Below are 64,067 nucleotides of genomic sequence, written 5' to 3' on the forward strand. Positions count from 1 at the left end.
GCTGCGTACTGTGGACAAAGGAACATCTAGATCTCTGGAGATGGACTTGTAACCTTGAGATTGTTGATATTTTTCCACAATTTTGGTTCTCAAGTCCTCAGACACTTCTCTTCTCCTCTTTCTGTTGTCCATGCTTAGTGTGGTACACACAGACACACAATGCACAGACTAAGTCAACTTCTCTCCTTTTTATCTGCTTTCAGGTGTGATTTTTATATTGCCCACACCTGATACTTTCTCCAGGTGAGTTTAAAGGAGCATCACATGCTTGAAACAATCTTATTTGTCCACAATTTTGAAAGGGTGCCAATAATGTTGTCCAGCCCATTTTTGGGGTTTTGTGTGCAATTATGTTTAATTTGCTTTTTTTCCTTTTTTTTTGTTTTGTTCCAATACACATAAGGGGAATAAACATGTGTATAGCAAAACGTGTTAATGCAATACTTTTCTGTGAGAAATACTTGATTTTCTGGAAAAATTTCAGGGGTGCCAACACTTTTGGCCATGACTGTATGCATGATACGTATATGGCTGTCTAATCTTAAGTTTCTATTTGATTATGAGACAAGACGACAAGACTCCAGAAACTCGGTGAAACGCAAAATCTGACGCAAATCTTTTCTTTCTTATTCACCATAATGACTTCCCTCTCTGTCGAAGAGGAATGTGGTTGCTGTGATCAGGAGGTTATTGTACTAAAATTGCCCGTAAAAGTCATTTCAGTATAGTGCACACCTCCTGCACAGCTGTTTGTAGTGACGTTTCAGGATTTAGACAATAACATCACTGGCCATGCTCCTTATAACTTTCTCTTTGACGTCTGTAGCATTCTTTGCAAATACAAGAGTCTAGGTGACACAGTCTGACTCTAAAATCCATCACATGATGGTGCTTTACTTTAGATTGCAGGGTCCAGGCGCACGCACAGCCGCAGCAGCAGCAGCAGCGCATGTGTGTGTTGTAGAGAGATGCACACAAAAAGAACTGTTAAATTTAATATGTTAATATGGGAAGAAATCAATTTAAGGAGCTTTAAATTTGGTATTTACTGCATCTAATCTTATCGGTTGTTAAATCGTGCAAAACGAGTAAGGCACGCAAATTTGGCAATATAGGGTTCCCTTCTAGACAGAGCGCAGTGTGTGTGTGCATGTGCTTTGTAACTGTGTAGTCCAAGGGCCCGTCATAACAGCCTGCACTGGGGCCAGTTGTTACTGCCTTACGCCGCTGGTTCTCAAACTTTTTCTTGTCAAGAAAAAGTGACAAAAAAAGTGATATATTTTTTCATTGTGTTACTTATGGATGGAATGTATAGTGAAAATAAATGGTTCCCCTTTTTGCTGGGGACCCCTGGAGCCCCTTCAAGGACCCCTGGTGGTCCCCGGACCCCACTTTGAGACAGTCTGCCTTATGCTACTGGACCAAGGTGCAGCCATTATATCACTTCCAGCTAAAAACTGCTGTCGCACATGATTTATTTATTATTATTTAAACAACAAGCTTATTTAAACAAACAGTTTATTTGATACCTGTTAACACCAAGGCCCCACATGTTTTTTTCTTAGATTACACAGGCCATAGTCCAGAAATCTGCTTTTCCTAGCTTAGATTTCACACACTGAATTTTCCAGAACAGCTGGCCAACATGGCCTTTCACAGTGTAATGAACCAGTTCTTGGTAATGATTGTGCTTTCTTGTGCCACAGAAAATAATTACTGAAGGTCTGTTTTTTGTCTAACACTGAAATACTTTGCACTTGTGATGATTTCCAAAATGTCTTATGTGTATTTTGTTTTAAATATGTATGGGATACAAAGTAATGCAAGCAAACAAGGTATTTGTCTTTACTTAACACAGCTGTCTGTTTCTTGAATCTTTTTGCAAGCACTAAGCTAGATATTTAATATTCTCTAAATATGTCCTGCTCATTATGTTAATGTAAGTTTACAAAAGCAGCAAAAGTGATATTTTTGACCATTCTGAAGAAATCTACAAGCTGATAAACACATGTACCGGACATATTATCACCTCATTATTTTGGCTAACATTTTAGCAAACAATTATTTACAAGTCAAATGTTAACTCTCCTTTTGGCTCTATTTTGGTTTCAACCAACTTATGAGAAAATATATGGCTCTTAACTGCTAGATGATCCACTACTATCATTAAGTAGCTGCCAACTTTGTCAGAGCATTTTGATGAAAATAGTTGCCCAGTTGCTGCTGAAAACAGTGATGATGACAACAGAATTTGTGGGCTGCACAATCAAAACAATGAGCTGAAAGAGACTAAAACGCTTTGTGGGCTGCAGAATTGGGTGATAATTCTCCAGGGATTCATCACTATGTGCGACCGCCTTCATATTATACATTGTCATTTGATCAATTGTTAATATAAAACTTGATTGTTGGAGCTTTTATGGTTTTCAGTGCAGTTTTTGTTACGTCAAAGTTAAAGGGGTGTGCTTTAGCTTGGTTCAACACAAAGCATGTATAAGTGATTTGCCTTAATTGAATCCAGATATGTATACCCTGGCATTCATTCTTTGAATACTCACCGCTGGCAGAGGAGCTTTCTTTGCACAATTGATACCTCCAATTAAAACCATGTTTGGCATGAGAGGTCTGGGCCACTCAAAAGTAAAGTCATATCTGTGAAGCCAGAGAGCACCATGACTAAGAAGGTCCTTGTAGGTCATGGTGTCAGAGACATGCCTGCTGACCAGTTCATCAAAGTGGACATATATTATTTTACACAGATAGGACTCCAAAATAGACATGACCACGTTTTTGACTCTCTGTGGGAAGGTCATGATGCTGTTTGTATTACCAGAGAAGAACACAGGAACATAGGAAGGAGGAGAAGGGACCTGGTTAGCCTTTAAATCCAGCTCACACGGAAGTCCACGCAGGAAATAAACAGCTGGAATGGAAAAAATCTGAGCCAGGACGGAGCCGCAGGGAAGGAAGGGGTCCGTAAGCAGAAGATCGAAGCCCTCTCCTCTTAGTTGACTCATCAGAGGTTTGTTGTTCAGCAAACTCTCACAACCTTTCACCTGGATTGAAGTAAAGTTAACCAAACGCCAAATATTGATGAACAAATCTGTGATTTCTGGTGGCTTGATGAACAGATCAGCCTTCAGGTTTTTGAAACTGTCATCCAGTTCAGCTTTGGTATAGGACACTTGGTAGATCTCAGTCTTGTAACTCTCAGAGCCTTGGATCAGCAGGCTGTTTTCAGGCACCAGCACCAAGACCTCATGGCCCCTGTGGCTGAGCTCCTTCACCAATATCTTCATGCTAAGCCAGTGGCTCCCATCCACAGGCATAACCAGCACCTTCCCCCCCTGAACGGGCCCCAGACTGAGGCAGCACAGCCAGGCCACCAGCCCCAGAGTAGGAAACCACACCCCGCTGCTCATTGCCTCCTCTCTGTACTGCAAGCTGGTGCGTTGTAAACGCAAGTGCCGGCTGTTGTTAAGAGGTAGCTTTATGTGTGTGCCTGAGTGAGTGTGTGTTTAAATTCTTCAGGAAGTTCAGGCTGCGTTTGCAGGCGGGCTATTGTATGACCATGGGAAGAGAGGGAGAGAGAGAGAGAGAGAGAGAGATTCCCAGTAGAGTTTGTGGAGAAGCTAAGTATTCAGACTATGTCTACAGTTAATCATTCTCATATGGGACTACGTATGCTTTCTTTTCACAAATCTTGGCTTATTTACCATTTACATTGAACAAATTATTTTAAGATTGCAACTTAGTTAGTCTTATAGTTTGCATAATAGTGAAGTTTAAGCATTATAAATACAGTATGTTTGTTCAGTGAAATTGATGTGGTGATTTAGTGTCTTTTGGGATATCAAAGTAAACAATATTTTCTTTATCCCATTTATTCATCATGCTAATTGCAATTTATGTCTGTATTTCTATTTATTTCTCCCAGAAGTGGACTCTAACAGTCAGTAGCAAGTCATGATAGCAATGCATGTTTGTAGCTTAAACTGCCTAAAGACTGGATTCCTCTCTGTTTACTTTGGCTGTTCCTTCTCTCCTCCCCCTGAAAAACAGACATATGCGTGCTTATTGGGCCATTGCATGTCCTCCTTCTTACCTCGTTTTTTTTCACTCTCTCCAGTCACACGCACATGTATGCCTACAAACCATTGTAGAGAGGCCGGTAGCGTGCAAAGCAAGTCGTAATCGGAAACCTTCACCCTCCTCTTTGGAGGGGGTTGATAACATCAAACCAAGGATGTCATACTTGGAATTTTGCCCTTGGTTACAACTTGCTTTACCTTTGGAAACTTATTACCCTTTATTACTGTTAAAAAATAATTTATTACTAAATGTATAACTTAGCAGTTGTTGTGAAACTGAATACATTACTAGCTCATTCAAATTAAGTAAGAACAAGAATATAATTATTAGAACAACATCAGGAGTTAAGTAAATTGAGCTTTATGGATCAATTTACTTTACTTCATGGACTTCCAGTGTGGATCAATTTGGAAAAGCTAGCTGCGCTTAGTGTGGATGGAGAAAACAAACATTTTGGAAAATGATCATATAAGCTTGCCCAAACACAATCGGGGGCAATAAAGAACTGAACAGAGTAGCCAGACTGTGTCTGCCCCACTTCTTTTTGTTGAGTTTTGTTTGCCGAGTAAAATATAAGAAATGCAACTTGTTGTTTAGCTGTTTCAGTGTGGATTTAACTTGGTGTTAGTATGTTTAGCCAAAGTAATTGTCAGATGATTGATCATTGTCTAATCCCTCCATGGGGTGGCGGGGTTACGTCCAACAATTTCTGTAACTTTCCGAATCTGACAGGCATGTCCACTTTCTGTTTTTCACATTATTACTGTCACTTCCCATGTGTACAAATGAGAGAAGCACCAGAGAGACTGTCTAAAATATGTACGCTACACGATTATTGTGTCTTGTTCTGTCTATGAAGGCAAGATTTTGACTTGAGTTGTGGCAATTGTACTGCAACGACACTTGCCTTCAGTTGTGGTCAGAACAACTCGATGTACAAGTTAGTTTGTTTTAAGCAGTTGTACCCGGATCCAGTCCAGTTTCTTTTAGCAACTTCAAAAAGCAAGACCACAATGCAGGGGAAATGAGTCCGTGGGAGATGAAGTTTCACAACCTCTTGACTGTTCTTGTCTCAAAGTTTGGCATCTCCTTTCTACTATACAGGCTTCAAATCTGTGACATTGCAGTTGTTTATCTTTGTGGTTTTGTTAATGATCAAATGAGAGTTGCGTGAGACGGGCCTCTTCTGCATATTTATACAGTGAGGAGTTGGCATGAAATAAAGTTAAAAATTTTGCCAGAGACTAATGATTATTATGGATTTCTGAGTTCTTTTTTCTTTCACCATCCACCTCTTCAGACCCTTTGCTGTGCACATTGATCCGACATGATTATCACCACTTATTTTTGCTGAATGTCAATGAATGTTACTTCTACTAAGTGTAATAAAATATTGTTTCCATCTCCCATTTAGTGAATTAACAGTTTTTCGACAAATGCAAAAACCACCTCAAGAGAGTGTAAAAACGTTTTTGCGAAATTAAGGATTGAATTTTCGAATTTTGCGTTTCCATGAAAATGCGCATAAAAAAACATTGATGTAAACAGGGTTATTGTCACTGTTTCTGCACCACAGTCCATTATAATTCACATAATAGATAAAGTTTATACAAACATTGACAAGGGAAACATGTTAATTCTCTCTGTGATTATCAAAATCAGAAATACTTTAGTAATATTTTAATACTTTTATGGAACCTATTCTGAGACCAGATTATGACGCTTTGATAGCAGCAAAAATATAAATAAAAAAATAAATACTTTGATAGCTGTGCTGAAATAGATGTCAGTCATCACAGCAACAGTTACTCACATAATCACTTCCTCTTTAGTGGTTTTGTTTGCAAAATAAAAGCGTGACAACTTTTGCAGCAATCATTTATTTTGAGTTGAACTGAGCTTTTACTTTGAAGAATTTGGAATGACATTAAAAAGAGTGCTTGAGGGCCGTCAGAAAACGTGATTCCTCTAAATGTCCACTGCCTGGAGATAGCAACACATGCTTTATTATGAGCATGTGAAACAATCGCTGAGGAATCAATATGTTGAAGAGGGAAAAAAAAATTTCACCCGATGTGGGGATCATAGTGATGATCGTCTACACTGCCAGAAGAAGAATGTAGTGATAAAACGTGCTCTGAAGCACTGTTGTCCTGTTTTGGGCTACTGTAGAAACATGGTGGTGCAACATGGCGACGTCCATGGAAGGGGGACCCGAGGTTATGACAGATAGAAATGACTCATTCTAAGGTATTAAAAACATAACGGTTCATTATGTAAGGTCTTTATGCACCACTGAAAACATTTCTGTCAACAAATCCTCAGAAATATTACACACTGAACTTTTCTGCAATAACTGTTTGCTTTGGCCACTTGGCGGCAACACAAACAGGTTGTGAACACAACATTGACATATCACCACCTTTCAAGCTGATACAGCGAGCTTGTTAGCAAGCAGTTGCTTATGGCAATTACAGAGCAAAATTAGCACTCATTTGTAGCCATGTTTCACTATTCCAATATCCATAGTCCAATATGCACTCTCATAGCTCTGATTGTGGTCTTTACCAACTCCTGAGGAAAACATCTGGCTCAGGTGCTGAGCAAGTAGTGTACAGTGGGTCGTTAGAGGGTTTTTTTGCTGAAAACTGCTGCCTGCTGCTGAAAAATACACTATGAGAGTGAGTACAGTGAACCAAAACAGCTAGTGAACCAAAGTTGTGGGCCAGACAAATAAGCAATACAGCTCTGTAAGTCGAGGTGAGATGCAGGGTCAGGTGATAATTATCTGTAAGTTCATACTTTAGCCAAAGTGTTGGGGAAACCTTTCTAGGTGCTACCTCGTCAGACTGCCTTTGTGGCTGTTCTGGTAAGGTGACGCCTGGGCATATTCAAATAATCCAACTTGTTTAATTGCCAGAACATTAACAAAGCAAGGTGCATGTCAGTCTGTCCACCTCTTGGTCTAGACTGACCAAGGATTGGATGGACTGGCGTTACATTTTATTGACATTTTCCCCAGACATGAATCCTAATGGCTTTGGTGACCCCTGACTTTCCTTCTAGCGCCTCCATGAGATTCACATTGATGGTTTTGAGTGAAATTAAAGTTGAGTGAAACTATTGGACGGATCTGCCACAAAATTTGGCCATTACACGGTCCTTTCACCCAGGGTGTTGAAATGGGCAATGTTGGACTGAGGGATACTTTCCTAAGAACCAGGATGGGCAGCTTTCATGCCATCACTACAAGATAGATCACACACAATAAACATCTTGAGCTCCAAACAACATATCAGGTTGCCATAAAAGTGAATCCTCAATATGAGTGAAATTCCAACATGCTCATAAAAACTGAGAAAGTATGACAGCATGCTGACAGCCTGATGCAATGTGCCGTATTTGAAAATAGGAAGACACTGCGCGTTATTTGTCCATTTGTCAGCCGGTCAGTCATATCTGCCTGCACAACAAAAATAAAAGCGTATAATTCATTTCATATCAAAATGAACTGCTTTTAGGGATTTTGTCTTGCACACGTTATGCAAATTATGCTCACATTTTGTGCAATTTACGACAGAGGTATTTTAATTCACAGTGTAATTTTAATTAGAATGTTCAAACAAGAGAAACATCTGACATCTTGACTGCTTTGAAGACATACAAAATGAAAAAAAGAGCCTTTTATGAGACACTCCTGTGCTAATGTAGTTTTGATGCTGCTGCACACTATGAGGTGTTTGTACTGTTAAACCAGATGGTGGTGCCAAAGCCATAAAAACACCCCCAAGTACATATTTTCTGTTGGTTTACTCTGTATAAATCATCATCAACCCAGGGGACTGTGCTTCATTAAACATTCAAGAACTTAAATGGCCCCATTCGTATCACTGTCAATCAAAGACAGGACTGTTTGTTTAACACTTTAATGGTGTCATATAAATGATATGATCATTTCAAGAGTGGAAGCATAGAAACCGACCTGAAAAAAGTATAGAAACACTTGGCGTTAGAATCACTAACTATGACAAGTGAACCAATCTTACAAACCCCTGATACCTTTGTTTAAAGACTTCCAGTTGGCAACCAGTGCGTGAATGAATCAATTGCATAATCCAAAGAAGTAATGGCGTAATATTGATCTTTGCAGAGGTGAAATCCAGTTCATAAAAGTTGCACCCTGACCGTGCTTCAGGACAGCAGGGTTACTTCTAGCTGTTTGCTCCTAACTCAGCATGAAAAGTATTTGCATAATATTCATGGAAACTGTGAAGACTGTGAGCTTGTGTTTGTAGTTTACAGATGGTGTGTTTTTGTATATTTATTCTTTGTAGGGGAAAAAAGGCAGACGACTGAGTACATAGCAAGCAGTGTGTACCCTCTCTCTCTCTCTCTCTTTCTCCTCCTGGTTTTACTCAAATATGTTGGCGAACCTCTAATAGGGAGATTTTGTTGATATTCCAGTTTGGAACATTATCAGATCAGCACAGTTAAGAGTCTCTCCACAAAAAATTCTCTGCTTTGGTCTGCCTGCATGTAATTCTATCTTCAATAAATGGTCAATGAAAGAACACGCTGTCATATGAGTGGGCCACTTGATACTACCAAGTAACACTCTCCTCTTTTTATCTCTGTATCTATTTTCACTTCCCTATTTCTACTTCTTTATTGATTTTTTTAACAACATCATTCCTTAATCTTCCTTCTTGCTTCTGCATTTTTCTCTCTCTTTTTGCTGTTGACAAAAATTCAGATAGTAGTTTTTGCCATATTCTCTAACTGTATGTTTGTACCTTTGTTTTGTGTTTATGCACACTTCGATAAAATAAATACATTTGAAAAAGGACATTTAGTTTGAAGTATTCAGGCTGGTAAATGAAGTACACACAAGTTTAAATAAAATCATGGCATCTCCCAGATGATAGTCATGGGAGATGGATAAACATGGCTTACAGTAGAAAAGAAAGAAATAGTAAGGAGATACCTTCACACTGCATTGATACTGCCTCAGTGGTGCAATGAGCTGAATTGCTCTTCTTGTGTTTCATTGTTTCACCTTTGTATTTTGCCTCATTGCCTCTAACACAAGTCTTCAGTCACTGGAACTTTGTCACACAGCAACTACAGCTTAAATGTGGAGAACGTTTATATTGATAAATCTTTCAAACATTCAGCAGATCTTTGTTAAACTACAAGACACAAACTGAAGGTTTAAGGTTAAACTGTTCTGCACCTTCACATGTCCCTGTAAGGTGAGATGTTTCGCTGTAACCACGTGGTGGTGCCAAAGTCACATGGATTCCAAAATATCCGGTCTTGTCCACAGCAGAAAATCGTATGGCCTTTGTGCAGTCATCAGCACAAAGTTTGACCTTTTGCTGTGTGGTCAGGGCTGCTGCTTCAGCCAGCTCTCAAAGATCACTCACCAATGTGTTCTTTTTACTGACATGATTCAAACATTGATTCAACAGATTGTGTTTGCAAGTTGGGTGTCATTACTGTGTAAATTACAATAATACAAGTGTCAGGAGTTGTGTATGCATTCTACTGCCCTTCAAGAAAATCTCACAAGCGGCAGAGCAGCCATGTGATATGCCAGATTATCCTATCATCAGTAATAAAACAGTGAAAACTACCAGTTCTACGAGTGAGTTTACACATTTAAAGGGTTAAAAATGTGGACGTGTTGCTGAACAAAACCTGAACAGTGGCATCAAGCCTCTTACTTGTCTCCTAGACGGAGAGAGTAAGACTTCAAAGGTAGATCTTAGTCTGACTCTCTGCGCGGATGCGCACCGACCTTGGAGTCTCCAGACGCGCAGCGGAGGATTTTGCGCACTGAAGTCAAGCAGAGCTGAAGAGAGCGCACAGCGAACGGACTGCTGTCTGACTGACTGCAGTCCTGTCACTGGGATACGGGCTCACTTGGCTATACTTTACCGCGTGCATCATTGCCTTATTGATACCATTGTTTTGGATTAATTAGCGACAAGATAGCCTACAGTTTGTTTCGGTTTGGCTTGATTCGCAACTTAGATGAGTGTTGTTTCAACAGAAAAACTGAATGTAGCCGTTCCACCTTGTTTGTAGAGAAATCCAAGTGTCCCAACTGCCCTGGGAAAAACTCAACATCCTGAGAGACGGAGACGTTTGAGAGGATTTTAGGACTCTTTCCCGAAAGTGGATTGAACAAGGATGATTTGAACCGCCTTACCAAATTAAGTGAGGTATAACATTTGAAACACGGTAAGGAAAAGTTTGTATTTTCCTCCAAAGATATAATTCAAATGTACTGTATTTGTGGTCCTGTAACATTTAATAAAGGCGTTTTAAGCGATTTAACATCGTATGTATTTCCACTTTTCTCGCAGGTGATCACAGCAATGCTTCAAAGGCATGTGCGTCTGTCCCTCTCCAAATCTTCCAGAGAGGATTTAAGCGCCGCTCATTTTGAATAAGTCAAGAAGTCACCAAAGATGAGAGCTCTGCAAGCATTCCTGTTTCTTTTCCTCCTGCACCAGGTGAGGTGTGAGCTGGTTGAATTAAAATTAACACAATGTGTAGAAATATGTATGTGGCCAAGAATCCTTTAAAGAGAAAGTTAGAGACACTAATGTGATTCCTGTTTTTTTGTAATCTTGCTGGTCCCTTATGAGACAATCGTTTGTCTTGTTTATATATTTGTATTATATATGTTGGTTTCATTTATATTTTGTTGTAATTTAGTTTATTGTAGATGTGCTCATGCAATGTCAAATTTATCAGCTACCACATAATGCCAAATGGCAATTGAATAAATTCCTGGCATGACATTTTAGTTGACACGGTCATCAGCAGCCAATTTATTGGTCGACAAGAACTCCTCATTAAGTCTTACAGTGGGATTAACTTGTTTTGTGTTATTTACAACTTGTGGGCCAATAATAAAATACAAAAATTTCCTACCATATGAACATGATTTATTAAAATAAAGGGCACCCCAACACCTCTATATGATGATTTGTTTAATTTCTGCAGCCCATATAAACCATATTTTAGAAAGTTTAATAGCCAAGTTGATTGGATTTAATTTTACAGAATAGACTGTGGCTTTGTCAATAGCCATAATGTACAGTACCAAATGCAGCTAATATCCCTCCATAATAGCATCTGAATGAACTTATTGTTCCTATTTGGGGCTTTTCTTAGTAAACATTTAGATATAGAATATATTTTTGCCATGTTTATGCAACAATAATACAGACAGTTTACATTACATTTACAAGTTAATGTGAACATTATGCTCATTATATTATAATGAACAATTCAACAGTATTCTTAATTGAGAAGTTGAGCTAGTGTAGTTTTAAAAATCTTTTTACTATTCACTGAATATAAACTTGTATTTACTGATGTGCCTGTTAGCAGAGTTTTTAGTTTTAAGATAAGTGACCTTTAATATATTAAAAGCAACAATCAAATCTGCCTCTTCATTTATTCAACTATACCACATGGATATACGTGGTTAGCAATCATTTTATTTTATTTGGTTTGACCTCTCTGTTGAACCCCTTGACACTCCTGTAGTGTCTTTGACGTATTAAAATGGAGGCCAGCAAAAAACAAAAGGAAGTGAGAACAGTAAGTGAAAATTGCAGAAACCACAGTTTTTCTAAGCCTGCGCTCTTTCCTCCTTTACAATTTACACAACATGATGAAATCACAAGTACCTGTGAATACACAGGAAATGATGTAGTATTTGCCAGAGACTGATTGTTTTAACCTTCTGGATATAATCTTCTTGTAGTCTAATTCTGTTTTTATTGCATGAATAAGCCCCCTAAAGAAAGATTGTGAGCTTTAGGGAAATTTAAAGGTCTTTTCCTGCTCTTTTTTTTCAACAGCTGTTGATGTCCTCTATAGGCAGTTGAATAAAGTGCGCGTTTTATCGTGATCATCCTCGCTTTACGGACTCTTGCCGTGTTCAGACCTGAACAGAAAATGCCATGTGATTGAAGAAGTTCTTCACATCTGTGTTATCCTCAAAGAGGGCTTCTCTAAAAGATAGCCTTGAACTGTACAGATGCAGCGGCAAAGTGCTGTCTTCTCTGGCTGCTGTTGTAATCAGCCTTGTGCCTATTGGGAGCTCTGCCTCCCTGGAGAGGCTCTTTTTATATGCCTCAGTGGCTTCCCTCCCAGCAGACCCACCACTGTCTGATGGGGGACATATCAGCCCACATCCATATTCCCCCACCTTCCGAAGGGTAAAAAATACTTAAATATCAGGCTGAATGAAAGCGTGAAATATGCACCAAAACGTCTTGAGACAATCTTCCTTTTTCTGCTTCATAGTTTACTATGAGAAGGCACTGTAAGGATGTGATTGGGGTGACATGTGACAAAGTTGCAATGCTGGATTTCTACCCATGGTGTCACAGGATGCACCTCAGACAAGTGAGGCGCCAGGATGCCCTGTTAAACTGAAGGATACATTTTTATTACTTGAAGTAGAGGATCTGTAGTGATTCTTTAGTCTCACAGACATGCCATATCATCCAAAAAAAGAAAAGAGAACACAAACACTTTTCTTCCTCTTGCATCTTCATACACGCTCATAGCGAAAACACCCAGAACATGAATCAAACGGTGAAAATGTAACCCTGGCCCTAGCATCTGTGCCATACCCCAGGGACAAATAAGAGGGTCAAAGCCATCCTGGGAGAATCCATTCTTCCCCATGACATCTGCTGCCGTTATCCTCTGTGCAGCGACAGCAGAACAATGTAGATGAAGATAAAACATACTTGAGAGCCGTGCTCTCTGCTGTCGCCGTCTGCCCGTCCTGCCCTTCCTGCCCTGCCTCTATTCCACAGCTTTCATGCAGGGAAAGTGGACTGTTCAACGCCGCACGGAATTAAGTGTGAGAAGATATAGACAAAGTCCATTGCGCCTTTGTATCTTATTGCCGGGATAACAGCTCTTCGGTAATAATGTGTCATGACAAAGCATCTCTGTGGCCCATGCCAAGAGGATCAGCAGCGGTGGTGTTGAATGTATGGCTCCCTCCTGTGTTGTTGTAAATGTCGCCCAGGGTCGGACTGAGCGAGCATCTTGATAGAAGGGTGTGACGCACTTAAGAGACAAAGCGTAGCTGGTTACTAGTAAGCTGAACATGCCTTGTCCCTTGGATCTGCTACATGCTTGGAGTTCATCCCTGCAACTTTGATGTGAACTGATTTAAGGGATTACAAGTCATTCCTCAAGGGATTTAGCATTAGTCTCAACAGTTATATATTAATTTATTTACATCTAGCTCACTGGATTATTTTCTGTTCATCCATCAATGAAAGTGGAAGATCATCAGAACAAAAAAAAATCTGAATATGAAGTCGACTTGGTTCAGTTTTAGCTGCTAATATTATTGTAGAAAACTGCCAGAAGATTTTTTTTTCCCACTCGCAGTTTTTCTCTGCAGTGCTGGAGAGAGACAGTGAGGCTCCATTCAAAGTCAAAACGGGCTCTGGCAAGGACAACAGTTTTATCCCTGTCTTCATAACAAAACATAAATTCTACATAAATTCCCTCTCTAAGGGCTCTTTAACCCTTTTCCCCTTCCCCATGCTCAATTAGGTTTGGTTTTATTATTTATTTATTGTATATTTAAAGGCAACTAACACTGGGAAGTGTAATAAAATGTACAGTGGGGGGATTAGGAGCAGCTCTTTAATCTCACGCTTCTGATAATACTGCATGGGCTGATTGATTAGTTTTTCAGGAAGCTTATGTCAGAAAAACCTAATCCGTCTTTGGATTGTGCCAGCCTTGTAAGGTTCTCCGCGCTGCCACTTTATCATGGCGGCGAATTACAGAGCTGCTGGGCTGTGATAAGGTCCTCGTCTCTTTTACAGACCCCACCGCCCAACCCCCGGCACCCCCACCCCCCATCCCCTCCCCGCCTTTCCCTCTGGACAATAAAAAAAATTGTGTTTATATTCTTCACATCCCTGCTCTGCCTGGTCTTCACATCAACCTCTTCCAGGATTTTGCCTTGTAAGAAAGAGAGAGAGAGAGAGAGAGAGAGAGAGAGAGAGAAAAAGAGTGGAACTTAAGTCTTCAAAACCCCACCAGAGAAATTGGGTGGGGAGAGAGAAAAATATGAGAGAAAACGACAGACAGGCCAGTAGAAATTTCTGTGGAAGTCATTAAACATGGATTGGCAGAGTGAAGGGGCCTTGTATGCATGTGCTGCCTTTCCAGGAATCATTTTGGGGCTTACATGGTTCTGATGTGTATCTGTGCTCATATTGGGGTCACAATCTTTCTAGCCAGAAGGCTTGACTAGATAATCCCTCATAAACAATACTGTCTGTGGCATTTGCAGTCCTCAGACTGCATGTTGTCTCAGACCTCTGAAGGAAAGGTTGTCATTTCTGCGGGTTAGATACCTCAAAGGTAGCTTGCACACACTACAGGTTGTATTGACTGTATTGAGCCCTGCAACCTATTCCTTTTCCAATCATCAGTCATAACTGTGTGTGTGCTGCCAATAAATCCACGATAAAGGTCCTGAAATGAAGTTCCAAATGATTCATAGGTGTGACACAATTGCCCTTTGCATTGACAGTAACCATAATCTGGCTGCTGAGAGGACCATTAAAAACTTAAGTCAAACAATTATAAGCTGCACAATTACTTCCCCCCTAGCCTCTGTCATGATGTTAGGAGGAAGTGAAGTTCTGAACAGCTCTCTCAGAGCAAGTCACACCCACTCTCTGGTGCAGGAAACATTATGTTTAATATGATGTTGAGTTTCCCCGATCTTGGTCCACAGCTATGAATTTTTATGGGCGATGTGCAGCCCGAGGCAGTGTTAGATCTGGAGGCTCCGCAACCTTATAGCATTGTCATTACCGCTCTGCAGGGTTAGACATCCAGCACTCTCTGAAGCACAACCTCGCTGTTTAGCAGCTCTTTTTTTTACTGTCTGCTTCGCTTTTCACTGCTGTGCTGCAACAAAACAAAAGGTGGGAATCAGTTCATGTGCAGCAGGTATTTTGTCTAAATCTTGTGTGGATGATAGAAAATCTTCTGAGGCATTGCGGTGTCACTTTCTCTTCTAGAAAATCAAATATTGCAATAGTTGTCTTGTTGCTGTGCGAGTTCTCCACTTATGTCTGAATTCAATCAAACTCGTGATGAGCTGCGCCACCACATAAAACTACGACTCTGGTAGGAACAGTAGCAAAATGTCTGCCTTTCAACATTTTCATATTTTCCAAACATATTCAAGTTCTTAATTACCACCTGGTTTGGTACTTTGAAGGAGGCAATCACATTACATGTCAGAGCTCAGGAAAATGATTGACCTCTTTAATTAAAACTGCGCTGCTTTCCTGTAAAAGGCAAGGTGTGACAGCTTAAGAATAAGTACAATAAATCTCCTTTCTGATTATTCTCAGTTTTGCATTTCCTTCTCTGCCTCCGGGCTTTGAGGCCTTTCTTTTCAGCTTGTCATTTCCAGCCCTAACAAAGCACTGTCAGCTCCCCTCTGTCTTTGTATATTTCTTGTGAAGTACCTGTCTTCAGAGCTACTCAGAGAGAAAAGGAAGCAACGTCTTTCCTAGTCGTGTTTTTTCTTCAAAGGGAGTTGTTTCTGTGAAATCAGACGAGGCACAATCTGCTTTGAGAACAGAAACATTTGCTCTGTCAAATTTAGTGGACGTCCGTTTGAGCAAATCAAGCAAAAACAGTTTGGAATAAAACACCCTATCATTTGCAGCATGGATTTGAGTTGTCTGTCTCTCTGTCTCTCTCTCAAACACACATGCACACGCACACACACACACACACACACACACACACACACACACACACTCAGACATAAAAGCTCAGTCAGAAAAACATTTAGTCTTGCTGAGATGAAAGTGGAAAAACTAAAACTGGAAACTTGAAGTGTTTCAGAAAAACAGGACATGTCTCCTCAAGTATTAGCTGAAGCGGTTTTACAAGCATGTTTGCCATTGTAGTACAAAGCAGACGGTGTTAAAAACTGGTCAAGAGAATGATAATTACACTGAGTCCAGAGTGCTTTGTGGTATTATCCTCCTGAATCCCTGATATCAGACATATGGAGCTGTGCTGCAGGTGTCAGGAGCCAGCACAGGAGTTGGCGCTTTGACCATGTAAGGGGATTATGAAACTGATGATGCGTTGAAAGGTAACGCCTGCCTAAAAGTGAAGTGTTCAGGGCTTTGCTGCTGTCACATGTGGCAGGTGCTGAGATAACACTGGTATCCAGATTACCTGGAGGTGCTGGTCCCAGAGCCTCTCCTCCTTCTTCTCTCCTAGTGGGATCTTTGCAAACACTTTCAAAACACCTGACATCATCGCTGCATTTAAATCATTTCAGATTTTTGTGATGGCTATCATCATTTAGAGGTCTATTCCATCATAGAGTCTTGCAATTAAATAGATGTTGTGGGTTTTCTTGCTTTAAACAGCTGCTAGATGTGTACTGTGCTCAAATACAATTTAAAGTATTTATTATTATGGGAAAGTCTCATGCATTTATCAGCTAGTTGTAACTACTAGTTACTTTGCAGTCTTGAATTTCATATACATCATATAAATTAAACTTCCCATTAGTATGTAAAGCAATTAACGATAAATGTACAACAATGAAATGCTAAAATGCACACTCACAAGTGTGTACATAGGGTGTACTAACTATTCTGCTACATACATACGTTTTGATGTTTTACAAGTACTTTTAGCTGATAATGAATATCTTTACACTGTGGTATTGCTTCTATAAGTTAATCTACCTCCTCCCTCACTGGCTGCAAATTTAAAAATAATTTCATCACTGTTCAGTAATGACACGGCTTTGAGTTTCAGTTGACAGTTTTAGTGCCCCGTAGGTGTGATGAGGCCTTTTCCATGCTGATAAGAATACTATTGGAGCATATGAGGGGTCAAATTTAGAATTGAATTGAACATATTCTATGGTTCGCAAACTTTAGAATAAAACCTCTGGGTGTGGAATCAGCCCTCAAATAATTTCACCAAAAGAACAGAAAAAATGAAAAAAGGTTTAAGATTTCTTATTTTTTACTTTAAACACAAATGTGACAAAACTCACTCAAGAGGATAAAGCAATTACATTAAAAAGAAGAATCAACAATCATATTTAACTTCCTGCTGCCTCACAACAGGCGTGCTGTGTGATGCTGACACTGGTTTGCTGCATCAGTCTGTAAATCTGCTTCCTGCACAGTTGACTGTAAGTTTTGGTTGGTTTACACAATTTAACGTTTGTTGCAAGATAGTAATTTGGACACTTGATTGACTCCAATAGGCTCTGCATTATGGCACTATTGATATATTTTGTGTCCAACAGGTTACTGTGACAAAATCACTGACATGTATTTTACCCAACAGAAAACAGATGACATGAAGCCATGAAGGTGACTTTGGAATGGTTTCTAGGTATAAAAGGGCAGACCACTGAGTTGATCTAATACTTTGAGAGTGCTTTAGGAATGCTATAACAGGAGACGATTACACTTTCTGTTATTTGTCCAGTTTATTAGGGAACATTGAAGCACATTTCCACAATACTTTGTTGTCAGCTTCCACACTGCAGGAGAGGTGATTTGTGCAGTTTAGTGCATTGCCTTCTGTAGGAATATACTCCCTAATGACACTGAATGCTTCACTCTGAAGACTCTCGCAAACACCAATACAAGTCCACCAAACTCCTAAAAAGGTGAAGCGAGGCATGGTTAGAGAATATTGTGTGACTGAGCAAGAATAGAAAGACATTGACACTATAAACATGACATAGAACTCACATCATATGATTTATACTAGCCACAGGTGGGTTACGTTATGCGCTGTAATTTATATTAATCATAGGATGCGAGCAGCTCCGAGTGACATCATGAGCAGTCAGATAATATTTTGCCAAGACATGTGTGCAAAAATAGGCTCGTAAACATAGTTAATTTCAGTTGAATATATGAGGTGCACATGCGTTATAACATTATGAGGACCTTGTTTTGTTGTGCTGCGATTGTGTCAGAATAAAATAGGACTTGTGTGGACAGGGAATGTTCATAGAGAAGTGGTCTGCATATTTATGATTTCTTGAAGAAGGAAGTGGACAGCAGTTTGTGCTCTTGCTCTCTATCACAGCTTCTGTTGTCCTTTCACTTCGCCACAAGAGAGGTCATAGTTCAGGGACAGCGTCGGATCAACAGTCCTGGAGCTGGTAGAAATAATGTGTCTTGTTCAAGGACAGTTCCGCAACACTTATATATATTGTTGAAAGAAATGTTTTTTTCAAACATTGGCCATAAAGCATGGAGTAGTCCCTATTTATAATTTACACTCGCAATTTCCAATATTTCCATGTGCCTGCTTAATGTTTAGGCTTGCATGAAGCTGCAATTGAACACTGCCCACACGCCCCCCCGCGCATGGCTGGAATGCGTCAGAGCGACTGATGTAACCCTCATGTTCTTCGGCATTCATGTTTGTCTTATGACGACTGACAACTCACCTTAAACACTCCTGCACTTCTTTGGTCCTGTAGGAAAATTCTACTCACAACACTGACCAACATGAGAAGAAAACAGCCGTAACAGAGCTGGCCAGGAGCAGCAGCACATTGTTTCTCTCTGCAATCTGTACAGTCACGGTTACAGTGTCCTTCAGATCATTGTGGTTTCAACCCATGTTTGAGTCCATTTAATGGGACACAATAAGAAAACAAACAAATGTGCACTATTATTACACAATTAAGTTTTGTGCATTTTGATGTTAGCAGCTTGTTTTTTTAATATCACTCACTCTAATAATGGATACCTCCCCACCTCTCTACCACAGCATCCTGATAGCGCTAGCATACTTAAATATTATGTTTCATACCATGCATGCTCCTCTGGTTTTTCCACTACAATTGTCAGCAGTAATGGGCAGAAGTGATGCACTGTGGACAGACAGAAATGGTGCTACTGCTGTGAGTATAGTAATGAAAACATCAGCATCACTTGCCTTTCGGCTTTTCATTCCCTCTCCTCACACCATCAACACTCGTATAACAATCGTACCATACCAGCACCCGACTGTTTGGACAGTCAGATGCTGTTAGTCTGGTGTAAACGTACAGAAGTGTCGACAGGATGAGTTTTTAGGCCTTTGGAGGTCGGCATGACCATTACACGACCATTAAAATATATTGTTTTATAGATATGATGTATTGTATCTATACATGTTATAAGAAAAGAAATAGATCTCACCCTTACTAGGCTCCATATGTAATAATCCATCAGATTCTGGATGCTGTCAACATTCAAATTATACAAAGTATTTAGCTGATGAATATAGCCACAAATTCAATATTGGATCTATAACATCTTAAGAAGGAGTGTTAAGATTTTAGAGGCTGTGGTCTGTCTCATTCTCACAGAGGTCAGGTGCTAATGGCCTAAAGGATTATACTGGAGGGGAGTAGATATGCTACATGCACACACACACACTAACCGTAGCCTTCTGTGATTGGTAAGGTGCCCCCGGTGTGGATTTGCTGCTGCGATCCACCACAGCGCTGAAGCACCTGCCATGTGTTCCCCTGGACGGCCTCTGATTAAAAGTGATGGCTCTGGAGCGTGAGGCTGTTCCAGCGATCAGAGCACCAATCTATTCTTCAGCAGCGTGTAGACTCTCACTCTGGGCTGCCTAAGCGCCTCCAGGGCCTTCTCTCCTGCAACCGGCTCTGGGTGTGAATCATTACAAATGATATGCCCTGTAACATCAGGAGGAAGATGGCTGGGGAAGGACGTGGGGCAGGGGATTGCGGGCTGCGAATGGTTTTTAATGTGAGTCATGTCATGTTAGATGCTTGAAAGCAAGAGGCTGCAGTCAATCCAGCTCTGCAACAATCGGTGGTCTAACGCTAGCAGCACCGGCTGAGCAGCTCTAATATAGCAGGTGTTGTGTTGCAATAGTGCTGGGGAAGGCAGTGGTGAAGCCGGTGTAATTTCCGTGGAACGTCCAGATTTTTACTACGTAGAAGCGCATCAAGTTAATGAAGCTTCAGACACAGAAAATTAGCAGAGAAATGAATTGCACCACCAAAGTGAGGTCAATTTGCACAGATAAATCCATGAAGAACAGTGGAGTGCATCATTGGAAGTGCTCTGCTTGCACTGATGAGCAGGTTAATTGCCCATTCTGTTTATTGTGAGAAAGATGCCTGAAACCAATTTTCCCCAGACGCATATCCCAACCTTATGTGCCGGGGAAAAAACAAAAAATCAACGATGGGAAACTCAAAAACAGATTATTTTAGCTCACTGATACAAGAAAGTTGGTAATGAAGATGACGCAGAAGCTCTCACACAGAACAAAAAATTGGGGAGACAAAAAAGATACAGAAAAGCAGCTCTTAGATCACGAGTGGCGGCCACATTGTCAACTATGCCAGGTTGAGAGAGACTCAAAACAACACTGTAGCCTTGCCCGCGGCCCTGAACCCATCACAGCCAAGCACAATGTCGCCGTCTGCTCGCTGCAAATGCATTTTAACAGCATCTCTTCAGATGATCCAGAAGCCAGATGTCACTGCCTTCTTAATAACTTTCTAGAGGCTAGTTCTGGTCACTGTGGCAATTACCTTTATGTCAGGCCTCTAAAAGATATGTCTACCCACGGGACAAGCAGGGAGCCAGCTCCATAATGCTCATTACAGATGAATGTCGAGGCTGATTCATTCTGACTCAGTGTGTGGCTCGCTGCCGTTCAGACCACTGTCAGTATTTAAGTTCCACTAATACCTCTGGATGTTATTGATTGACACAACATTAAATCAAATATACAGTATGTGTTGCCTTAACAAATGATCATTGAACTATACTAGTGACGTTTGTGCATGTTTGTTAGGCAGGTCATTGAGATATTAAAATAGCAGTAAAAACACACAAAAACAACAAGTAGGAGTTCATTGAAACATGTTCATGAAAACAAGAAGATATTAGTTTTTAAAGGAGAAATATACAGCCCCTAGCATTTAATATCTATGCAATACTTCACCTCAAGGGCTTAACTCAGATTTTATGCAACATTAACTGGTTTTATTCAAGGCAGTTTGGGAAATGACTTTAAAACCAAAGGTAGCACCTCTGCAGTAACAATATTTTGCACTTTATCGCACAGCCAAGCTGCATAGACACAGAGAGTTTTACTCAGCGGTGAATGTACTTTTGACACACGCAAAAGACTGTGACAAGAAGATCTAGTGCAATAATTGCTTGAGAAGTAAGATAAAAGGCTGGAGAGCACCCAACTCTGCCTCAACCACAAATAACTCACATTTTCCCTCCACTGATATAAGAAGGAACAGCCTGTCACTGACAGCTACACTAAGTTGCGGAACTTTTATGCTGACATACGTATCAATGAGGGAAAATGTACGGTATACTTTGGTACACTTTTTTTGGCCAATATTGATGATACACCAATACTGATATTTGATCTGATTATGATATTTTTTAAAACACAAAATGCATAATAAAAAAACAATCATTATAAATAGGGATCCTTTAAATTTGGTTTGAAATCTCTACTTTTTTGCTCAATACAGTTTATTTACTTTCAGCCAATTATACATCAGAAATAAACTAAAGGGGTAAAATCCGTAAACCCCAACACTGGCCTCAAAAAATCCTGCAAAAACTTTAATTTCAGTTTATTTCATTTACACAGCACTTTATTAGGTGAAAAGGTTTTTAACACAAACAGACATATAGAATAAGAAATGTGGTGTCTATGACACGTACATTTCTGTGCCTTTGCTCCTTAGATTACAGAGGTGTAAATTACCGGTATGCACTCTGTCAGTGGTGATGCAAAAATAGTTTTAAAAAAGTTTCATTTTTCTTTGACTACGGAGTGTTTATTATGCATACTATCTGTATATATTCCAATTATATTAGGAAATGTCAGCCATAAGCAACTTCAGTATAAAAAATAAAAACTTGTGTAAATCAGAATTCACTGTTTTTGTTCATACTGGTGAATATCCATTAAAATTACTGCCAGCATTTATAGTTCACCCACCACAATGTTTACTGCTGTATAACTAAATGTACTCTTTGATAAGGCCGACATACCTCTGACTGCTGTGGTTTATAGATGTAGTCTCTCTGCTTGAGGGTGTTAGGTTCATGCACCGCTCTGTGTTTTTGTTCAGGAGGTACAGGAAAAGGAAGAAGCTAAACCACACAGACTGATATCTGCGACGTCTGGCACTAGTCACTTTGCCTTGTGCTGCTGAAATGAGGTCTGGTGTTTTCAGCTCCATAAGTCTGCAGTTATTATCATAATAATGTCTTGTTTCAAGTCGCCCCGAAATGCCTCTAGCACGGCAGCACCGATTAAGAAATCTTAATTAAGCTTTTGTAGATTCTCCTTCATCAGACCTTGCCTCTTTTTTTTCTTCTCCACAGCGTCTTGTTGTACAAAAACTCGGATTCCTTTAGTCTGCTTTTAAGAGACACCACTTACGTCTAAATGAACGAGGTGTGTTAGGGTGTGTTGGTGCTGCATGTGTGCAGGGAGACAGCGAGGGAGAAAGAAACCATAGCCCATGTGTCAGTGCAAGCTTTCAAGTTCCCAGTGCTTCCTCCCTCTCGGGGCATTTAAGTATTACATATCCCTCTGCTGATCCCCTTGTTGTCACAGCAATTTCCCCAGTTGCTCATCATACTTAAACTCCTCTCTCATTTCCATTATAATCATCCCATACAAAGCTCACCTGAGATTTACACTGAAAGACAAAATTTGGTTTCACCTCTTAAGCTGCGCAGCATGACACCCAATGTGTAACGGATATAACAGCTTGGGCTGGTGGGAAGTAGAGTGCCGCGTCTTCTTTGTTCACAGCAGTGAAGAAATGTTGCGGTTGGGAGCCTGCAGTCCCACAGATTTTATGTTCAGCATCGTGATGTTGTAAGAGTCAAATCAAATTAACAGCTGAGCTCACACGAGGTATTACTAAGTGGCAGTATAAGTGAGGGAATACTGCCACTGAAATTGGTTGATTAAATGACTGTGGATGTGATAAACCTCACGGAGAGGCATTATTACAGTGTTGCCTCATTCATCCATGTTTACAGGGAGCAACTGTCTTAATTAAGCAATGTGAGGGCTGATAGATGGGTCAGGCTCACTCTCTGTGGGAGACACATTGATTTCACATTACATATCCAGATACCAGAAGCCATTACGTCCTGCTTGCCACATTAAGGTGTTACTGTCTAGGACGTAAGCAGCCTAGTAAAGAGAAGCTCTAATCGTAAGATATATAGTTGCACAAGACAAGATGTATGTAACACTTTTACATGTGGAATGGAAATTCCTATGGACATGGTCCATAGTAATGTTAGTGTGACAAAACAAATTGTAACAGACAGACCTAGTTTGTTAGCTTTGTACACATGTGCCTCAGTTAGGCTTACAGCAAAATTATAATTAGTCTGGAAGTAGTGCACAGCAGCTCAGTGAGAATTCAAACAGCCGCTGCTCGGTGCTTTCAACATCTGCTTCCCTCAGTGATCCCTACAACTGGGCCTGGGGAAAGCCGGCACTACTAATTACTAATAAAACTAGCTAAGCTTATTGCCGTGAATTATTAAAGCTTTATCTGAAGTGGACCAGGAATCGCTCCTGAAGCTAAAAGGCTTTAGGGTACAAGGAGGGATCACAGTTCATTGCTGCGTCTGGATTAGCACTTAGCACATACTTTACCATGCTGCTGCAGAAGCCTGTGTTATTGTTGGGAACCATTACAAGCTAAAGTTCATACGCCTGGGGTTTCTAAGAATAGCACCGCTGATGTGAGACCAGCTCACAACTTAAGTCCAGAGGATTTTCATTGTCATGTCATCTGACAAGTTGTCCTAAAATATTAGAAGCTTTATGCAAAGCTGAGTCCAGTTAAAGTTCATGAGTGCATGCAAAAGGATTCCCTTGTCATGTGTTGTGTATTTCTTGTTTTTCACCCTCTTTGGTGCAACTAGTGTCTGTAAATAGTTTCATTAGATGCAATTAAATTGCAAGTTTGTATACCTTATTGTACTTTTTACTTTACTCAAACTAAGGTCACAGTTGCACAGTAATTTAATTAAATGTAATAAAATTATTGTTAATGCCGTTTTGGTGGGCTTAACTACTGGAACAACAACTACATAGACAGCCTTTTGGGGTCTTACTGGAAAAAAAAAATACTTTAAACTAATGCCTCTCTGTCTTAATTCAAACTCATTTGACCAACCACACCCCCTTTCTCTTTCATGGTTATTGTAAAGGGATGCCCAGGCAATGCCAGTCACACCGCACAGGCCTGTCGCCAGCATCCCCAGCCACCACACACGATAGCATCATATAAAGAAGGGACTGTACACTGACGTTTACGACAACAGGGCCTTTGCTCAGATCAGTGTTGTAGCTGGTGGTTCAAATGGTTTTAAATGATCGAAGTTGTGTATTTTATTAAGGTCAGATGTTACAAAACTGACAAGAAAGACATATGAGGCTCCTGCAGATGGCGGTGAAGTCAGTTAAACTGTTGTTTGAATGTTGCAAGGTAATAATGTTTTTACTGTGTCAAGTTGTGAAGATCGTAAAAAGAGAGGGAAGTAGACTGGCTCTGTCTAAAGGAAGTGCATAAACTGGTGAGCTTTAGAGGTGCTGGACGGAGTCAGGCAAGATGTTTCTCGTGTTTCCAGTCTTTGTGTGAAGCTAAGCTAACTGCTGCTCGCTCTTGCCTCAACTTTCTCATGGCCATTGACCCATCTAACTCTAGACCAGGAAGTGAATATGTGTATTTCCCAAAACATCGGAAAAAAATTCCTTTAACTTCAAGAAAAAGATAACGTTCCTCACATTTGTTTTTACTCAGGTTGCATTGGTTTTAATGTTCTGTATTTGTATTTGTAAAACTAAACATTCATATTTCAAGTATTTTGATTAGTAGTTGAATGCAGTTTTTGTCGTTACCTAGTTAAGTAAATAATTAAGTTGAATGCTTGCATCCAGAATCTGGCAGATGATGGACACACCACATGTAAAAAATTATAGAATCCTTACTTCAGCAGTGAATTTAGGCTTTTTTGTTTTTCCTAGGTTTTATTGAAAGCACAGAAAATTCAGGAAGGCAAGAGAGAAAAGAAATTTCATTGTGCCAAAGTGTCTGTCCTGAACAAAAGACTGAGCACTCCTTCAGTAGTCTGATTACAGTCTGATTTTTTTCCTCTTCAGCTTTAGTACTGAAATCTTGTTATTTTTACAGTGCAATCACCAGTGATAAGTTGTCAATCAGAATTTCTGTCATATGTCTGGTCTGTAAAAGGCATTACTGCCCATATCAACTACTTTGTGCTTTTTTGTATGTTTTCTGAACAAACTAGAAACATTAAAAGGATTAGCCTACTGTTTCCTTCCTCAGATAGCCCAACCCAAACCCAATGTTCAAACAACTCTAAAATATTTGTCACATAATTATTGTGTCACAATAATCAGCAACAAAGTATTGCATAATTATATTTCAAAAAATGTTTTATGTCACTTCATGTTGTTTTTCTGTCTACCTCTGCTCTGCTATCTCTGAAGGTCACATGCAGGAAAGCGCATGGAGGAGCCACGGAGCTCATCGAGTGGGGCGACAGTGATAATGAACAGATGATTTCTCCCACGGCAGCCAGTCCACGGATCCTCAACCCCCTGCGCTTGTTTGCCAGGGGCTCCCCCGGGTTCAAGAGCAACATGAGGGAAATTACATATTTACAGAACATGGAGGACTTCTGGGACTGGTTATCTAACCAGACAGATGTTCAGGGTGCACAGGCCAGAACTAAACGCAGGCCCATCGTGAAGACTGGCAAGTTCAAAAAGATGTTTGGTTGGGGGGACTTCCACTCCAACATCAAGACTGTCAAGCTCAACCTGCTGATCACAGGGAAGATTGTGGACCACGGGAACGGCACTTTTAGCGTTTACTTCCGTCACAACTCCACGGGTCTGGGGAACGTGTCGGTCAGCCTGGTGCCGCCCTCGAAGGTGGTGGAGTTTGAGATTGCCCAGCAGTCCACGCTGGAGACCAAAGACACCAAATCATTCAACTGTCGCGTTGAGTATGAGAAGACGGACCGCAACAAGAAGACTGCCCTGTGCAACTTTGACCCGTCCAAGGTGTGCTATCAGGAGCAGACGCAGAGCCATGTGTCCTGGCTGTGCTCAAAACCCTTCAAAGTCATTTGCATCTACATAGCCTTTTACAGTGTAGACTATAAACTGGTGCAGAAAGTATGCCCTGACTACAACTACCATAGTGACACTCCCTACTCCTCCACAGGGTGATCTAGCTTGTTGTTAGTATGCACCAAACTTTTGTTTGATCAAATAATGTAAATGTCAGCCCCTAAGCTCCTTGTCCCGAAATACCTAACTACCTGAGACATGTTGCAGGAAGTGCAACTTACACTGGGGGGAGGGGGGTTACAAAACTTTTGTATATACTGCAGACAAGTATACAAATCTAACATTTGAGATAGTTAGGTGTTCAGGGACTTGGTTTTAGGGGTTGACTTGGGAATCAGAGCTAGCTACCAACCTAGGGTGACTCCTCCCCATCACAACAGCACATGTTCTCTGCAAACCACTGGTATAATTAGCATGTTGTCCAGATGTTTTCTTCAAGGCTAGACAATACGCGAGCAGCCTCCCAGCTGGAAGCGCATAGCTGGCTTGTGTGCCAGTGCTGCCTTCATGCCAACATTCTCAAACTATTTCTTCACCTCATTTCAAAAGTCAGTTATGGGATGAAATATGACAAAACTTTGAATAATGTTAATAATTACCGAGACATTTGCAGTTATTCAACGGGGCATAAAATTAGATATTTCACATTTGAAAATCCGCTGCATTTAGACTTATTAGTCAAAATGATCTGTTCATTGCATTCAAAGTAGAGCTAACATTCATTTGTACCTGTTAACTGAACACAAGCAGGACAGTGTCTATTCTTTCAGATTAGTCTGATCAATGGGTATTTTTTCAAGTAGCTCTGAATAATTAGAATGGCCTTACAATTTATCTTCAAACTCTTCATATCTTTCTTTATATGGACTAAAATAGAGTTAACTGATAATGTACCCATGACAAAATAAATGGATCCAACACATCTAATCCAAAAGCAAGCAGAGAGAATAATGACAAATCATTACGCCTACGTATGTAGGTACTCATCCATGTATAACCTGGCTGCTGCCTTGTGTGTTCCTTAAAATGTGTTGGTTTTCTGCTGCAATCATCATAAGGTATGTATATGCTAAACTAGTCTGAAATCCAACATCTGTGTTTGTAGGATCCACTTTGAGGCATGAGCCTGCCGAGCAGGCCCCGCAGTGGATTAATGTGTCAGGAGAGGCGGGGGGAATGCGATAATTGCAGGACAGGTGGATTTAGTGAGTCTGGCAGACAATTATCAGCACTTTGTCATGGTCCTGCCACTAGCCTTGACATTACCTGTCTTTAATAGGCTTTAATTAGCCTGGGAAATTTCATTTACCTAAGACGTGTAAGTGTGGAGAAACCCAAAAAAAAGTACTGAATCTGTCTAGAATTTTAATAAGAAGTGGGACTAAATTTGAAAATGTCAGACATTTCCCTGTTGTAGAACAGGCTTAAAGTGACTGACTTTTGTGTAAAAGTGGAAAACATCCATCTTGTAGTAAATGGTGAAATGTGCTTTGACTTATAAATCACTAAAAAAGTTTAAAAAGCTTCTGTTGAAAACCACCAACACGTCATAAGGTGTTGATTGCGTATATACCAGGCTTTTTAGGCTAAGGCATGTGCCACTGACTATCACATGGCAATTGTTTCTGTCAATGTTACTTTATTTGCTGTATCTCATATCTTTCCCTGTCAGCTGTAAATGATCCTGTCCCATTACACACATGAGGAGTATGGTGTATGATAAGGAAATTACTAAATCCGAGTTGATCTATGTTGATGTTTTAGTTCCACTCCTTTGTGCAAATGCTGTGTATTAATGTGTAACTCTAAAACTAAACGTGTTTACTTATGGCTTCAGAGTAAACAATGTCAATTTATTCTAATTTGTCCAGAGAAATATATCAATAACTATACTGTTCCTTATTTTTGGTGTTTGTTAAGCGCTATCATGTAGATAGATGTCATATTTATTGCTTATGGTTATAGATTGTTTTGATTTAAATTGTTGTGATCCTTGCAGATTGTATGTATTTTGATTTCCTGCTTGCTTAATCTTGTTTAAACAGTTTTCCCTGTAAAATAGGAAATAAGAGCACTGCTGTGTGTATAGTGTAAGTAAAAATGTTCATTTTGGAATATTCAATTTCAACTGGGGTTCATTTTGTTAAAATGAAATTGTAAAGCTCAATTTAGGTTTTTATGGCATTAAACCTTATTTGAACTTGGCTCACAGCATATTGCCACACTGAGTCAGCCCCAGTCTGTCGGTGCTCACAGTTGTCTCGTTTCATTCCTACAAGGACTTCTCAACAGGATAAACACACCATTTTAAGAGGTACATTTCAGAGTAGCTTTTTAATGGGCAATAAATCTGTGTCCACAGGCGTGGATGATACCAGAGGCACACCTCAGGGAGCACATCCATTTTGCTGTGGCCATCAGGGACAGGGGTCTTTTCATTCGCTTCCATTACTCTTATCTGATCAGGATGAGGCACCCACTCCTTAGCCATCAAGTCACACCAGGCTTTCCTGCTGCACACATCCAAATCCTTGAAAAACTAAGAGGAATGTTAACATACATTTGACTTTCCATGATTTTCAATAGTGATATTACACTCAAAATAATAAATTAATAATTGTCAGCCTACTGCCCATGTTACACACTGATCTGATAATTTACACCAATAATTTACAAATGTGTTCATTTTTATATAAAATATTTGTATAATACCACCATGTCAAGTGACATTTGCTTCAGTGGAGCAGGGCTACAATTTACTTTGTCATCAGTGGCAAATATCAGATTTAGTTGCTTTTCTGAAACTCTCAGAATTGACAACAGCCACAAAGCGGAAATTAACAGGAAAGTCAAAAATGCTCCCCTTTTCGCTTCACAGCAAAGTGACATGTTGCATTTGAATGTGTTTATCAGCTCTCTCAGTCCATGGATGCTTTCTCTTGCTACACATCACGTTTACTCCACAGTTGGATTTGACAAGTTCCTGACCCTTAAATGGGTTTGTTAAAATGCATTCGTTAAAATGCATTCAGTGAAACAAAAGGAAACTATGTCCTTAAGGGGATGAGTCTGAGGAGAGCACAGCAGTTAAAAAAGAAAGAGGTTGTTTCATCACTAAAAACCTCCTGGGATGCATTGAGCGCCATAGATTAATTAGTGTTTCTTTTGTCTCAATCTGTCACTTCTTTATGGTGAAAATGGTGGTGTCAGGGCACTCTACTGCAGTCATACTTTGTTATTTGGACTCATAAGACAAAGATTTTCACATAAAAATACCAATTTATATTCAGGCATCTAAGGTTCTGGCCCAATGTCACTGTACCTGTCCACTCCTACTTTAACAATCTCATTTCCTACAATCATAATGGCAGAACAAATTTCCGATTGTGACGACGCCACTGCAGGGATCTTCTCTTTCAAGCATTACAGTTAGTAGAGGAAAGCGAAAGAGGGAGATAAAAGGTTGGAGAGGCGTCCTAAAGCATAGATGGTATCAGTTCTTTTCCTAGGATCTGTGCTGAGAGGGGCGGACGAGGATCAGCAAGCTGCTGATGAAGACGTCTCTGTTCCAGCAGGAAAGAGCGGCCTCGCGTTCACATTAATTAGAGCTTTTGCAGAGCATTCACATAAAACAAGAGGAAACATGTCTTTCATGTGCTGTAAAAGGGTCACCATTAAACACGATACTATGCTAATGCGGTTTAAGCACATTTTCTTTTGATTATCACAGTGGTGGCGTTTTCTAATCTTAAAATATTAAAGAAAACCAGCTGAGAGAAAAATAAAATAAAAGATAAAAAATCAACCTCAGCATGAGATCCACATCTATTAACTTGACCATTAAAAATAAATGGTGTGGATAATAATCACCCTTCCTAAAACTGAAACCTCTTGTCACATTCATTTAAACAATCCCCAGTGAAAAGAAATAAATAAAATAAACCTTAGGCTACTTCAGACTGCTGGAAAATGGTTTAATGGGTTAATGCAGGCATTCTTGCAGACATCTTTTTTGCTTCCAAACAAAAGAGGTTTCAACATCTCAACATGACGCTGAATGATGAGTAATATCATGTAAAAACGATGCTACTCTTTTAATTTACAAAATCCTCTGAAGTGTTGGTCACACCACACTACATACGAGACGGACTGAATAAACATGATAACCCCCCCACCCCCTCCATTCAAACACAGAATAACATTGCCAGTAGAAGTGATGCTCAGCATCCTACAAATACCCAAGCATGTTAGAGGAAATTTTTGCACAATCTCAATTCATTTTAATTCTGCACAAGTATGTCAGATAATTGCAGAAAAATAAATTGTTAAAAACAAAATTGGTACTTGGACACTTTCTTTTGACAATAACATGACCATGCATTAGTCTTTCCACTTTTAGTTAACCACAATATATTGAGAATATATAATATTTGCATGTTGGCAATACTAAGGACAGAAATTCTCAAAATTGAATCTATAACAGTTCACAGACGTATGATCTGGAATATGTCTTTCAAATGGGAGACTGAGTAACTACTTCCATATACTTCCAATGTTTTAACATACTAGGGCCAAAGTGTAGACACTTTTCCGTCTTACATGTATTATAAGGATAGACACTGGGTCTTCATAATGGCAGATTACAATTTTTCCCCACAAATATGCAATAGAACAGACTTTCTTGTACACGGGTCTTCTGAAGATGGTTCAACTGTCATTTACATAGAAATGGTGCCATCAATATGGGGCATACACATCTTTTAAAAAGTGTAAAGAACTGACCTTGCTCTGAAAGTGTTCATGCTTTTTAATGTCTAGTCACAAAACGGGCTAAACATTACAAATATATAATATTTCCCATTTAGTTAAACCTTTGTTACGTTCCTATAGAACTCCATATCAAAATGACTATTCACGGGAACTAGTGCAACCTGGAGGAGGGCCTGGTCTTTGTGACAAGGCAGGCACAGAGTAAAATAGACAAAGTACTCTAGAGCAGCTCCAGAGCAATGGCAGATATATTAAGGCCATTTTCAAAATTACAGGAAAAAAAAACAGTAGCAGACAGCTTGACTTGCTACCCGGGCTGAACAGAATTCAGCTGGGGCAGCAAAGCAAGCAAGCAACACCAATTTTACCAATTTTTTCCCCCCAATCCACTGATGTCAGTCGTCCGCGTGCCAGCCTCCCCACGTCCCTGGCCAGAAAGCTCCACTCTTCTTTATTCAAGTGTCTTCAGTTTTGGTGGAAATAAGAGCGGTACCCTCACTAGTCCTTTCTTTGTAAACCCATGCTTCACACCTCCAGTAAAGTCCTGGGGCACAGTCAGGCAGTCAGGACTGTTTTAGGCGCTTCCTGGGAATACCAAAGGGTGGGCACTGTGCTGAAGCCAGGGCACGAAAGGCCTCGGCTACCAAGTGAGGATGGGATTGGATCATTGACTTCCAGCCTGCAGTCTCCATTATATCTGTAGCATGACTGTAAGCACAGGCAGAATGAAGTTAACACTCAGACATGAGAATGTGCACATTAAAAATCAATAAACATAAATGAGGTCGTAATGACAAAGCAAATAACGGGGACTTGATTTGCGAGTTGCTCGGTAAACTTGAAAAGGGCCATTAGCGCTTTCCACGCATAGGTTGAAATTAATGTAGGATCAGAACGTCTTCACATGTTGAATGAGAGACCTTCAAGGTTCCCTACAACAATGCACTACATCATCTGAAAGAAAAACTTCCTGTAGCGACCACCCCCACCTCTCTTTAAAATTCTACAAATATTCCATTTCCAGGGTTTATCCGGGTATGAGTCTATTAATAACTTGGATACAAAGATATGGAGCTTCAAACTGAAAAGGCAAATAGCACTCCGTCTGCCCGGGCTAAAACAATGAATTCTAATGCATCTGGTTGGGGGAAGAGATAAGGGTGTGTTATTAATCTTGTGTCACATATATCAGCTAATTACATACTTGCTATTCCAGTTCTTTCCATCTTTACAGCCCAGCTGTCTCAGGACACTGCACCTATGGCAAGGAGATAAAAAGGTAAGCATTCAGGGCTGGTAAACAGAAATGGCAGCAGGAATTTATCACTGGAGGTTTTTTTTTTTTTTGCGATACTTGCCTGTTGATAAAATCTATGGCTTGTGCTTTGAGCTGCTCGGCACTGTGCAAGTCTGCTAGGATGAGGGTGTCGGCCACATTCTCCACCGATAGGCTGTTGCACAAGGCCTCTTCACACATGACCTTTAAACGCTCCAGAGCATACTGGGGTGGGGGGTGGGGGGGTGGGGACACAAAACACCGCAGTTACACCCCGGATGCAAAGAGGATCCCCATGGTTTAAGGTTTTGTCTCAACTATTTTGAATACACATAAAAGCCAAATCGGATATTAACATTTTTTGTGATTACAACTCTACTAGGAATTGGGGAGGTTAAAAAACAGGAATTACAGTGTCACCACATGATGTACGTGATACATCCCTTTAGCAATAATTGGGATGATTTTGTTGCTTAACATTCAGTAAAAACTCATCCATCAAATTCAAGATCCGTACGGTCTCCATAATACAGTTTGTTTACACCAAGAGAGGGGAACTCATCTGAACTGGTGATAGAATGGTGGAAAAGGATTTGGGAGATTATAGGAGGCTTCATATCACAGGCCCCCCAAGAAATACTGCTTTACACATATAAAGCTGTGCTGATTATAAATGCAACCTAACATGAGCCGCAAGACGGGGTATTTAAATGCGTACATCCACTGGCAACATAACACATCCGTAAAATCCAGATAAAAATCCAAACTAGGAAATGAACACCAAATCGAGTCTCTAATATTTTATCCTCGTCCTCTTGGAATTCACTTTGCCCATGTGTGTTGTTGAACTGTTATGTTTTATATCTGTCATAAAGATTTAAGTAAGAATCGAATCCTATTTCAGTAAGGAATAGTTTGTATACCAAGATAATGGACAACAGAGATTCTCATTATTGACACGCGTCTACATCGAGTAGAAACCACATTTATAACTGTGTCCTCAACAATTTCTGTTAACTTGAATCAGCAGTTATCCGACAGAAGTTGAACATTATAAGCTTCACAAACACACAGCAGTATCTTATGAAGAGTGACTGTGCTGTAATAAAATTATGTTTTTCATATCCTGTACAAGCATGTGGGGCAAAATAGACTTTAGATCTTTTATAGTTTATATATCCTGACATTATGTCACATAAAATGCAGACTAACAGCTGTGCAATTACAGACTACATTAGCCTTTTAGCTTTGTTGACTTGCACACAGTGCTGGTCTCTCTACTCATTCGAGGCTCCAAACACAAGTCCATGCATACAACTGGGGAGGCAGTGATTACCGTTTGAGTGTTTAAGTGATCTGATGTTATTAATAACTTGACATAATACCCCTTTGTGATCCTCAAGTCTGAAACTGCCAATACTCAAATCCTCAGTTATTTTGGGTTTATAGGTCCAAGTGTTAAACATAGTGGTTAAAAAGAGCTCACTCTTTGTTTGTGAAAATGAGAGTTGTATCAGAAATAGAGGAAACGTTTTATCAAAAAGAAGTGGAAGGCAGATGTCTGCGAAGATATTAGCAAAAGTTCCAGCTACATGGACACTTACTTTATCTGCAGCTGCGAGCAAATTGTCTGCCATCTTCTCCAGGTTGGGGGCCTTTCCTGTATAGATGAAGCCCATCATTTCCTTAAAGACATCTGGGTCTACGTCACTGATGTCAACACGGTTCTGCGAGGGGACGACAAGAGGTTTCTGTAAGACTCATTTCAACTTGTCAGCTGAAAAATTTCCATGAAAGAGGATTGTCATTACCACTGACTTAGGATGAGTGTTCACTTTAAACATGACTAAAGCATTGTGACCAATTATTACTGTACATGTAACCATAAATGAACTACTTAGGAAAGAGTAACATAAAGCAGCAGTGACCAGTTACTCTTACCTTTTTACTCTCCTCCATTTCATGTTCAAACATAGCATTAAAGACTGGTGACCTCGCTGTCAAAGACATAAATTGAACACTTATATAAATATAATGACCAATCAACATCATATTAAGCATACTGGCACATCAAATCAATAGTCAGTATGTATCAAGACATACCAATATTGCATCATTTAACAAATAACGGAGCTTTGATAAAACAGCATGGGGCACATGGGGTATGTATGTGTGTATATATTTAAAGAGCGTCATAGTTCAATACTGATGTTTTGTGCTTAACACACACACCTATGACAAGCTATATAGCTGCTACGTTGTCAGCATTTCCCCCTGACCACTGCAGCTGCCACCATGTCTAATGGAGGAAAGCTGGAGGGGAAAGCCAGCCTCTCAATCTCCTGGATCCTACAGTCATCTGGGTCAAGCAGGGCCAAGCAGTGGTAGCGTGGTGGATTAGAGCCCACTGCAGAACTAGGCCGCTACAAATCAAGCCAGGAATACAAACCCTCCGTAGCCTTTTGAGGTGCTTATGGCTCTCTGCGAGAGGCCATTAAGAAGAGTCTTACTAGGGCCATTTCGGGGGCTTTTCTCTTGGCTGCAGCTTGCTGAAGTGCTGGGGGCCAGGGACGGTCTTACCTGCAAGGATGGATTTGTGGGCTTTGAACTCCTGCCCTCCCACATAGAGGCTGCAGTCTGTGAAGCGTGAACACTCCCACAGGTTCCCCAGGTCATCAGACAGCTGACATTCTGGTACCTTCAGCATGTTCATGTTGGACTGGCCCGAAATGTTAACGGAGTCTTGGACAACGCTTACCTGTACGTGAGAAACATCACAACACGCTGAAGCAGTCTCATCAAGGCTAAACATCTTCACAAACCCAGCAGCAAAGATATCTTAGTGCATTAGAGTCTAATTTGTTCCTTTGAAAGCATATTTTCAAGTCTAAGGAACATGCGGTGGGAGGGACTCCTGCGTGCAAAGTCACAACCACTTGAAACCAAAATTAATAAACTTTGCTGAAACACCTGATTGACAAAATAAGTCATTTTGTCTTTAATTTGAATGTAATTTGTTTATCAAAGTGGCAATTTCCATGAAATAGCTGAATCTTTCTGGAATTGCTGTCTGGCACACTGGCCCTGGCAGTATTTGGCCAATTGCATTTACATCAAAATTCTCTGACACTTCATTTAAATTGTCCCTAGAAAGAACATTTTAGGAGACATTTATTCTTCTTGACACACTGAATTGAATTATTTCGAAAACAAGCATCACTGACTGATGATTTACGATGGAGGAATCATTTCAATTTTTAAGAGTTTAATGGCATTTGAAATACCAACAGTATGTTAAATGGCACTATAGCTTATACTCGGGTGTAAACTGGTCATGACAACTGACAGACTCTAGGCGTGATTCACAAAGTTACATCAGCGGTATAAATGCTTCAATCCCATGCATTCAGAGCAATAATAAAATAATTTGTATGCCACATTCAAGATAACAGCTCAGTAACATGGTGCTGGTATGCAACCATGGAAAATGAGGACGGCAAAAGCTAAACAGAAACACATCAGCATTCCAAGTCTATTCAGCTCATTTTTGCAAATCGTGTCAGACAATATGGCCCGTTATGCCTATGTAAATGATATACCCTCCCCAACAACTTATACATAATTAAACATATATCATTATGACTCTAATTATTTGCCTTTAAATTCAAAATAATTTATAGGACATAACATCGAACAAGCATTATATACAGTAGGGATGCACCGAAATGACAAATCTTGGCCGAAGCCGAATATAATGAAAAAAATTGGCAGAATACTGAATATCCAACAAGAATATTCACATTTTTTTCCATTTATTTTGCCTTTTTTTATCATTGCATAAATTAAATAGTCAAAATGTGCTTTTTATTCTTTTTCCCACAGGATTTGTAGAGACTATGGTGGGTGGGCCGAGCCCCGAGAGGGTCCGCTAAAGTAAATGTATGTTTTATACTTTCTTTGAATATAATCCAATTAATCTTATTTTTATCCTGTATAGACACCTTATTTTGAAAACTGGACGTTGTAACATGTGTATCCTCGCGTTAAATTCAACAAGTCTGACCCAATTTGATAAACTGGGTCTTAGACTTCATAGCCTCTCTTCAGGTGCATTCTGATACTGCAACACTTGTCTTTGTAAAGAGAGAAAATGACAGGATAAAGTCGCTAACCTGCATGTCAGCTCTGGACAGATCGCACTAATCCGTTTCAGTGGATTTATCATAAAGGCTTGAATATGTGTGCACTCCAAATTTAGGTGTGGGTAGATTAATTGCCTTCTCATAAACGAGTGACAGAAACGACTCACAAGCGGCTCAGACCGTTTGTTGCCTTTTCTAAGAAGTCAGCCACAGACGGAGACAATTCTGCAGAACAGTGTCTGCAAATGGCGATTTTTGCGTCTTTCTCGGACACTTTAAAATGCTTCCACACTGCCAACATGTCAACGTAATTGTTTGGTAAAATTTATTCGGTCTTTTGACATATTAGGCCGAACACCAAAGTTCTTTTTTTGCTAATTTCTTGCTTTTTTTGCTAATTTCGGCCGATTAATTCGGTTCCGAACATTCGGTGCATCCCTAACATACAGGGTGGTTTGGTTTGCTAAAACCACAAAATTGAGAGTAAAAAATATCTTCTTGCATTCACCTAATAAAAAGGTTACAGGCTTTACTGGGTATATAGTTGCAAATGTAAATGCTCAGTCTTTATATTGCGCCTTTCTAGTCTTTTCGACCACTCAATTCGCTTTTACACTACATCAAATTCACCATGCATACATTCACACACTGAGCCCAAGTGCTCAAACAGAAACTAACATTCACACACTGGTGGAACAGCCACCAGGGGCAATTTGGGGTCCAGTATCTTGCCCAAGGACACATCAACCGGAGCCGAGGATTGAACCGCCGATCTTCCAATAAATGGGCAACCCGCTCCATGTACTGAGCCACAGCCAGTTGAATACGCCATCCTACATCATTGCGAGTGTGAGTGTGGAAAGCATGGCTGTGTGTTATCCTTTGTAATTTTAGTAGAATTACTGCATCCGTACTTAAAAAGATGGCAACAAGTATTAATTTGAAGAATAAAAGAAAAGCAACAGTATAGCCATTACCTCACAGAACAGGGTAAGCTTGTCATCTGGTAGGAGTCCATTGGCTTCATCAAGGAGGAAATCTCTCCTTATAAATTTTTTGAAGCCCCAGTCTTTGCCTTGGACAAATCTATATGCTCTTTGGCTTTCTGTAATAAAAAGGAAATAACGCTTGTTGTCTTGACATTGCCAAAACCAAATAAACAGTTTAACTGGATGTGATGACATTCTGATTGCTCATACTCACCCATTGCTTTTGTCTCCTCTCTTTTAGCATTCAACAAAGAAAACTTGAACTTTGCTCTGACTTCACTTTTTGGACAACTAACAAGAAGTAAATACAATGACAGATAATCTTTGCTTTCGTCATCAAGTCCCTTTGGATTGACTCGCAGACACCTGGCAAGTAAACATATAACATTGGACATCAGTAAAGTTATGAACTGCTTTTATCGCTTTTGTCAAAATGCAAGAATTAGGCGAGCCTTCAGGGGTGATTCTCTCTTGCTTTCAGAAACTGTGTGTAATTATCAGTCATGTGCAGATTTCCCATACTAAAATAAAACATACATACTTTTCAATGACATTCATGTCTGTGTTTAGGGAAATTCACAGACATGAAACACGAAGCAATAAAAGAGGAATGACAGAAAAATCCCAATAGCGAATGCATATTGGTAGTTATGAATTAGGAGGCCTACAACTATCTAAACTATCAAGGATTTTCAAATGCTACAGAAACCTGCAAATATCTGATTTGTAGTGATGGGTTTAGCATGAGTACTTACCATTTCATCTTGTCATTAGGGCCAGAGGAGAAGGTTGAACTCTTCAACACCTCACCCATTTCTTCTCTGCAAAAACTAAAGTTGTTTATGGTCCACATGTATGAAAACTTCACAACTTTGACCTTGGAAACAGAAGTAGAAGCATGCAAAACATCAGACCAAAGCTCTTTGCGTCCCCCCCCCCCCCATTTTTGATATGCAGTAAGACAAAATTACAGTAATTTATAATTTCGACTATATTGACACAGTATAACACTTTGACAGAAGACATGTAGAAAAACACAGGTATTAATAACAAAATGAATGAAGGCTGAATTTGATTCATCTAAAACATGACTAACCTCCATATACAGAACATGACTCACTGAGTTTAGTTTTAACCATACCTGTGTGTAACACCAGCTCTCTGCCACAGGTCCACTTGACATCTCCCCAGGAGGAGGAGGGGTGGGAACCCGTGACATCACTGGCTTCGGGGTACCACTCACTCTCGTCCTTAAAGCACTAATCGTTCGAAGAAAACAATAACTATATATAATTATTTTGCACAAATCGACAGCATAAAATACACAAATAAAATATATTCCTATTAACCATTTAAAAAAGGACCACTGTGTAGGATTTAGTGGCATTGAGTGTGAGGCTGCACAGTGCAACCAACTAAATACCCCTTGCCTCACCCTCCTCTTCCAAGTGTGTAGGAAAACCTGTAGGGCCTCTAGCCAAACTCGCAAGAGGCCTGATCTAGAGCCAGTGTTTGGTTCGTCTGTTCTGGGCTACTGTAGATACATGGCAGACTCCTTTGAAGAGGACCCGCCTCCTCTGTAGATATAAAAGGTCTCATTCTAAAAAGGTAACCAAAACAACTTTTCTTATTTTTAGGTGATTATAAACTAATGAAAACATACTGTTTCTGCCATATTCTGCAAATACATCCTACTAAATCTTACACACTGGTCGTTTAAACTACCAGGTTAGAATAAGCCTCACCAATAAAATAAAGACGATAAAAATTTTAAATTGCTACCAAGTGTGATCCAACAAAGACAGTCTGCATTCTGTAAACGTAGAATGCGCTAGCGACACAACTTCTGTCATTTCACAGTCATAACTATGTGGCCATCTACATGCCCATCCTTACAGTAACTTATTGTAAGTGTGTTATGTTATCGTCAGAAGTAATAAATGTGAGGGAAAAAAAACGAAAATGAAAAGATAACCAATCAAATGACAGTGTTGACATGTTGCACACACAAGGGTGTTTGGGTGGTCGAAAAAACCCAACAACTGATAGCTGCAGCCAACTCATTTCATCAAATGTGAAAAGATGTGCAATAAAGAATGGGGACCCTTCGCTAAGCCCCGCCCCCCGTATTTACTGTTGCTAAGTCTGACAAACTATCAGCGCCACCACTGTTTATTACTGCACTCCCCGGAGAAATACTGTCAAATTTGTTGAAAAAAAGCGATCTCAGAAAGGAGCAGACAGTTTTGCAGTTGCATTATACATTTGAAGGTTGTATTCAGGCTGTCAAAGTGACTCAATAGAGACGTGAAAAAAATGAAAGCTAGAAGCTAAAGCCTACCGATCACACAGTAAAAGTGAACCAACAATATGAACGATCAACACGGTTCCTATAAAGCTGGGTAGGCCGCTATTCATTATTACAATTGTTAAAAGGCTTTATTACGTTACATTCAGTAGGAAGTTAGCTAGCGTTAGCTAACTAACATTACATTAGGAACGATCCACAGCCGACATTTTTCTGGATTTATTCTAGGTCATTTAAATCGTACTTCTCCTTTCAACCTCTCTGGGTAGCGACTGTAATTATTAAATGTGCCCCAGGAACAGCGTTTGACCAGATTTTAGAAAAATACAACCAAAAAAAGCAAGAACACAACTTTTTGCATTATAGTCAATGGAACGCAGCCACGAAAGTGTCGGACCTCAGTTAGAGCGAGTCCTATACTGCGCTGTGATTGGCCAGCTGTGTATTCGGGGCGTGGCTTAGCGAAGGGTCAATTGATCAATTCTGTCCTAAAACAAAAGTCAGGTGGTCATATAATATTGTTTGCTTGCCATAATTATTCCTCCTGTTCATACTGGCCATTATGATCCATTCCTATTTAAATAAATAAAAGAAGTTACAGGTAACAAAATCCTCAGTTCTTGTTACCAATGACGCTTTTACAGTCTGAATTTATCAAACCAAGTGGGTATCTTTCATACTTTCAGGCTTTTTAGTTTGAAATTCCCTCACTCTGCCATGGAAGGACAGTAACAAAAACAGGGAATTTTGTACTACAAGACTACTAAACTTTAGAAGATAGATACACACTTGATTTGTCTATCTCAGACTGTTGAAACCTCATACTGGCTTCAGATAAACTCTGGAATAAATTAAAGATGCACAGATAGATCAATTCTGCTATCAGCCTGATACTGACCAGTGTTTCCTCTAGGATGTTTTTCAGCAGCGGGGGCAGGACAAACAGCATCCTCAAAACAAAATCCTTTTCCAATGAAAAATATGTAATTTCACATCATATTGGGCCATTATTTTCACTATATCTCTGAACAAATAGTTGGAAAAGCTAGAGCAGATAATAAATAAAACAACACCCAGAGATCAGTCTACTGGAGGAACTACAACCTTTAGATCTGGAGAAAGTAATTTGGTTGGTTCTGTTGCTCCACATTGTTTTTACAGCGATGTCACAGCATGTTTTGGGCATCATCCTAAGCCTTAACGGCAGGAAAACCCTGTTAATGACCTCAGAATCATTATAGATACGACTGTTCATGTTTGCCTTTTGTGTCTTCATTTTACAGCTTATGACATTTATCTGTAGACATTAATATAAAATATGGGCAACATGAGAAACCTCCCTTCTGAGGTGCATTTTATTTGCACATTAAAATCCAAAAAGAAACGTCTTTTCATTAGCTTAAAAGGACTAGTTTGCTTCACTAATTAGCTTTATTAACCTCAGCTACTCCAGTCACCACCATCATTTCTTTTTCAAAACCACTTTTTCAGACTGAAAAACAATTTAATCAGTCTGTACAGGGCTGCAGGCTACGTCACTTTAGTCTAAGTTTGCACCTGATGTTCTCAACATTGGACAAGTAGGCAGTAATAAAAAATAAAAAAATAAAAAACAGCTTCCAGTTACTTTCTGTAAATTGAGCTAATGTTAAGTTACATAGCAGCTGTGTAGCTGCTGTAGAAGCTTTCCTGCTCAGCTGCGCAGTCTGAAGGGGAAGGGAGATGTTAGCTAACTTAGCACTAACCCGCTTCACTTTTCCAGCAGGTGGGAAACAGACTTTTCTTGGTCTTGAGAAGCTAACACAGAGTAACAAACACCGTACATTTACTGCCAGAATATTTTCCTCCGCTCGCATTCACCGTCACTTTCTGCCGCTCGAACAATCAAATACTCGCTACGCACCTCCTGATTCAGAGTTACGCTGCTCTTATAACAGCATCTGTCACGTATGTTCTGCATAGAACGAGGAGAGGAAGCGAACCGAGCATTGAGTGCTGCCGTGCTCGCACACTGTGCTAGTGAAAACATTTGTAAAACAAATGAATGCATATAGGGTAAACACTGCTGACTCAAGAACCAGGACTGTAGACACCCTGGAGGTGGAGCTAGCTAAAAGAATGGACAGACAAACCAACCATCCTCAGGTCCCAGTGTTAGTGGGCTCGGTTTTCTTTGTTGATGCATTATGTCAGATGGGGCAATCTGATAATCACAAGTTATCTATGACACATTCTGTTACGCTTTGTCTTTACTTGCGCGATCATGTGCAGAACGAGTACAGTTTCTAACCAACTGACTTTGAAAGTTTAACTGCAAACGTGTCACACTTTTGACTTAACTGGTGAGGTAAATCTGGTAGCCCCTGTACTGACCGAGCAGTCTGTTACAGGCTAGGCTATGGCCAGCAAGCATGTGTAGATAATGGTGACTAAACCAAATGCAAACATGCCAATTTCTTTTCACTTCAGCAGCACATCTGTTCAGATAGCAGTATACCAAAGCCAACACAAAAACCATCATGTTCACACACAGGCACGTTTGCCATAACAAAATCGCTCCTCACCTGACACTAAGGAGACACATTCCCTTTTGGAGTGTCAGCACGTCATTTCGTCTTTCCTTCTCACAAAGTGAAGTTCATATCAAAGCCTCTAAACTCCTGTCCCCCCTCTGATCAAGCCATCTCAGAGTAAGGCATTTCCAGTTATTCTTAAACAGTATAAATCTAGAGAGTTTTGACAAATGACAAACGAGGATAGAGGCAAAAACCTACAACTTTACGCATTTGTATCTTTACTTCTGAAATGTACTCTATGCTATACAGAGATATTTAACATATTGTATGCAAACACATGGCTTGATCATGGGCTTGATGCAAGAATCACAAAAAAGACAGTGTCTCCAAGGTAAGAAGGCATGAAGGCATAGAAGAGTTTATAATGTTATAATGTTGGACTACTGTTGTCCCATTGTCTCTTACCCACAGAGTTCACTGTCTTTTTGTGTCAGAGACCCATCATGTGATGTACAATATGCATCACAGAGTCCCTGCTTCTCTGAGTAAAACTGGATGCTAAAAGGACTACAGATGACAATTCCAACTTTTCTTTTTTTAAGAAGTCTGACGTGCCGATTTCCTTTGCTGTATGAACTGTAATTAACAGCATACAAACATTTTTGTAACTTTTAATTTAATTTCTTCTTTATTAGGATGCACATTAGCACCAACATAAGCACTAGCGGTCCATCATTTACTTTTAGGAAAATAACTTTTTGGCATATTTGCTGAAACTTTTACTATATCCTGATAGATTATCTGTCTCATGTAGTGCTGACAAATACAAATCAGGTTCCTCTTGCTCCTCCTACTACCACTACACCCAAGTTAAAACCACCAATCAGAGGTAGGAGCAGTTTCTAATAGTGTCAAACACTGCTCTAGCACATGCTGCGCAGCCCCCCCTGCACAGCTCACCATCTTCAGCATGTTGCTTCAGAAGTTTTACAAACACAATGTCTGAGAAACAACCCCCAGCAATAAAATAACTGCCCGTCCCTCCTTTGCCAACAACATGTATCTAATACAAAACACGTGTGTGACCATGTCCCGGCTCCACATGGAGCTTCAGGCTCATTATGGTCAATGCCATGTTGCTTGTATCAACAAGTGGCAAACAGTGGGTAATAACTTTTGGGCAGTGGTGTACTAGCCTCTCATCCAGCTGTTGCTTTTGAAGCTGGGAAGCTCGGCTCTGGGCCATGAAGAGTTGGTGGGGTGTCTTGAAGAAGACAAGTCGCGGCGAGAGGGATCGGGGTCTCGATGAGGCTCTCGCCGTAGACAGTGAGCCATACGCAGGCTGAGGTTTCACAGGGCAACTGGCTCCTGCTTGTGGGTTTGGTGGGCGGGAAGTGATACGAGCAGCAGAGAGAGACGAGGAAGGTTTTGCACCGTTACCCACTGCTGCTTTAAATAACTTTTACATTTTCTCTAATACCGCATCAGGTTTCAGCTCAAGCTAATCTCAGGTTAGGCTATTGGGCAGAGAAACTGAAAATGAGTTGCAGTATAACACAACTCAGTGTTTCCCACAGAATGACAGTGTAACTGTTTTTTTATTTTATTTAAAAAAATATTTGAAAGAATACATTACCCTATTTATAGTAGGTTATTTCTTATCTCACCATTTTAATACTTAATTCTCCACCTTATTTTAGTGTTTACTCACAAACAACTTTAATCTGCTTACCTTGCTTTTCCCTTCAGACACACACACACACACACACACCTGTCTCTTTCCGTTTCTCTCTCTGTTTCTGCTCTGTAGACTTTAGTTAGCGATATTGTTTATAAAGTTGCCCGAACACACAACTCACGTTTTGGATATCATCCACCCGTGATTCTGTTTTCACAGCAGCAGGTGACCCGTGTTTGGAGGAGGCTTGTTGTTGTTAATGACGTAGCCTATAGAAACAATCAAGACCAACGTGGTAGCGATTGACATCTGCACCAACAGGTGTGTTCACTGCTGCTTTATCTGGTCTACCTTGTCTGCGTCTAACGTGATACCAGACAATGTCTCTTTCGATTCAAATTAGCTTTATTGGCATGAATGTATAACAACAAACTCTGCAAAAAGCACACTTTTAATCTGGTCCACTTATTTTAAAAATCGGACGCCCGGATCATTGTCAAGAGCCGTCTATGCCACATCTCTGTAGCGGGTCCACTTGTTGGACACGTGGGGGGGAAGTTTCAGAGCCGGTTTTCTATGACACCCCTGTCAAAGCCATACCGGCACAGTGAACTCCAGTTTGGAGCACCTGCCTGTAAGTATCCACACACTTCACTTCCTAGCGACAGCTAATAAAGAGATCGCTAACTCATTCAGTACAAAGTCATCCTGCTCACACACAAAGCCCTCCATAATAAGGCCCCTTCCTACCTCACAGACCTGCTCCACCGTCACAATCCCTCCCGTAACCTCCGCTCCTGCGACACAAACCTCCTTTCCCCACCAATCAGGACCAAGCACTGTACATGGGGTGACAGCGCTTTCACCATCGCAGCCCCCTCCCTCTGGATCTCTTTACCCACACACATCCGAGAACGTAGCGACATGGACTCTTTCAAATCACTTATCAAAACCCACCTTTTTAAACTAGCTTTTAACCTCAAATAATGTTACATTGCACCCGCTGCTGTTTGTTATTTATATGGTCGCCCCTATGCTCTTATGCATTTTGTATTACATGTTTTTACTTATCGTTAAATATATTTTTCTATTTATGTATTTTATCTATTTTTTTTAAATGTACATAACTACTGGTTTTATTATAAAGTGTCTTTGAATGTCATGAAAAGCGCTATAGAAATAAAATGTATTATTATTAATTGCAAGCTTTTGTGTATTCTCCACTCCATGCTGATGACATGAATTAGTCTGACTGTGACAACAGTCGGTTGCTGTCTGTTCCGCTGTTCCCCATCAATTAACGAGACCATGGCGGCCCGCCACAGTCTAATTTGCTTCGCCATAGTTTCAAAATGAATATTTTTTACACATCTCATAATAACATTACAGACCTCTAATGTTGTGTTCTGTGGGCGCTGCGCCGCGCTGCTGTAAGCGCACGCTCACACACTTTGGCATTCGACTCGAGAAAACCAACTTTCTTTTGAGTTAGCTACAGTAACGTTAACGGTCTGCTTCTGTCATTAATTTGTGAGAAGGCGATTTATTTTTAAGATAGCCACACCTACAATTGGAGTGCACACGTATTAAAGCCTTTATGGTAAATCCACTGTGAGCAGGTTAGCAACTTAATCCTGTCATTTTCTCTTTACAAAATAAAGTGTTGCAGTAGAGCAGGGGTATTCAATTAGAATTCAAAGAGGTCCAGTTAGAGAAAATTTCCCAAAGCAAAGGTCCGGAACATCAAAACGACTAACTTGTGTTATCATTCAGTACCATAACGTATAGTTGTATCAACATATGTTTTTAGTCAACAACGGACTGTCAAATCAAATAATATTTCAGGTAAGTTTCATATTTCAATATGTCAGTTTTCACATCAAACTGGAGGGATAATAAATAACTACTCCAATAATAAATTCTAGATTTAAGTAAACTAAAATAAAGTGAAATAAAATAAAAAGTGTAGCTTTCAGTGATGAAGTGTAGTCTTAACCAATTTTATAATAAACACTCAACACATAAATGAACAGCTGTAATGCCTCCTCTTCTCTTTCATTTCCTCTTACAGAGCTACCACTTCTACTTTCTCTTGTTCAGTGAAAAACGTGAGCTCTAGTTTGTCCTGCCAGCTAGCATCGGAGATCTATGAGATATTCTGGTTTTGAACTTCCCGTGGGAGGAATGTACATGAAAGAATCTGTACAGTCTTGATTAAAAGCCTTGTGAAATCGCTTTTCCCTTTCGTCTCCTCAATTCGTGTGCGTTTCAAAACGTCTCTGGTGAATCTCGCGGTGAGACTCGACTCGCAAGCATCGGAATGCACAGATTTGATTGGCTGAGCAGAGTCACATGAGACGATTGGAGCAGATTGGTCCAATCGTCTCATGTGACTCATGATTGGTCTGTGAGTTTCCTGGTCCGCTAAACCAGTACAGTAAATGCTAGAAAAGCTGCACGGGTTAAAATAGAAACGCTCCGTCACGAGGTAGTAAGCTTCAATAAATCGGACCGCGGCCTATTAGTGACCTGAAGAGAGGCTATGAAGTCTTCATGTTACACCATACAAGAACAACATACAACAATTTTTATCAAATTAGGTCGGACTTCATGAATTTAGCGCGAGGATACACATGTGACAACTTACATTTACTCATTTAGCTGACGCTTTTATCCAAAGCGACTTAAAATAGCTATACATGTCATTGGTTGCACGCCTCTGGAGCAACAAGTGTCTTGCTCAGGGATATGGGTCACAGCGGGGGATTGAACCCGGGTCTCTCACACCAAAGGCAGGCATCTTATCCATTAATTGGATTATATTCACTCAAAGTATAAAAAATATTACGTGTCCATTAAAAGTAAAAAAAAAATAAAAAAAACAATGAAATGTTAGGGAAATTACTTATTCTAATTTCTTTGATTTATGGTTGCTGGAAAAACATTTAACAAATTTGTTGACTTTTGTTGCTGTTTCATCACCATTTATAGCTATACAATGGGTTTATGATCAAATAGTTTACTGTAGCACAACATTGTTCACAAGAGTGAAAAGTTTTTTATCGATAGCCTCTTAATTTTGCACCACATTTATGCATTTAACTTTAAAATGTGCAAGAGGGTCCGAGGCCCACCCACCATAGTCTCTTACAATCCTCTGAGAAACACTTTGTGAAGTGAACCATTGTGCGGTGCAGCATATGTGTAAATTCGACCGAAACAGGATCAGATACGTGAGGATGATCAGCCCCAGTCACCAGACATTGCCGATCAAGCTGAAAACCAGATGTGACTGTTTGATAGTGTGTATTCAGTGAGCCACTTGTTTCCAGTGTTCTCTTTTGCTTACACTGGAAGTATTTCATTCCTCTTTTAATTTCCAAGATTTTTAAATCAAATATTTATGACAAGCAGGGACTATAAAATCACATTTTGTGTTAGAAATCCCATTAAAAGCGAATCTGGAGAAATCCACTTCCATGACAAATACCATGATAAGCAAACAATGACATGGCAGGCTAAATTGCGGGTTAGCAAACAGTTACTACAGTTGCTGCTGCAAAGCTAACATGCAGAGAGGATGAGACGATCCCAGAGCCAACACATCAGCGCCAAAACAGCTATACTCCCAACTCTCCTGCTACTATAGCTAACATCACAACAACAGCCACATCTTGGAAAACTAGAAAGTAAGCTTAATGTCCGTGGGCAAGATCCCTGACACTCAAACCATGGCTGGAACAGCTGGAATAGTGTTGTGTGGTGGGGTGCGGGCCACTTTGTTTCCCATTTATAGAACCAGGGCTGTGTACAAACACCAGATTTTTCAGCGCATAGGGACAGCTAGCGGACCATGCAGAGATATTCAATCAATTTCACAAAAAGACGTGTATGGGATTAGAATCGCTTACCCCACCTTTCAGTATTATTGATGGAACAGATGATAATTGAACAAACAGACCTCAAGTTTACTATACAGCCTGTGCTTGCCCTGACAAGTTTAACTCCTTTGTACAGTAAACCATTTTCAACTACAACTGGTTTCGTGTTAAATCTGAATCATGCAGCAAGGAAGTTAAAACAGTCTCTTCACCTCTTGAATGGTTGAAATGTACAAAGACGCAGTTTGTCTAAGTTATCACAGGATCCTTCATGACCCCATCTTCATGTCCCACTCTAGAGAGGGAGGGAGAGAGAACCAGACATTAGGCATGGAAAAGGGACCTGATCAACCTGTCTAAAAGTAATTCAAGTTAGCCACAAGCCACCAACAGTCACATCTACCAATGGATAAAAATAAGCCATGTGTGAATAAAGTGACACCACTAGAAAATTATAGCTTTCAAATCGGTCAAGAACGCCACGTTATAAAAACCTCAGCGCATTACGTTAACGTTAGTTAACATGAAGGTAACAGATTGGTAGCCCAAATTAGTAATGGAGGCCTTCAATACCTTATGTTAAATATGTTAACGGTATCTTTGATTTAGAGTATAAGTTAACCAAGCCTGTAACTGACTGCTCGGCCTGTAACCACTCAGTTAAATTAGCTTACTCAAGATTCACCGGCAACTTTGTTTGGCTAACACGTTAGCTGCATTCGTGCTAACTTACCTCGCTTTTATAATATTAGAATAGCCATCTAGCTAGTTTGCATAAGTTGATAGTTGAATAATATTTAATGAGCACCATAGCTTACTTTAGCCTACATGCTATTCGAGGTGCAAACGGGTGTGACTATGGTTAATACAATAACGTTCAATCGAAATCACAAGAAAGCAACAGCTCAATGTTAGCGTAACATCAGCTAAAATGTCAACACTAATTTCCAAACCATCATCAATATCAATTCACGATTTTACTTCACCGGACTTTAGCTAGTTTACCCAAGAACATTTATTTGAAAGAATGACTAGATTTCGTCATTTAACGTTAGTTAGCTATGTATGCAATACGTTTTGAGCTAAGTCAAGCTAACATTAATGTTCTCACTAGCAATATTAATGTTAACTTTCATTTAGCCTTAGACCGCAAATGCAGCTAACACTGGTTAGCTAGCTTAACACAAAACATGTTAACAATAAATTTGTCCACATATTACCAGGCTGACGTACATTAGTTACGTTACTCCTCCGTTGCAATACAAACTAGCTGAGGATAGCTCAAGCTAAATGTGCTGTTTAGACCCTGCATTATCCTGTAAAACAAAGGCCCTTCGCTGATCCCTGGGACAGGATGCTAACTAACCAAGCTAACGTAAACCTTCACGTTTTGGTACAATCTGCTGGTGGGAAAACAACGGCGGCTAACTAGCAGCTAGCCGAAGCTAATCTCTGCACTGACTGCTCACAAAAAGTTTAAAAAGACATGGTGACTGCGTACCTTTCAGTTTCATACTTCCATATATATCGAATAACGCATATGGCTTTGTGTCACAGTCGCTCCTTTCACCCTCCGTTACTTTAAACTCTGTTTTCACTCAGTCTCTTCACAAGGTTTCTTTGTCTAATTTATATCTGTGCTAGCTTACATCTGTCTAGCTGGCTGGTAGCTTAAACTAGAAACTATCTCTATTGCGCATGCGGACAACATCCTGCTCCAGCAGCAACTACTATAATAATTAAAACAAAATTAATTATAATAATAATATGAAATTAAAGGGGTACGTTAATTCAAGTGCTCCACTGATGTACATTCTGAAGATACTATGTTAATTTTATTTTTTAGCCAAACATTGTACTAAAGAAAATGTTCCCATTATGTAATCTAACATTTATGTGACAGCTGATTATTCAGGCAAGATGCATAATAAAATTAGATAAACATGCATTGCTATTTAAGTAAATGAAGTTGTTTGTCCTTGTCTTAAAAATACCCATGTAACATATCAGAAACTCTGTAAGGGACAATTCTACAGATTGAGTGCTTTTATTTTGATATTTGAGCACAGTTTACTGCTTACATCCACACTACATCTAAACCATGGAATGCAATACTTTTTGTGAATATTGTTATATTTTGTATTGACTGAAAGCTTTTTGGTCATGCCTAGTGTATGTGGGCTTTCATGTCCCTCTTTGGTGCACTCTTCTCCCCTGTAAATAAATAATGTTGATCATGATGAGGTTGAGTTTACCGAAAAAGTTTAGTGTTAGACTCTCAAAAATTAAGATATTTTGGGAAACGGTTTCTTTCTGGCTGATTTTAGGAATACGGGTTGCTTTTGGGGTTAAGATTAGAATTTGTATTATAGGTTATTGTTTTTGGAAAGGGTTAATATACACATGGAGCACTGCTGGTTTAGGTAAGAATGAATGTAGTCATTCACATGTCACATGACGGTCTTCGTATGGGAAGAAATGCAAACAGTGTGTTGGGGGAGGATGTGTGCTCATCATCTAATCATTATATGCCAATAATGACCTGTCGTCATAGGCTAGAGACACAGAAAAATAAAGAAAGAAATGAGTCTTGATGTAATGTAGCTTACACGACAGATGAAACCTGCAACTGCAGCTCATTCTCAACCAGTCTTTTACACTGTCTCTTCTGTCTGCTTCTGATGTTTCTCATCTAGCAAACACAAAGCAGCTTGGGGTAAGCCATTCTGTGAAACAATACTCTATAATGGCTCCCTGTAGGCCTGCGATAACTAATTCCCTTTCAGATGGATGGACTCTGTTCTGCAGAATGAGCGATAAATTGCTCCTCGGCACCAATCAGTCTACATTCATGGACATAGTACGGCACAGCCTATGAATTGTTGCACTGTATAGTGACGGCAAACACCGAAACACCTATGTAAGCCAGTTTGGGATTGGTCAAATATACTGTAAACACAGCGGCAAAATGTCACATTTTGATAGTGAAGCCCACATCAAACGTCTTTAATATCATAGTGATGACACCCTGACCCATCTTGAAGTAGAAGGGATGCATGATAAGATCACAGTTGAAGAGATACAGGGATGCTTATCAGGAATTCAAATCAGTTTAATTTAAGGGCATGGGAACAGGCTTTGCTGAATGTGTCCACAGACAGCATGGTCTAACAATTCGAGAATAGGAAGCCTCAAGAATAATCATTTAATTGTATTTATCTGCTATTCTTTTGGAAGCGCTGACATTGAATTAGTGGGCGTAGAGCACAGTATGAGCACCTGGTGCTTTACACTTTTCATTTAATACTAAGCTTTCTTTGTTTCACATCAATTTGATTGTCACATTCATATTCTTGGTGCATGTTTGGCTTCAACATGAATAGCACTAAATACCTGTTTTGTGTCTTTGTTCTATTTGATATCTTCATCAAGTATAGCCCTCTGCATGAATATCCCCCTTAAACAATGGCTGTGACAGTCCTCTACGTCCAATCTACAATATTGTTCTACTTAAGAGGATCTCAAAATGCTGCTGATATTATTCGTGACTAGTATTGAGTGCCTTCGGTGATGACGACTGATGCGGACACAGGACTTATGAGCAGGAAGAAAAAGGCTGCAGTGACAAGATGAGCCTCAGTGACCTTATCAGAATATGGTCATACAGATGTCGAGAGAAAAATTGAGTCTGACATTAGTCACAAATTTTTTTGTATTAGAAATACAGTCATATCACTGGACAAAGGAGGCAGTAGAAAAGGCCCAAATATTCCAATTTCATCTAATTTGATTAAATCTAAGTAATATAACATATGGTAATACCCAAATGTTGAGTAGATGGATATGGAAATAGCTAGTAGTTGATCAGATTATCAGTAGCCCTGAAGGAAGTTCTTTACGCACTAAAGTTTCCAATAAAAAACACCCAAAAAAGATAAATACATCTTTTCTTCTGAGGCAGTCAATGAATGGTTTGTAGTGAAGTTGGGCACGAAATTGTGATTTTCAAGAGGCCTTTGATGTTTGGATCTGAAGGACTGACACCCAAATGTAACATTCACATGTGATTTTTGAGTTGAAGTGGTAGTGTTATCATTGTCTATGCTTGTGTTATGTGCGTAGATAAGGCAAAATACACCACCAAACAGTATAATCAGATCTTAAACACAGCATACACTGCAAGTGGCAGTTTTTAGCAGCATATTTTAGCAGTGGACTTTTAAATTGACATATGGCCCTGAAACACGATGAATCTAATCCCAACTAGATGAAATGCCAGTAATTCTGTAGGCTGTCATTAACATTGTCTGCTGTATCACCTTGAACCCCTTTGCTAAACTAATCACACTGGTCGACACAGAATCTATGGAATATTTCATGAAAAATATGCAAAGTGGAAAATGAGTCCTTCCTTTCATTGAGAAGATCACTTTTATCACTATGACATCCACGTGTCCTTTACCTCATTTCAGTGCACATCAGAATTGTGTGTAGTTCCCACTTTGTTTTTAAATATGCACACCTCTCATCTATTGCCTGTATTAATGACACTGAAATATAGTGCTCTAAAGTTTAGCATGGTAATTTGAAAGAGTCCTGTTTTAGCCACATCTTCAGTGCTTAACACTCAGATCAGTGTTTGTCTGTCCGGCTATGGTGGTTATTGCTGTTCATTCTAAAAACTCAGTTTCGCCCCTGTGTATGTTAAAGAAAAGACAAACATCCCACTGCCTCAGGGGAGGCAAGTCTCCACTATTATCTTCATGAAACGGTGGTAATCTTTTTAATGCACGACAAAGTACAGCAATAGTGACAGTTGAAGTCAAGCAGCACTTCCGTGTCTTACACTACTGTCAATTTCACACTTGAGCTGCCAGTCAAGAGCTGAAGTGCTCATAATCCATAGACATATTTCTGAATAACTTCATACATGATGAGTTTGATGCAGTGTAATCCCCCCCATCAACCATGTGTACAGCTCTTTTAATCAGTGTTCAACTGTGCTGGATGTCGACTATAGTTATGCATTGAAGACTACATTTAATAATCTCGACCTTCAGACATAACATGAAAAGTTTCTAAATAAATACAGGATTTTAGTATCAGACAGAAGGTCTTATATATATATATATATATATATATATATATATATATATATATATATATTCACGAAACAAAAGTAATTAATTCTTGTTGCAATGTCATTGATGGTGTGTGTTTGAATTTTATTCAGATCACTGAAAAGCTGAAATCCACAACACAGTACCACTCTTAGTGCCCTCATTGAAAATGTGCAACCCCCGTTGAGCTTGACCACTGGTCCAGGACTCCTGTACTTAGATGTAATCACTGAAAAAGCTTTGAAAATCTTTTTTTCCCTAATATGTGTAGACCCTCCCTCTAATGAAAAGAGATTTTGCCTTGAGTGAGTCGCCCAGATTCTGCTTACTGAGCTGTTCAGCAAACAGGTAGTAGGATTTACTATGCTGCTGTCTATTAGCAAAATGAAACAAGTGGATGGCCTAAAGAAATGTTCCCTTTTAGCATGCAAAATTACACTGTTCTCTGTCTGCATACCTAATGACAACCTGTGAGTGATTCTGAAACAGAAAACCTAGACCATGTCACAATTCAAAACTAAATTTACTAAATTTATGATGTGCAGAGTTTAACACCGGAGTTTAACACCAGAGCAGAAAATTAACTGTGAGGGGAGTGCAAGGAGGTGAGTGTAATGAAACTCCAAACAAGATTAAATTACACCCCACCCCCCCTCCCCATTTTCCTTCTTCTTAATTAAGTGCTTTCCACATTTTCCTTCCCAACAATATTTGAGCCTTTTCAGGATTTTGACAGGGCTGATTATGTAGCATGAAGCAGATGCTCTGTTGCCAAGATGTCCATTGACAATTATTGCTATTCTTCATAGCTCATTTCCCATAGAGCAGGGAGAGAAATTGCACACTTGCTCCATGTTATTAATAGTGCCGCTTGGTATGGAAATGAGACACTAACCAAAATGTACCGTTTTCATTCTGGTTTGATTATCAGATGAACTATGACATTCTTGAAAACTTGTATTACTGTTATTAGTTTAAGACGAACACTTTCCAAACACATTCTTTCCATATTTAACTTGATCAAAGAGAACACATCTAATGTTATAATTTGTGCATTTGACAAGCTCATCTTGTGTTGAAGTAGTTACATGTTTGTTTGCTTCTTTTTGTGTCTATGTAGCTTAAACAGCAGAATACAATTACATCTAGTTATTCATACTCATATGGGGCAGTGATTGACATGGTGCAAGTCAGTAGCACAGTTTTGCCACACTTTCGCTCCAAAACTGAAAATACAGTTTGACTATTTTAAAGTAACTTTGTGCAAGATTTACAGTGAAAGCGTTTACTATTTAACAGCAAGTTTTCCACACAAAATATTAAATGTTGTATAAATACTAAATCTTCTGTAATCAACAATGTTAAATCTAAAGATTAAATATAAATAAAATATTTCTTATTCTGTTATTCTGTGTGTTTAATTTGAGAACAAATAATTAAATATAGGCCTGGAAGCTTGAAATGGAGCATCATTGTTTTAATCACCTGAAACACTAAACCATTTTAATCAGAAAGCATTATTAAGGAAGAATTTAATTTTTTGGATGTGACAGTTATTTTTTGCATTTACATAACAATCAATCATTTTTGGAAGAAAAAATAGGATGTGACACATATCAAACATCTTCACGTGGAAAAGTGGCTATAAACAAAGACTGCCTTCTTAAATATTTGGAACTATGGTAACAGTGGCACAGTATGGATAGAGGATGTTACATTTCAACATGCACCGCACAGTCAGCGTCTCACATTTGTAAACAACTGTCTGTCATGTCAGAAGTGAGGATGATTGGGTGCGAGAGTTGAGGGAGAAATCAGATATCATCACTTGATGACGAGGCGTCTCATTTCTCAAGCAGGGAGCTGATGATAACCTGCCGTTCTTCTGGTCTGCTACACCTGCACACTAACTGGCTGCTGGGACCGGCTTCTTCCTGACAAGCTCCTGTCTTCTCTGCCCTTTCATCTCCTCGCTCCACAAAAGAGAGTTTAGAAGTCTTTTATCTATGCCCGAGGGTACAGTTCCTTGTCTGCCAAGAGAGGAATTCAACCAATTAAGCCTGTGGTACTATGCTTATGAACCATGCATCACAGGAAGGGCTCTAAATGTTTTTCAGTATTTCACTCTGCATAATTGGCAAACCTCTTTTGAGTCACCGAAAACATAAATATTAAAATGTAACACAACCTGTTGTTTTACTGTATAGGATGTTGTTTTGTAGTCTTTGTAGTTTTAGTCTGAATTGTCAAATCTAATAGGATAGCTTATAATTAAGGAGATTATTTATTTATTTTTTATTTGGTTGCTCCCTGTTAGAATAAAATTAACATCAGTATTTGAAAATGGGATAAATCTAAAAGCAATCCACTAAGAAGTAATAGGACAGTTTCCTCTCTTGCCTGAGCCTGACGGGTGTATCATTACATAAATATGTGACCTGACATCCTTGATTTGAACCATCTCTCTCACTTTGCATTTTCCTTTTACTCTCTACTTATAAATATCAAGTAAAGGTGAAATGCCATTAAAAAAATATTGCCTTAACTAACATTTTAAACCTCAATATACATATCTTTGGAATCATGGTGAAAAACTCCCTCCACCCCACTCGATTCAATTCAATTTAAAGGGGCTTTATTGGCATGGTGAACACATTTTTTTTTTTACATAAACAGAATGAATAAAAAGGAAAGAAATACATATATATTCAATATATGTACATATATACATATTTATATTTATATGTTTACACAAATAAGTAAACATAACATAAAATAAAACAGAAAAACATCTATACTTGCAGTTAAAAAATACAAATAAGACAGAACTATATAAACACTCTCTCTCTCTTTTGTATTCACTCCTTGTATATTTCATTTGCAAAGCACATCGCTCTGAAGAGATACCCAGCATGGATGCATTACTGAGAGACTGTCGGTGAGCAATTGCTGATCCTGGGGAGTGATAAGGAGTCGGGCTGTCTGAAACCTGAAAAAAGAGACTGGAGAGAGTCATGGAGCATACAGACCAGGAAGGTCACCAGCTGCCAAAGAAGGGCCAGACCATCTCCACAATGTCCTCGGCTTCTCCTCTGTTTACTGACACTTATGACATTGGAAAGCCGAGGTGGAGGAGAAAGAAGAAGTATGTTTCGGACAAAGAAAACTGCAGACTGAATCAAATGAACACTTAGTTAGACATCTCATGGATCGCAAATACAGAATCTACATAAACAGACGACTGATTTTAAATCATGACACAGCGATCTTGGCCTTTAAACATAAACGGCGTAAGTGGATCGATTAGAAGATATGCAAACAAGATAATCCGCTGGACATCCTCACTATCGCTACCTTTGCATATGGTCATTTTAAGGACAAGCTTATCTCTGGCACCCGAATTTACTATGCTAATAGATTTATGTCCTTACCACCCATGGTAATCAGTTCCCAGTACATTTGTATTTGTTTGGGCATGTGCCTAAAAGTCAAATTTCCTGAAATGAAAGTTTTACATTACAACATATGCTCAGCGTGTTGTTTGCCGAGGTCTATACGAATTTTTGCCAGAAGCACCCGGTGTGTTTCATAAATCATTATTTTCGATAGAATTTTACATTCAGTTATCCCTTTCCTTTTGACTTGACAGACAATTGGATGCGATTTTGGATCTATTTTCTTGTTCTGGCGACCAGATTTTCCACAGTGTTTGGTTACTTATTAATCTGCAGGCTTCCCCCAATCACATTTCTAGACAGGTGCATGGCTGCCCTCCACAAATTACGTCCAGGATAATTTCATATTGATTAATGCAGATGCGCTCCTCTTGGCTCTCATACCCTACCTGCAGTCTATTTGGTATAAATTACTGAAGCCATTTTGCTGCACAAAGCCAGCCCTCTCCAATAAGGTGCTGGCTCATGTGTCGACTGGGGCCCCCAAACTACCCCTCTGCCTGCAGGAACCACTAAAGCTTTTAATTGCCTTCTGTGCAAATGGTCCTTATGCACTTGATAAAGTATCTGGAAAGTCAGGCACGGGTTGGTAGAGGCTTAGGGGAGTCTGTGCATTTGCGGGAGATAGAAAGCGTGTGTGAGAGATAGGGAGAGAGAGAAACACAGCGATACGAGTATATAGATAGTGAGACTTAGTGACGGCTGGTTGGTGAATCCTATCCATGATATTACAACCTTTATGAGTATGGTGTTAGAGTTACCCTTTATGAGTGCAGTCACCACTCAGCAAAATACTTGAATAGCCCAGCTAGTGGCCCACAGGATTATTTCCTTCTGTGTACATTCGCTACAGTAGAGTGGCTGATAACCCTGGGTAAAGCAATAAACAATCAAAGTGCGGCTTCAGTGGAAATGATTGCATTCTGTACCCTGCCCTAGAGATGGTGGCCATTATTAACGTGGGTCCTGTCCTGACAATGCTATTTTCTGGAAGGTAATTGCAGATTCAGATCTCTGAGAGGGCCTGACTGAGAGTAAATGCCACCTCTTTAATTATGGTCTCCTCCACGTCTCCTCTATTGAGCTGCGGAGATGTCTATCGCTCCACGGGATCCTGGGGAAAATGACTCTAATGGGAAATGACCAGTGTCTGGGAAGCTGGCTCAGATTAGAAGCGACATTTCTAATTGATGGCTAAAGAAATCCCTGGCCGGATGACTGGGAAAAGTCACTTTGGAGCAAATGTAATTGGAGTGATTGGGGTTCTAACAAGAATCAGTGGATAATCTCTCCTGATTTTGTGCTAACGCAAACAACATGCTCAGCAAGAGGCAGCACAGCATGGACTACTGTAGAAATTCACAAAAGTCCCAGTTTGACACGCCCACTGCGTCATACTGTATTGGGTCAAGGGGTCATATAAAAGTTTACATTGTACTGTATTCTAGGTCAAGGTGACAGGCTATATTAGGACACATGAAGGTGGGGGGACCATAGTAGTTCATCTGGTGCCAAAGTAAAAAACAAACCCATTTTCCATAGTTAGTGTTTTTAAGGGGTTTTAAAGGATGACGCATGACTACATTTAAAACACTGTTATTACACACGTATTATGAACTGGTTTAATGTCTTATTCCTGTTGGATGGAGAAAATGAGAGTGAGGACTTCACCCGTGGTTTTCTGCTTAGCACTGATATGGAACGGTCACAAGGAAAAACACATTAAGAGGCAAAGATTGCCATCTCTCCTCAGTCACAGCAGATCAGAACGACCACAAGACATGAAATCTAACAATCTCTCTAGTTTCGTTTGTTTACACTTGATTAAATATCCTGTTGTGTGAGCTAACATCATGCATTTGCACCAGAACTCTGAGATCCGACCAATGCTCTCACACCATTTCAGACTTCAGTGATTATAATTTATTAATTAAGTTATCCTACAAGCTCTTCTAAGACAAATGTGTCAGTGAAAACATGATATCATTTGTATCAAGAATTACAGCTCAGGGTCATTTGGGAACATACTGATCTAAACTATTGGAGGGCGAATTTTTAACAAAATTACAAGATTTGAAGTCTTTGTCATTTTCAGTACACTTAGAATTAAAGCCTTCCATTCAGAGAATAAAATGTTAGCAGTTTTCCCACTGGTGTGTGTTCTTACTCAAGGCAAGGTCAGGAAAAGTAAGTCTACAAAAATAGACACATTTGCCAAATACAAGACATTTGAATGTACTTATTTCCTTATTTGTAATTTAATTTGAACATCGGAAATTGACACCATGTCAGAGCGTTGGTAACTTTGAAGAGATTGATGCAAAGAATTACTGCATGTGACATTAAGGACCATTACATTACAAGGGAAAGTACAAATTGGCTGGACAATTACCCAAAACATCAATGATAATATATATTAAAACAATAGACAACAAAATTCTAAACTGGCATTTAAAAACCTGAAATCATCATCAAGCAGTGTCAGAGATTAAGACAAATCAAAAATACCAAAAGAGCGCAACAGTTTTGCAATACTGTGTTTGTTCATCATGTAAAATGAGATGCAACAGTGCTGGGGAATAAAACAATGGATCTTTTCATTGTTTTCTAAAATTATTTTTTATAATGGGTTTGATTTCTTAATGTTTGAATTCATTTTACTATTTCAAATTTGATGTGTTAGACATATATTTATATCTGCAGTAACACCTTGTTACACAGTGTCACTAGACCTTTAAGCCTGTCTGCAGCCTCTTGTATTGTGGATGTTCACAAGCTCTTGAATCCATCACTGCTTTCTGTCAGTGGTAACAAATTTGCTGCTCTTTTCCGACTGTCCGGTCATTAGTTGACATTCTGGTGCAGGGGTACCAGGATCTCTGAGGTTCTCAAACTGCTGCGAAATGTTGAAATGACAAAATAATAACAACATCTGTCTTGTGTCCAGCAGTATTGACATAACATTACAGGTACCAAATTGTTTGTGTTGTGAAGTGTGTCTCGGAGATACCTCAAGATTATGACTCTTAAAGCTCCAGACTGTGTCAGGGTTTCCAAGATTTGATGGCTGATGGTTGGCTGGCAGACAAATATGTAATGGTGTAACTGGATTCGACTGTGGACATATGTGCAGACAATATCATGTTTGTTTTTATTTTAGTATATAGGCTATTCATGAATACAAGTGTGTGTGTGTGTGTGTGTGTGTGTGTGTGTGTGTGTGTGTGTAGCATGTGTAGTTTTTATAATTTAATAAGGAAGCATACCTTTAAAGTGAAAATATATGTGTTGATATTTGATTCGTCTGCAAGAATGTTATTTAAAAATACCATAACGGCTCCAACTCAGACTGTGAGACTGCAGCAGAGTAGAGACTATACTCCCAGTTAAAAGTTGTAAAAAATCCTGCTGTTTACCTATACAGTGTCTCCTTACCGCCTTCCAAACATGGACAACTGGACCAAGAGATATCTAAACCTCTCTCCCAAACAGCAATTGTCAAATCATAGCTTAACAACTGGAACTAGGCAGGTCTGCCATGCTTTGGATTTCTTAGTGGTGTACATTGGGTGGTAAGAGTGGTATTGGCACATATAATGTTTAAAGGGGATGTCTTTTCATTTAGCCAAAACCTTACAAAAGTGTAAGGGGTGAATTAAATTGTGTGTTTATGTGCTCTAATGTAGGCTGCAAATGTTATCATGTTCGGCTAACTAGCTCACTAGTTACAGCAGTTATCTAACCTAACATTACTTCCAAGGCCAAGGAGGAACAGGGTTTTTTTTTTGTGACGTTAAAAGTGAAACATACTGTTTGAAAATACAAACATAAAACTATGAATCAAACCTCTGCTTTGCTTGCCCAATATTTAAACCAAGCAAGCAAAGAGGGTTATGCTTGAACTCGCTAGCTCGTCAGTGATAGTTGTCCTTTCTGCTCTCATACTTTATCTACCTATGTCTAAAATCAAGAACCCATTGTTTAAAAAACACCTAAAAATTTCAAGTGGTAAACCTGCCACCATTATCATTGTAAACTGCAAATGTGCATATGTGCGAGAAAGGAAAAATTGACAGGTGTAGCAACAGTAAGTAAGATGGGTGGGGCAGGGGCTTAGCAAGTGATCAATTATCACAACACAAAAGCAGGAAAAACATTTATCCTACACAAGATATTGTATCGAAATAGGCAACTGGATCATTTAATCTCTTGATTCATCTAAAATAATTCAAAAGAGAAGAAAATGATCACCATTTAGTTGATCCGGTGATAACCCAATGGAATATGTGTCACAAGTAGACATTACTTTGTTTTAAGGGGATATAATATGACTGTACTGTTTGCAGTTTACTCACGTCTCCATGATTTCTTACATCCAAGTTTAAACATTTAGAAAGTTAGCCCTCGCTGCCATTTGTAGATGTGAACGTGCAAAGCTGCCAAGTGTAGCTTCAGTCAGTTGAGACTGCCCCTAAGTGCAAAGGTTTCATTCCCTTCCAAAACTGAAATATGTGAACTCTCCATCTCAAATATACATTTTGAAATTATTCACATTTCTACCTGCTCTCAAAGGTCAACATTCACGTCTTATTCAACGAGTATTTACTGACCTTGTCACCTATTTTGTATTGTGTGTGGACAAATGAATTAAGATTCAAGGGCCTCGGTAATGGAAAAGTGTTTTAATTTCCCCCTGACATTAAGGTGTTGTGCCTCATAGGCATGTGGTGGCACATTACTCGACGACTGCTCTCTGGCTTTGCCATTGCCCCCCATGTTCCACTTAAACACTTCAATCACAGCAAAAGATCAAAGGAGCTGTTAAACTAATCAAGTGGAGACACAAGAGATGAAACTCTCTCTGTAGTCAGTGTGTTTCCTATTAGCACACTCCTTCTCTCGCTTACTCCCCTGCTATAACCCTATTAACGAACACTGTAAATTCAAGGAGGAGGTGTGCTGGCTCAATTGTCTGCAACATATATAGAGCAAACAATGATCCTAAACAAATGGGCGTGTATCCTCTATGAGCTGCATTATTAAACAAGGTGTTAGAATCACCTTGGGAGTGTTCTACCTCCACAGTGCTTAACGATAGGGAACAACCATTTCACCATCATCCTCTGCACCAGACTCACACTACCATGTACTACCTGTATAATATTACATATAATGTACTTATAGCAATTATTGGTGACATATCCATTAAAATAGACTGTATTTAGTTCTGCAACAACCAGTGGTTACATCCGCAATAGGCAAAGCCATAGGCAATAATGGGCAAAATGAAATGAAAAAATCTGACAGTAATACATTCATAGAATTCTGATCTATATCTGTTCTCAGACAGCAAGCTTAACAAGTTGCATAATGAAGGATTTCCTCTGTAAAGTAACCAACTGTAAAAAGACCCAAACTGAATTTGAAGCTGTGTGGTTTCATAATAAACCACTTTGAGGTTGAAGGACAGTCTATAGAGGTCCTTAAGAGTCCATACTCCAGCTTAATAACACCCCGGCACAGACCCTCTGCCACTTTTCACTAGCTCTCAAAAGGCTGCCATATTGGATAATAAGTTGTTATCAAGCAGCTGAAAAAGAGGTAGGTCTTGGAGAAAAAGGTCAGGGGGTCAGCTCCCTTTTATTTTCTCCACGAAGGAAACAATCTCAGAGATCTAACACATCTCATTTGCTGTTAATTCAAAAAAAATAAGTTGTTAGAGGTTTTACGCACAGAATGTCTCAAAACAATGACAAAAAAACCCAAACATTTGCAACCTTAATACAAGCAAACTATAAACTAGATTCAGGTTCAGTAATTCATATAAACTCAGGAGCAAAAGCAGGAGACATGCTTTGTATATATCACCGATGCTGCAGGCCATTGCTCTTGTGCACAGGAGTACAGGATGGCATCTTTGAACATTGTACTCTTTTTTTAAGGCTTCACCAAGCCCAGATTTATCATTTGTTTCAAGTGTGACCTATATACTCATATCCTGTGCCAGTGTAAGAATTCATTTTGGTTTAATGCAAAAAAGTAATGTACTGGAAAAAAGGTTAATTTGACAGGTCTTTACATTTTCAATCACTAATTAAGTAGTTTCATTTAGGATCCTAAATAAAGCAAACAATCAGTGAATATATGCTACTGCAGAAATAAACATCTGCAGCAGAACTGAAATGAAGCAATTAATGGTGAAAGACAGAAACTCATTAGTTTAATGGGGAAATTATAAAATAGAAAAGTGCCTAGGGTGTTTTTTTATGCCATTGTCCATTTGTTTATTTTTACTGATGATAAATGTGGCTGCATTAATAATATGACCATATATCTTTTATTTTCCGTAGGTTTCTTAACTCCGCAATCATAATTGCAACATTTGTTCTATTATTGAATGGTGTCCGGATGAGATTAATGCGTTCATGAAACATTCAAAAAATCAGCTAAATATTGCATGTCTAGCTTTGAGAGGAAGGCCTTTCAGGACACTGCCGTCCATCCTAAGATAGGGAAGACTGAGAACAACAATTAAAAGCAAAAAAGTACATAGAAGAAGGAGAAGTTTCGATCTGATTACAGAGGAGGGAAAGCAGCTCCTGACAAGGCACATAAAATCTTTGGAGCCATGCTTTGAGTCTCCTTCTACCAGTCCTTTCACAAGGAAGTTAATGATGCTGGCAAGAAGATGAATCACCTCAGACAGCACACAGAGCAGCTCTGACAAGTGAGCACCGGCGAGTCTGACACCTGCAAGTACCAGAAGAAAGACTAATAGTCATGTCAGCTGCTACCTGTAGAGTTGAGCTATGTCTGTCTGTGCTGAAAGAAACTGTCCCTCGATTGCAGGTGAAAAGCCTGAGGGATATGGCTGGCTGGACTTTAAGACACATAAAGTCGTAATAGGCCAGTGAGAAGAAATGTTGTGTGACAGATTTTTAAAAGTAGTTTTAGGAAATGAATTTGTGTTGTGTATACTGTATTCAGCAAAATTACTTATTATTACTTATTTATTAGCTTTAACACAAAGTTTGGCAACAATAAAGGCAAGCAGCTGAACTCTCTCCTAGCCCGGACCCTGTTCTGAAGATTCCCCATATTTGTACTGCTGAAAAAAGGTAAAGCTATGTTTTGTGCATATGTTTTAGTATAATGAATGATAGATTGGTATACATACTGTCCCTCATTACAAACAAGTATACAACCCACAGAACTTCCTTACACACCTTATTATACAGGGATTTCTAGAGAAGATTCAGTGTAGTGGAGATTACTAAAGACAGATTTTAGCTTCTTAGTATACAAAGTATGTAAGGCTGAATATTCTGGAAAAGTCCATAAATTCATTACCAAAGAAGGCTACAATATTTCCATGTGATGTCATTATGCAGGGATAAAAATGATGGCATCTTGGATTTTAATGTTTCAGTCAGTGAAAGCATCTTACAGATTTGGTAGAGTGTTGAAAGAACCAGATAGGCCGCCAAAATAAACAGTGCTGTCAAATGGTGTGAAAAAGTGTTTCCAACTTTACTTAAGGG

The 64,067-nt window shown here is 39.5% G+C and overlaps 3 protein-coding genes across 4 annotated transcripts in view; 1 reads left to right on the plus strand and 2 right to left on the minus strand.

Moving 5' to 3' along the window:
• Positions 1 to 3,464, minus strand: part of LOC123973422 (UDP-glucuronosyltransferase-like) — a 7,008-nt gene extending 3,544 nt beyond the window's left edge. The window contains exon 1 of the mRNA XM_046053424.1: positions 2,559 to 3,464. Within this exon, the coding sequence (XP_045909380.1) occupies positions 2,559 to 3,422 (864 nt within the window). The 5' untranslated portion in view covers positions 3,423 to 3,464. The remainder of the gene's footprint in view (positions 1 to 2,558) is intronic.
• A 6,384-nt stretch (positions 3,465 to 9,848) lies between these two features.
• Positions 9,849 to 28,613, plus strand: nxph2a (neurexophilin 2a). The gene is made up of 3 exons (XM_046053214.1): positions 9,849 to 10,338; positions 10,464 to 10,613; positions 25,744 to 28,613. Exons 2-3 carry the CDS (start codon positions 10,569 to 10,571, stop codon positions 26,488 to 26,490), a joined length of 792 nt encoding a protein of 263 aa, XP_045909170.1. The 5' UTR covers positions 9,849 to 10,338; positions 10,464 to 10,568; the 3' UTR covers positions 26,491 to 28,613.
• A 1,735-nt stretch (positions 28,614 to 30,348) lies between these two features.
• On the minus strand, positions 30,349 to 49,633 carry spopla (speckle type BTB/POZ protein like a). 2 transcript variants are annotated; one of them, XM_046053215.1, is made up of 12 exons: positions 49,453 to 49,633; positions 48,164 to 48,246; positions 38,710 to 38,827; positions 38,324 to 38,445; positions 37,783 to 37,934; positions 37,557 to 37,684; positions 35,018 to 35,195; positions 34,379 to 34,434; positions 34,042 to 34,164; positions 32,520 to 32,662; positions 32,366 to 32,419; positions 30,349 to 31,869 (listed from the first exon to the last, which is right to left on the minus strand). In XM_046053215.1, the coding sequence occupies exons 3-12, from the start codon at positions 38,785 to 38,787 to the stop codon at positions 31,725 to 31,727; spliced, it is 1,179 nt and encodes a 392-aa protein (XP_045909171.1). In that variant the 5' UTR covers positions 38,788 to 38,827; positions 48,164 to 48,246; positions 49,453 to 49,633; the 3' UTR covers positions 30,349 to 31,724. The 2 variants fall into 2 exon arrangements, with proteins under 2 accessions (XP_045909171.1, XP_045909172.1); XM_046053216.1 differs by lacking the exon at positions 49,453 to 49,633 and adding an exon at positions 49,185 to 49,315.
• Between the last annotated feature and the right edge of the window lie 14,434 nt (positions 49,634 to 64,067).

Source organism: Micropterus dolomieu, linkage group LG07, assembly GCF_021292245.1.
Source record: "Micropterus dolomieu isolate WLL.071019.BEF.003 ecotype Adirondacks linkage group LG07, ASM2129224v1, whole genome shotgun sequence".
NCBI classification, from domain to species: Eukaryota; Metazoa; Chordata; class Actinopteri; order Centrarchiformes; family Centrarchidae; genus Micropterus; species Micropterus dolomieu.

Excerpts from the sequence above, each read along its gene's own strand:
- nxph2a (XM_046053214.1), top strand. The coding sequence starts at position 10,569 with ATGAGAGCTCTGCAAGCATTCCTGTTTCTTTTCCTCCTGCACCAG. Across the intron at positions 10,614-25,743 it reads TTCTTTTCCTCCTGCACCAG|GTCACATGCAGGAAAGCGCA; the intron begins GTGAGGTGTGAG and ends CTATCTCTGAAG.
- spopla (XM_046053215.1), bottom strand. The coding sequence starts at position 38,787 with ATGTCACGGGTTCCCACCCCTCCTCCTCCTGGGGAGATGTCAAGTGGA. Across the intron at positions 37,935-38,323 it reads CCTAATGACAAGATGAAATG|GTGTCTGCGAGTCAATCCAA; the intron begins GTAAGTACTCAT and ends TTTACTTGCCAG. Across the intron at positions 35,196-37,556 it reads AGCTTACCCTGTTCTGTGAG|GTAAGCGTTGTCCAAGACTC; the intron begins GTAATGGCTATA and ends TCTCACGTACAG.